Raw genomic sequence first — 62243 nt, 5'->3', positions numbered from 1 at the left:
GGTTTTATTGATTATTTTGAAGAAAAAATAAATCAAATCTGCTCCAGTTTTCGCAACATCGGCACAACAGAACGAAGGAATACATCAGCAACAGGTGTAAGTAAGCTAAGGGTATTCAAAGAGTTAAGTCAGAGTGATTATATGAGAATAATGAAGAAAGTAAAAAAAACCTACTGCGGAAATGACCCATATCCAATTGACGACGTAAAAGATGCAGAAAATTTCACCAGACTACAAGAGACCTACCGAAACATGGTAAATATGAGTCTCACAGGCAGTTTTCCCTGATTGTGAGAAAGTTGCATGTATCAAGCCTGTCTTTAAAGGAAAAGGTGATGCAGACAATTTAAGTTCATATAGGCCAATGTCTAATCTGTCATATTTTCGAAAATTATTGAAACTGCTGTACATGAACAAACCTGGAAACATCTAAAACAATCTGATGCCATACCCGATGATCAATCTGCATACAGAGAAAATTACTCCACAGAAACAACAGTGTTAGCGATTAAAAATGACATAACAGAAATTACAACAAATGACAAGTGCTGCATTCTTGTGATGTTTGATCTAAGTGCAGCATTTGATACTGTAGAACATACATATCTGATGGAAGACCTTAAAGCTGTGGGCATCGCAGAACGAGCATATGACTGGTTTGTGAGTTATCTTGAAAACCGCAAACTTAAAGTAGTAATTCAAATGTTGAATCTGAGACAAGAAAACTAACCAAAGGGGTGCCTCAAGGCAGTGTACTAGGTCCTCTTCTGTTTGAAATTTACACGATTGAACTGGCAAATATACTTGAAACTCACAGAGTTAAGTTTAAAATATACGCTGATGATACACAATTCTATTTCCCAATAGAATCAGTTGATGAAGCTAAAAGAAAGATACATGAAATAATGAATGACATTAAGGCTTGGATGTTAACAAAAAAAAGCTCAAGCTCAATGAAGATAAAAGTGAATGTATTATTTTCGGAAATGAAAAAGATATAAAAAGAATCGAATGCTTCCAAAGAATTGAAATAGGTCAATCGATCATTGACCTAAAGAAATCTGTCAGAAATCTTGGAGTAATCATGGATGATAGACTGACAATGAATGAACATATAAATAATATGGTAAGAAATTGTAACTATCATATTAGAAACATAGCATTTATTAGTAAATACTTAAATGAAAAATCTATGGCCATACTCATTAATCACCACATATTTTCAAGAATTGATTACTGCAACTCACTGTTCTATGGCTCACCAAATTATCAGCTGAAAAAAAATTCAGAGAGTATAAAATAGAGCCGCTAGATTAATAAAAGGACTACACAATAGGGATAGAATTACCCCTGCACTAATTAAATTACACTGGCTGCCGGTAAAGGCGAGAATCGAATACAAGCTACTCTGACTAACGTTTAAGATACTGAATCAAAATATCTAAAAGAATGCCTGAAAAAACTAGAACTAGAAACAAATGTTACCATAAGACATATGAGTGACAAACAGACTATCTGAACCAAGAACAAATAGTAAATTTGGTGAAAGGGCTTTCAGCTACTGTGCGCCTAGACATTATAATAAACTGCCAACTGAAACGAAGGACTTAAAGTGAGGAATTGAATTTAAGAAGAAACTAAAGACATTACTTTTCACAAGATCATATGATTTGGAAGATGCTACAATCAAAGAATTGTATAAGTTATAATGAAAATGTTTCGTTAGATGATTGATATGGACCCGCTCGAGAAGTAGTTCACTTGACTTCAGTGGAGGGTTGGATTTAAACCCAAAACAAGTAAACAAGTAAATTGGGCATGACGACTGACAACTGACAAGCTTTTGGCTTACCTGGCGTTTGGTGAGAAAGGCGAGAAAGTATCACGTTCCTAAGTTTATTTGTGATATGTCTATTTTGTTTTTACCGTTGCCTTTTTTCTTTATCATTTCTCTTCTATGGTATTATTTTACTTTTCAATATAGCCTACAGTTGATGTGTACTGAGCTGGTTTTCCCTTAGCCCCAGGAATCCTTGTGCACAACGTTCTGCTTGTGGAACTATGGTTGTAACCTAACATTTATTGATAAAATCTGATATAAAAATACCGTTAAAAACTTATGTACATAATATGTGTGTTTGTGTTGAAAGAGAGATACACACGAACGCCAATTTTAGAAACAATACTGTCATATGAATCTAACAACATATAAAGATACACTACTTATAACCCAAATAAGGAGCAGAATGGAAAACAAGTGACGTCTTGTAAGCCAAAATCCAAGATTTAAGTAAATCGCGCCGTGACTTGTAAACAAACTGTTGGGAAACTTTGAGGGATTTCGTCATTTGTGAACATTAAACTTTATTATCAGCTATAATGCCACCTTTAAAGTTCACTGAAGTGTTGTCTTTCTCAAGTGAAGATCCAGTGAGTATGACAGCTTTTTATTTTTATTTTTTATTCATGGTGAAATGTGGTTTTTCGTGTCCACATTCATATGTTACGTGATTGGAAATTGTTGAGTTTATGACATAAATAAAAATAACCTTACTTCAAAACCTATTAGTAACATTTGCAAATTAATATTAAAATGAATTAATTGGGTCTATTCGAAAATATCAGGACAGGTATAGTTCATCATGTTGGTTTGATCGGCACATGGGTAAATATACACCGCTTAGATATAGACTATTTAGAACTTTTTATTGATGCTAACATGGGAAAATGTTAATCCAGATCCTGTTTAGGCTATTGGGGGTGTATGTATGATAGTGGCTACCTGTATGTATGAGGACATCCACCTAAGAATACGGCAGTCTAAGGGGTGTCGTAGGATGGAGTTAGCAACCACCCTCCCCTCTTAGGTAAGTAGGTAAGGACACGGCTTGTAGGTTAGGTTAGGTGAGGAAGTTTAATTTAGGTGGTATTCTTTTGTAGATGTTTTTCAGAAAAACGTCTTACGAACGACTAGGAAATGTGAAGAAAATTCCCATTTTCTATGCACACCAGAGGAACTGGCTGCTGATATACAAAGGCTCCAGGCAGTTGTCACTATATTTGATCCTTAAATTTAATAGGACTACCGGTTATAGGTACAGTGTACCTAAACTAGGCCAATGTTATCTGTAGACTTACTGGTATATGTAAAATTATTCACCAAATACAGATTATTATATTTCTTAATTATTCATCTTATGTGTGATTATGACTGTTATTGTTGGTGTAAACCAATTACTTTTATATTTCCTAATTATTCATCTTTTGTGTGATTATGACTTATTTTGGTGTAAACCAAGTATTTTTATGCTTCCTTTAATCTCACAAGAGAAGTAGATAAATAGTTGGTAAAGTACAAGATATATATTTGCATAATCAGTAATAATAATAAAAAAAATTATAAAGCTAAAGACAGTGACAAGTACATTTCAGTATACAGCATTGTATTATAGATACTGTAAATCTTTACCTAACTTATCTTATTGTACCTAGTTTTACTTTTCTTGCTTGACACCTTAACTTCCTTTCCCCTGTTCCCCTTCAAACCCGATCAGCCGCTGTTGGAATTATAAATCAAAATGTAGTTTTGTGTCCTAAAAAACTTGACCAGGAAGCTCTTCAATTGTAATTTGATCTAGAGTGACATGATTTGCTGCTTAGAGTAATGTATGGGACTGCATTTTAACATAGCCTAGAATGCTAGCCATTACAAAGTAATAAGAATTTATATCAATCATATTTCTCACCACCTCACATGATCCAATATGAAACATTTCCGTAATACTGTCAAAAGCTTAACAACTGTAGAATCAAAAAATTTGTAAAAGTTAGTATTTTATTAACATCTAAACTGTAACATTGTAAAAGGTAGTACCCAAGCATCAGTGTTGTATGTAATGATGAAAAACAGGCTAAGAAAAGTATTTTCATTATATCTTTATCATTATTGGAGTGATACAAAGTAACAATGTATGCAATATTTCTTTATTTTTACATGGTCCAGGGAGCCATGTTAATATCTGGTGAGATAGAGGTTAGCGAGAAATATTTGCAATTGCAAATCTTTTTGTTGTTAAGTTTGAGCCTCAGCATATCCAAAGAAGAGAATAACATATCTAAGAACTAGAGGGGCACTCAGTAGAGTGCAGACCTCTGCCCCAGCAGTTTTTTGCTTGACCTTCACCTTTGAAAATTGAATCACTTCCACGTCAGAACATAACAATTATTCCCTGAAAGTTTCACTAGTCTATGAGTGAAATTGTAGCCAGGAAGTTGTTCACACACTAACAAACAGACAAACTGATCACACACAAACATACAAACAATGGCAAAAACATAACAATCTCCCAACTTCACTGGCAGAGGCAATTACTCTTTTTGTATATACTGTAGTTAGAAAGGAAAATGGTCTATCCTCTTTAATACAGATCTAGTCACTAGGTAATGGTTTTAGAAATCTAATTCCTTATCCTTGTAAAATACCTTTTTTTAATGAAATTTTATGTGATGTTCATTTTTATATATGCCCTGCCTTGCCTATTTATTTCTATTTCTCATAGATAATGCTTTTGAAATGCATTATTTTATGAAGTGTTTGAACAAAGAAACATTTTGTTATAAAAGTTTAAGTTGAATGATAATAATAATAATAATAATGAGTTTGGAGCCTTTGTACTAAGAATTACTGTCAGGCACATTTAATTTGTCATTAGAGTTATGACTACAACAATGCATTACAGTAGTTGAATTTGTTCCTACACGTGTACAAACGTTTCATCCTTTGAAACAGAGAATATCGTCAGTGGAGCTTGAGTGGCCATTGAAGTTGTTAATAAATTAGTTAATGACAGGTGGTGAGCACAGTTAAGTAGCCCCACCCACTCACATGTCAAAGACTTCACTTTTGTGTTTAGCCGCAACGAGTACGAATGTACTGTACTGTTTAGCCCTATCCAAGGCTGTTTAATCTTTGGGGTTGATATCGGCTCCATTTAAATTATGGATTGAAGCTGGAATATGGGTGTAGGTGGACATTGTGTCTATTTATGACTAATTTGGTAATAGATTCCTTTACTGCAATTAAGGGTGTAACTGTTCATAGTCATCCCCTTTTACTGACCTTAGATCATGGTCCCTCGTTAGGGAATCATATATTTTGAGGAGCGGGAAGGCCAAGTCTTCTCCGGTGTCATTCTGAGCAACTAGCGTACATGACCCGTCAAAAGTAACTGCTAAATGTTTAGATCGATATGCATGCACATGCATCCCCCCTCTCACCAGAGTATGACCACTCTCTCCCCCCTACCCAAGGGATGAGGAGAGCTAAGCGTGACCGGAAAGAAATCTATATAATATAGCCAGACATTTGCTTATTATTACAAAGGTGAGATGCCCTTAACATGCTGGAGAGATTGATTAGCCCTATGAGCTCTTCATTGAGCTTGCATTTCACAGAAGCCTATGTGTATATGCCCCATTCTTGCCCTGGTAGTATGTTTCAGGAGAATTGGGAACATTGATCTACATCGGAAAGTTGTTTTAGGGTTGATGGATAGCGAGGTGGTCGTCGCGCTCCACCAGGTACTTGAAGCTCATCCTTTTGTACCGTCACATGCTGTATCTTATATTAATGCTGGTAAGGTACATTTCTGAGGACAATTCTTATTCGACTGGACCTGTAAGAATGTTCTCTCCCATCTTATTTTTATAAGGGCAAGGGTGGCAGTATGAATACCTATCCTATGGCCATCATTCCAGACTGACTGGTGGGTGGCGCTACTCGCCCGCATTTGCCACCTGTTGTACGATTTCTACAGCCTTTCCAGCTCCACTGAAGACATTTACTTTATTAAAGGACTCAGATTTTTATAGCTATGAAAAGTACAAATAGCTTGGAAAATGTGACACAGTAGTTTCTTTGTAAGCACATTATTAAAAAGTCTCGGCAAGTTCTGTTCCTATCAACCAATCTGAAATTAAATAAATTCATAATTTCCGGACCATTTTTTGTTTAGTATTTATTGCTAGTCTAATTTTGCTATACAGTAGTACCTCAGTTTACTAGTAACATTATATACAGCATTTGATGATTGTAGATATTATGTGTACTGTATAGCGCATCAATGTTAAGATTTGTAATATGAGTTTTTCAATATTAAACTTAGCCGGTGATCATATAAGCTGTCAGCTCTGCTGCCCGACAGAAAAACCTAAGGACAAAATACGCCAGCGATCGCTATACAGGTGGGGGTGTACATCAACAGCGCCATCTGTCGAGCAGGTACTCAAGTACTCCATGTAAACACAGAACCAATTTTCTCTCTGTCGTGCCACTGGCAAGACCTACTAAATACGCTGTTACTAACTGGATTTGTTTTCACAACTATTTGGTGAAGTACACTATTCTAGTTTTGAGCTTTCGCTATGCAGGGGTTTTATCTTCATCTCAAAACTTGAACTCGTTTTGGATAGATTTAATTATGGTGACAAAGAGAGTATGGACTCTCTTTCACTTTTAAATGGCCGACCCTTCCCTTAGACGGAAGTGTGTTTAGGTTTTTAGTAATTTTGCTTAACACGTTATAGATCTATATATTTTATATCTCTCCGCCTTTATTAGGCCTCTTCGATTAACTTTCCATTTATTATAAACATATAAAAATAAATTTTTATGTTTTGTTTATATGCGACCTTTCCTGATAGTAGGCGGTCCTAACTTGGAACCGAAGTTAATCAACGTTGAGCCCGTTATATCGTATTTAGCCTTTAAAGAATTTAAAACTTTTTAAATTTAATGTTTTATGAAAGAATTTCTTTGATAGTCTTCGTACTGTTTTCAAAGATGAACTAACGTTTAGTTTTTTTTAGACTACGCAGTTGTTGACGTTCAGGACGTTCAACATGCGCTCTATCGTTACGATAGAGAGAGAGTGTATCACGGTTTCACTTTGCAGTAAGAGTAAATCAATTCTAACGTTTCGTTCATTCTTTCTTAACTTAAATGGTTTAAATTCTAAATTAAAGGAACTTTTTATTTGGAAAACCTTTCAGTTTTTTTCCTTTAGCCAAATAACATGTTTTTTTGACGATATATAATTGGGCTCTTCTCTCAGGTGTGAAATCAAGAGAGAAAGAGAGAGAGAGATAGAGACGGAGGGAGAGAGAGGAGAAAAAACGTTCCGTTCAAGCGGGTAACGTTGTTCTCGTGTTACTCTCCTCCCTAGTCGCTGTACGGGGAAGAAGGTAAAACGTTTCTAGGGTTTTATTCTTGTCCCCAGGCTATGTGCGGTGAGAGATTGTAAACGTAGTTTATTTGAACTAGTGTTTAGTCTCTTTCCCAGCCACTGAATTCTTTATCTTTATATATGTTTTCTGTTTTTGCTAGTATTAATGAGCTGCATTATACGACTGATTTCGCAATTACTACCTTTTAATGAAGGGTAGAATTGCGTGTTTCAGGTAGAAATCAGTAAAAGTTTCGATTTCAGTGAAATAAGTGCAAAACAGAAAATCGAAGTGATAAAGTGATATGCGCAAAGTGTTACAGTGTTGCGTCCGAGGGTTCGTCTGTTCGTGCCTGTCGTTCACCTAGTCCGGGACCTCTTGCAAGCTCCCAAGCCCAGGGGAGAAGTAATGTCGAACGACTTATGGGTTCGTCAGGCCTTGATCAACGAACAGACGTTTCCCTCCGTGGTTTCGGGCGTATCTACCCAAGATCGCCCCACCCACACAAAGACGAGAGAGCCCATTTACTTCTCGTCTGCGGAAGAGTTTTCTCGTAAGAAACCATGGACCAAGGTCTCGCAGCTTATTAAGCGCAAGTCGGTCCCTTCCGCGCAAGTCCAACGGCCCAGTTGTAGCCACTGGGTCAGTTCGGACTCGCTGCAGTCTTCCAACGACTGCTCACCTCCTAAGAGAGGCAAAGCGGTACCGCAACAGGCAGTAACACCGTCTGTTGCCGCACCTGCTACTGTAGACCCTAAGTGGTCTTTGCTGCAGACCATGCAGACACAGTTAACATCTTTAATGCAGGAGTATCGTGCGGAGAAGGTTGACGCTGCACCCGTTAGCCTACAACCAACCACGGTTGTGCGCTCAGTTGACGCTGAGGCTACCTTCTCCCGCACTCCGGCTGTGAGAGTTCCACCACCCATGCGCAGTGTACCCTGCCAGCCGCACGTTGACGTTCACAGACGCACGGAACCCTCCGTTGACGTTTGCGAGTTACCACAACAACAGGAGGGTGGAGTTAAGTTGCTTTGTTTTGACGCTGTGCGTCAACCTCCGCATTCTAGAGTTGTTTTGACTGCTCAGTATAGACAGTCAAAGCAGTCTCGAGTGAACACTGTATGTCCTCACGCACCTGTTGTGGTTGACAGTTCAGTTGTTGACAGTTCACAGACTGTCAAGCAGTTACATGACGTTGCCTTCTGGTCTGCTACTAATGCACCAGTGCTGTATGTCCACACGCACCTGTTGTGGTTGACAGTTCAGTTGTTGACAGTTCACAGACTGTCAAGCAGTTACATGACGTTGCCTTCTGGTCTGCTACTAATGCACCAGTGAGAGACTCACTGAGATAACCTAGCTTTTATCGGACAAGGTTCCTGTAGATGAGAAAGTGCTGTTCTCCCTCCTACTGATATTCCTTTGAGGACTCTGTCATTTGGAGAGGAGCCTTAAGCTGCTTAGCCTCCTATGGACTTTAATTAAATCATGATGATTTTTTAAGGATCTTCGTCCGGATCTTGTAACTGCTGCTCCTCGTTCGCCTAAACGTCAGAGCTTACACTAGGCCTAGCTACTTCGAAGCCGTTGTTGTTAAGCTAGTGCTCTCTCGCTCTCCTAGAGAGCGTTACGTTGGCTAGGCGGCTGGTTTTTGCACCAGGAGGAGTTTTAGGGATACAGCCTTTGATTTCCCTTCTTTTAAACTGGCTTATAGAGCGAGAGTCTGATAGGACACGAGAGAAGTTCTCGGCTTGGGAGTTCATGCCTCTGCCCAGATAGACTTCTCAATTTTGGTAGACTCGCCCTGGCGCCTAGCCAGGAGACGCTCCAAGTTGTTTACAGGTCAACTTCTCAACTTTTGTCGAGCCTTTGAAGTTTTGCTGTACTATTATGTCACACATAACAAGGCTTCCAGGGATGGTAAATGGTTCCGCCTCAGTCGCTAACCCCGTCTGTTGCCACACATGCTCCCGTAGACCCTAATGGGCTTTGCTGCAAGACATGCAGTCCAAGCTTGTGTCCTTGCTAGAGGACTTAAATGCGGAGAAGAACCTTCTGGCCAACAACCTTCCAACCGGTTGGTTGTGCGCCCTGTTGACGCTGAGGTATCCTACTCGCGTCTGCCAGTTGAGGTGGTTCCTCCACCGATGCGACCCAGTGTGGGTTGCCAGTCGCACGTTGACGTTAAGCGACGGTCGGAGGTGGTTGTTGACGTTCAGTGTGTCACTAGGAAGACGTTCAACAACCAGCAGAGGTGACTTGTTGTGACGCAGTGCGTCAACCTCAGCAACCCGGTAGGGTGTTGACTGCACAACCCAGACAGTCTAGACAGTTCGGGTTGACGCTGTACTTCCTCGCGCACCCATGGTTGTTGACAGTTCACAGACTGTGCAGCAGTGCCATGATATTGCGTCCGGCTCCGTCACGCATCCACCAGTGCGACCGGATTCAGCGAGTCAGACGTTGCCCACTCCGTTGCCGTTTCCTCATCAGTTTCGGATGAGGAACCCTCTGATGAGGACGTTGCTGAACAAGACGATCAACCCCCAGCCCTGCTATCCATCCAGAAGATGCTGAAGAAGGAACGCTGCCCAGTCAGGCTGTGGATGAGTCTGGTAGGGACACTGTCATCCGTGGATCAATTTGTGTCACTAGGAAGACTACACCTCCGTCCTCTTCTATACCATCTAGCTTTTCACTGGAAAAAGGACAAGACGCTAGAAGCGGTCTCGATCCCGGTTTCCGGAAAGATAAAGTCTTGTCTGACTTGGTGAAGGGACTATATCAACCTTAGAGAGGGTCTTCCCCTGACTGTTCAGACTCCCAACCACGTTCTCTTCTCGGACGCATCGGACGTAGGCTGGGGTGCGACATTAGACGGTAGGGAATGCTCGGGATTATGGAACTCGAATCAAAGGACAATGCATTTCAACTGCAAGGAGCTACTGGCAGTACGTCTGACCTGGAAAAGCTTCAGGTCTCTCCTTCAAGGCAAAGTGGTGGAGGTGAACTCGGACAACACCACGGCTTTGGCGTACATCTCCAAGCAAGGAGGGACCTACTCTCTGACATTGTACGAGATCGCAAGGGGCCTCCTCACCTGGTCAAAAGGTCTAGACATTTCACTAGTTACGAGGTTCATCCAAGGCAACTTGAATGTCATGGCAGATTGTCTCAGTCGGAAGGGACAAATAATTCCAACAGAATGGACCCTTCACAAGGATGTATGCAAGAGACTTTGGGCCACCTGGGGCCAGCCAACCATAGATCTCTTCGCAACCTCGATGACCAAGAGGCTCCCAATATTTTGCTCACCAATCCCGGACCCAGCAGCAGTTCATATAGATGCCTTTCTACTAGATTGGTCACATCTAGATCTATATGCATTCCCTCCGTTCAAGATTGTCAACAAGGTACTGCAGAAGTTCGCCTCTCACGAAGGGACAAGGTTGACGCTAGTTGCTTCCCTCTGGCCCGCGAGAGAATGGCTCACCGAGGTACTTCGATGGCTAGTAGACGTTCCCAGAACACTTCCCCTAAGGGTGGACCTTCTACGTCAGCCACGCGTAAAGAAGGTACACCTAGGCCTCCACGCTCTTCGTCTGACTGCCTTCAGACTATCGAAAGACTCTCGAGAGCTAGAGGCTTTTCGAAGGAGGCAGCCAGAGCGATTGCTAGAGCAAGGAGAACATCCACCCTTAGAGTCTACCAATCGAAGTGGGAAATCTTCCGAAACTGGTGCAAGTCAGTATCCGTATCCTCGACCAGTACCTCTGTAACTCGAATAGCTGACTTTCTCTATATCTGAGGAAAGAACGATCTCTTTCAGCTCCCACTATCAAGGGTTACAGAAGCATGTTGGCATCAGTCTTCCGTCACAGAGGCTTAGATCTTTCCAACAATAAAGATCTACAGGACCTCCTTAAGTCTTTTGAGACCACGAAGGAGCGTCGTTTGGTTACACCTGGTTGGAATTTAGACGTGGTACTAAGATTCCTTATGTCAGACAGGTTCGAACCGCTACAATCAGCCTCCCTGAAAGATCTCACCTTAAAGACTCTTTTCCTGATATGCTTAGCCACAGCTAAAAGAGTCAGTGAGATTCATGCCTTCAGCAAGAACATCGGATTCTCATCCGAAACGGCTATATGTTCTACAACTTGGTTTTCTAGCCAAACACGAGCTGCCTTCTCGGCCTTGACCAATATCGTTCGATATTCCAAACTTATCGTATGGTTGGAAATGAACTAGAAAGAGTCTTATGTCCTGTAAGAGCTCTTAAGTTCTATTTAAAACCTTTACGAGGCCCGTCTGAAGCTTTATGGTGTTCAGTTAAGAATCCATCTTTGCCTGTCAAAGAATGCTTTATCCTATTTTATCAGACTGTTAATACGAGAAGCTCATTCCCATCTGAATGAGGAAGACCAAGCTTTGCTGAAGGTAAGGACACACGAAGTTAGAGCTGTCGCAACTTCCGTGGCCTTTAAACAAAATAGATCTCTGCAAAGTATAATCGACGCAACCTATTGGAAAAGCAAATCAGTGTTCGCGTCTTTTTATCTTAAGAATGTCCAGTCTCTTTACGAGAACTGCTACACTCTGGGACCATTCGTAGCAACGAGTGCAGTAGTGGGTGAGGGCTCAACCACTACAATTCCCTAATTCCATAACCTTTTTAATCTTTCTCTTGAAATGTTTTATTATTTTTTTTTGGGTTGTCCGGAAGGCTAAGAAGCCTTTCGCATCCTACTTGATTTGGCGGGTGGTCAAAGTCATTTCTTGAGAAGCGCCTAGATTAGAGGTTTTGATGAGGTCCTGTTGTATGGGTTGCAACCCTTGATACTTCAGATCCTAGGGGTCGCTCAGCATCCTAAGAGGATCGCGAGGCTCCGTAAGGAAGACGTACTTAAAAAGGCAGAGTAATTGTTCAAGTCGACTTCCTTACCAGGTACTTATTTATTTTATGTTTGTTATTTTGAATAACTGCTAAAATGAAATACAAAATACTTAGCTCATAATAATGTAAACATGTAATGCTGGTCTCTACCCACCCCCCTGGGTGTGAATCAGCTTATATGATCACCGGCTAAGTTTAATATTGAAAAATGTTATTTTTATTAATAAAATAAATTTTTGAATATACTTACCCGGTGATCATATATTAAAGGACCCTCCCTTCCTCCCCAATAGAGACCCAGTGGACCGAGGAGAAAATTGGTTCTGTGTTTACATGGAGTACTTGAGTACCTGCTCGACAGATGGCGCTGTTGATGTACACCCCCACCTGTATAGCGATCGCTGGCGTATTTTGTCCTTAGGTTTTTCTGTCGGGCAGCAGAGCTGACAGCTTATATGATCACTGGGTAAGTATATTCAAAAATTTATTTTATTAATAAAAATAACATTTTAGCATTATGGCACATATGTTTATAAGCTCATTATAAGTATAAAGGGCATTTGAATTTAGGTTTTATAAACTAATGTAATTCATTCACATACAGAATAATCCCGTCGACAATCTATTAAGCGCCGAAACATTTCGGAAATGGAGATGCTCGCAAGAGTCATGTGGGAAACAGGCAACAGTTACTTTAAAACTGGAAAGGTTAACTTCCATACATTCCATTGATATTGGTAACAATGGAGCTGCATTTGTTGAGGTTCTGGTTGCACGTGAAGGTGTAGATTTTCAGGTAACTAACTCTTATTTCAATTTTATTAACCTTTATCCCTGCATGGTTTTGTAGGTTATACCAGAAAAAAATGATAACACTAAAGCAATATGTAGATTTTCAGATAACCATCTCTCATTTTGATTTGATTAGCCTTTCTCCCTGTATGACATTGTAGGTCATACTAGAATAAACTACTGTAATAACTTTACACCGAAGAAATAGAACTTTTAATATTCTTCCATCATTTACTATTTAGTTGATCCATTAGAATGTACGGAGACTCTATATAAAAGGGAAGCTTAAATAACACTTGAATAAAATAGCATCCGTGTATTTTGAGAACTCAAAAATATTAATTCTTTCTTTTAGATATTTTACTTTTATGATATATATCAGTTCTTTGGAGAATCTGTGCAGTGAAGTGATACTGTAGTTAAAAAGTTTAGCATTTTTGTTTATCACATTGTACAGTATACAGTATCTTTTTCAGTTCACATGATAATATACTGTATTTGAAAAAGCACTTGATTTTGAACCAAGCTTTTGATATTCAGTATCAAGACCCCTTGCAGTATTATTTTTTTCTTACCCTTCATAAAGGAAAATTAATTTCGCCTCCTAATTTATACAATAAATAACAATTTTTATATTTTTAGATTAAAGATATGGTATTGAAAATTGAGTTTTTTCAACATGAAATTTTCCATGACTGAAAATATTTGAATATCTTCATAGGTTTTACTTGTTGCATCATCATTCATGACACCCGGAGAATCCCGAAACAGCTCAGACATGAATCGAGTGCGTATGTTTGGCCCAGATAAACTGAATAAAAACGTAGCCGAGCAGAAATGGGATCGTGTTAAGATCATATGTACTCAACCTTTTAATAAGACACTGCAGTTCGGATTGTCTTTCATTACTGTGACAGCAACTTCAGAGGTGAGTGACTATTTCATGTTCGTTCTAATTTTTGGTCTTTATTTATTGTAATGTTTTGATGTACTGTAAATACTTAAGATGGAAAAGGGCATGCTAAGGTATAGAGATCACACTTTCATTTCTTATAGAAATGGAAGAATTCTAAAACAATGACTTAAGTTCGCCAATAAAGTACTGTACAGTAGATAATTAGGAAAGGGTTTTAAGTAAACCTAAAAGTTGGTGATTTAGCACCGAAGATACAAGCTTTGAAATCATTGACAAAACTGTCAACAGTCTTGCAGATTCGGGAAAAGCGAAGAAGCCGATTAATTGGTACCTCAGGATCCAGATGGTACGTGTATCATAAGACTACTTGACCTCTACCAGGTGGACAAAAGGCTGTTGTGTCATGGGATATTTTAAACTTCATATGTAGGGACATCCATTTCTTAGTGGGGATACCCTAACATGGTAAAAAAGTTTGTGTATTGCCATAATCAGCAAAGCTATACAAGCAAGGGCCACCCATACTAGGTTGATTTGCTGTGAGCAATCAGACTAAAGTCTCCTACCATCATCAATCCGCAATGGCCAGTGGGGGAAGAAATGACTAAACTCCAGACATGAATAAGGACGTGTCTGAGGCCTTGGTCCTCCAGTGGACTAGAAGTGGATACATTAGTTGTTGTACTGTCTATAGGCACATCTATGGTTGATGGGATTTTTAAATATTAAACTTAGCCGGTGAATATATATATAGCTTACGTCTCCGACGGTCGACAGATTCCAAAAACTCGCGAGCGATCGCCATGAAGGCTGCCGGGTGTGCCCACCAGCGCCGACTATCGGCCAGATACCGCATATACTTCTCAACCAATTCAGTTCTTCTCTGTCGGTGGTAGTGACAGCATTGGTTCTTCTCGCGCTTAACCTCAAGTTTCTACTGATTGGTGAAGTACTTGTTCATGGTTTTATGGCTTTCGCCGTGTTGGATTATTCTCTAACAATACGATCTTCAAAAGAAATTCTTTTGAAAGGAGAGAATTTTTTTTTTTACCCTTGCTTTTTTTTTTTAATCTCGCTCTGGATTTTCCATAGATAAAAGATGGCCGACCCTTCCCTCAGTGTACGGAAGTGTGTTAAAGGCTTTTAGTAATTATTTTATCACTTTATAAATTATTGTTGATATTTATAGATTTACCTCTATATATTTTATATCTCACCCGCCTTTATTAGGCCTCTTCGATTCGCTTTCCATTTATACTAAACACCGAGATAAATTTTATATTTTTGTTTATAAGCGTCCTATCCCTATTCCTTGTAGGGGGTACTGACTTGGAAAACGAAGTTAAACAACGTTGAGCCCATTCAACTTTTATATTTGTTTAGATTGATGAGATGAATATTTTTAGAAAATATTTTAAGAAATTTATTCTTTGAATAGTCTTCGTGCTGTTTTCAAAGATGAACTAACGTTTGGTTTATTTATGCTACGCAGTTTGCACTCTATTGTTACGATAGAGAAAGAGAGAATCACGGTTTCACTTTGCAGAAGGAGTAAATCGATTTTGACATTTTGTTCATTCTTCTTACAAACTGAAGTTTTTTAAATACTAATTTAAAGGAACATGTTAATTTTCATTTTCTTAGTCCTTTTAGTATTTTCCTTTAGTCAAATAACCTTTTATTGACGAAGAGTGAGTGAGCCATTCTCTTGTGAGTGGCAAGAGAGAGAGAGAACGTTTCAAATCTTTATTCTCGTCCCAAGTCTCTGTACAAGGAGTTTGGGAGTGAGTAACGTTCTTCTCGATTCAGATATTTACTCTCGTCCCAAGTCTCTGTACGGGGAGAGAGAGAGAGAGAGAGGGGATAAAACGTTCTAGTTTCTCCTCCCAAGTCACTGATCTTTTTAACTTTATATATTTCCGTTTTATTCTATATATATGTATATGTTTATTAATTTTTGCATGTATGTTTCATTTTGTACTAATGAGCTTACATTATATGACATATTTCGCAATTCTAACCTTTTGATTTAAGGGAGAATTGCGTGCTTCAGGTAGAAATCAGCTTTATTCATGTCTAATGTGAAATTATTAAAAAATGCAATATCAGTGAGGAAAGTGCGAAAAACATGTTCAGTGTTGCGGAGGGTTCGTTTGTTCGTGCTTGTCACTTGCCTAGTACGAGACCTCTTTCAGGCTCCCCTACCCCAGGGAGAAGGAATGTCGTAGGACCTAAGGAGTGAGAGGTGTAAACCAACGAACAGACGTTCCCTCAAAGGTATTAGACGTTGCTCTTCAAGCACGTTCTTACCATAAGCCAGGAGAGACGAAGTTCTCCTCGTCTTCCGATGATTCGTTTCTTTAAAAACCTTGGCGTAAGGTTTCGAGACGGTTGAAACGTTAATTAGTTCCTTCAGAACAAGTTCAACGTCCTAGCTGTAGTCATCATGAGAGTCCCCTTCATAGCGATGACGTTCATGTACAGACGTTTCCGACGTCACGATCTATTCCGAGTGCGGTTGATCCGAAGTTAAGTGTTTTGCAAGATATGCTGTTAAAGCTTTCTTCTTTAATGAAAGCTTACGATCCTGTTCCTGTGCGAAAGGATCCTTTGCTTGTGGTACGTCACGGTTCCGGGATACGTGATTCAGGTCTTCAACCTTCTAAACGAGATTTGTTACGTCACGCTGACGTTATCCCTAGTGTCAGCTTTGCTGTTAAACGAGATGCGGAGCATAAATCTCGATGTAACTTTGATCGACAGTCAGTTAAGTCGAGTCATTACTTTGATCAGCAGTCACTGCAGTACCGCCGAGACTTAGAACGTCAGCCACCGCAGTCACAACGTGACGTTGAGCTGCAGACACCGCAGACACGACGTGACGTTGAGCGGTAGACACCGTAGACACGACGTGACGTCGAGGGTCAGTCACCATAGTCACGATATAGCATCGAACAGCAGTCACCGCTGTTACTACGTGACATTTGAACGTCAGTCACTTCAGTCACGACGTGTAGTAGAATAACATTCTCTGCAGTCACAACGTGACATCGACCCTCCAACTTTAACTTCTGTACATATACAAGTTGATGTAGCCTGTCAGGCTTTTCCTTCACGTCATTCTGAATGTAAATCTCCTTCTCGCAAGACTTTAGATTTATCAGATGATGTGCCTTCTGAAGAAGAAGTTGATGACCCCCTTTCAACTAATGTACCTTTGGGGATTCATTCAGAAGAGGAGGAACCTAGGGTTGTCCAACAATCCCTTGTTTTAATTATGAATTTCTTTAGGGAAATTTTGTCCTACTCATTTTGTAACGGCTGCTCCACGTTCTCCGCCGTCTGAGTTTACTCTTGGCATGACTTTCTTTGACTCCTACATATACGAAGTCAGTTCTCTCTCGTTCTTCCAAGAGAGCCATGCGCTTACTGGGAGACTGGTTGGAATCCAGGAGAAGTTTAGGAAAGTCTGCTTTTGCTTTTCCTCCTTCTAAATTAGCTTCTCGCTCGAGCGTCTGGTGTGACACAGGAGAAGTTCTCGGCTTGGGAGTACCTGCCTCTGCCCAGGGAGACTTCTTAAGCCTAGTGGACTCTCCTCGTCGTCTAGCCATGTGACGCTCCAAGATTTTATGGTCTTCTTCAGAGTTAGAACATCTCCTGAAAGGAGTTTTTTGAGCGTTTGAAGTTTTTAATTTTTTGGATTGGTCCCTGGGAGCCTTAAGTAAGAAGGTCTCTCCAGCGGACAATGTATTGCTGTACAAATTATGTCATGCATGAACAAGGCCATAAGGGATGGCTCCAATGAACTGGCAGCCACGTTCACTGCAGGAGTACTTAAGATGTAAGTGCACTCAATGTGTTCATTGTCAAGACAAAGTTCACGATGAGGACTTCCAAATCTGTCTTGGCAGCAGTAAGGGAAGGCGACTGGATGGTCTCTCTCGACCTTCATGATGCATACTTCCACATCCCGATTCATCCAAACTTTCAACAATATCTGAGGTTTGTGGACGGGAAAGTAGTGTACCAATTTCGAGCACTGTGCTTCGGCATCAGTCCTGCTCCTCTTGTTTTTACAAGGCTCATGCAAAATGTAGCAAGCTTTCTACATTTTTCAGGGATCAGAGCCTCCCTTTATTTTGACGACTGGCTAATCCGGGCGTCGTCATTAAATCGCTGTCTGGAGAACCTTCAATGGACATAGACCTAACCAAGGAGCTAGGTCTCATAGTGAACGTAGAGAAGTCGTAACTTACTCCATCCCAGACTATTCTTTATTTGGGGATGGAGATACTGTACAGTGTCGAATTTTTCGGGCCTTTTTGTCTCCCACAAGAATGGAACAGGCTCTGTTAAAAGTCCGTCGCTTACAAGAGAAAAACAGTTGCTCTGTAAGAGTTTGAACGAGCCTCCTAGGAACTCTTTCTTCGCTGGAGCAGTTTATCTCTCTGGGGAGACTCAACCTTTGCCCTCTCCAATTTCACCTAAACCATTGGAACAAGGAGAAGGGCTTAAAGAGTATCTCTTTCCCAATCTCCAACTCAGTCAAGACATGTCTGACTTGGTGGGACAGCAACGTCAGACTTCGAGAAGGTCTTTCGCTTGCGATCAAGAACCCAAACCATGTGTTGTATTCAGATGCATCGGATTTGGGTTGGGGAGCGCCACTGGACAGTCTGGAATGCTCGGGTCTTTGGCCCACGGATCAGAAGAAACTCCATATAAGGCAAGAAACATCTCTTTTTTGACGAGATTCGTGCAAGGAGAAATGAATGTCTTAGCGGACTGCCTCAGCAGAAGAGGACAAGTCATCTCCATGGAGTGGATGTTGCACAAGACTGTGTGCGAGAAGCTATGGATGACATGGGGTCAACCCACCATAGATCTTTTTGCGACTTCACTTACAAAGAGGCTCTCGACTTACTGCTCTCCAGTTCCAGATCCAGAGGCAGCCCACATAGACGCTTTCCTGCTGGACTGGTCTCACCTAGACATCTATGCCTTCCCACCATTCAAGATCCTAGACAAGGTTCTTCAGAAGTTCGCCTCTCACGAAGGGACCAGGTTGACGTTGGTTGCTCCCCTCTGGCCGGCGAGAGAGTGGTTCACAGAGGTACTTCTATGGCTAGTAGACATTCCAAGAAGTCTACCGTTGCGGATTGATCTCCTGCGTCAGTCTCACGTAAAGAGATTTCATCAAGGCCTCCCCGCGCTTCGTCTAACTGCCTTCAGACTATCGAAAGACTCTCTAGGGCTCGAGGCTTTTCGAAGCAGGCAGCTAGAGCGATCGCAAGGACTAGAAGATCCTCTACCATCAGGATTTATCAATCTAAATGGGAGGTATTTAGAGACTGGTGCAAGTCCTCCTCTATTTCCTCTTCCAGTACCTCTGTAGCGCAGATTGCAGATTTTCTGCTTTATCTGAGAAACGGTCGCTCCCTTTTCTGCGTCTACCATTAAAGGCTACAGAAGCATGTTAGCTTCTGTTTTCAGGCATAGAAATTTGGATCTATCTAATAACAAAGATCTTCAAGACCTTCTTAAGTCTTTCGAGACTTCCAAGGAGCGTCATATTTCTACTCCTGCTTGGAACTTGGACGTGGTCCTGCAGTTCCTTATGTCAGACAGGTTTGAACCGTTAAATTCAGCCTCCCTGAAGGATCTTACCCTCAAGACACTTTTCTTGGTGAGCTTGGATTCTGCGAAAAAGGTTAGTGAGATACATGCTTTTAGCAAGAATATCGGCTTCTCCGCTAATAAAGCAGTATGTTCTCTTCAACTTGGTTTCTTGGCCAAAAATGAACTTCCGTCTCGTCCATGGCCTAAATCATTTGAACTTCCCAGTCTATCTGAGATTGTTGGGAATGAAGTTGAAAGAGTGCTGTGCCCCGTTAGAGCTCTTAGATTTTATTTATCTAGAACCAAACCGCTGCGAGGTTTTTTTCAGAGGCTTTATGGTGCTCCGTTAAAAAGCCCTCTTTGCCTATGTCGAAGAATGCGTTGTCTTATTTTATTAGACTATTGATTACAGAGGCACACTCTCATTTAAGTGAGAAGGATCGTAATTTGCTTAAAGTTAAGGCTCATGAAGTTAGAGTGGTAGCAACTTCAGTAGCATTTAAACAAAATAGATCCCTTAGAAGTATTATGGACGCGACCTTTTGGAGAAGCAAGTAGGTGTTCGCTTCATATTACTTGAAAGATGTCCAGACTCTTTATGAGGACTGCTACACGTTGGGACTATTCGTAGCAGCGAGTGCAGTAGTGGGTGAAGGTTCTACCACTACATTCCCTTAATCCCAATATCCTTTTAATCTTCTCTTGAAATTTTTAATCTTGTTTTGGGTTGTACGGGAGACTAAGAAGTCTTTCGCAAGCTTTTAATTTGGCGGGTGGTCAAAATATTGTTTCTTGAGAGCGCCCAGATTAAGGGTATTGATGAGGTCCTGTTGTAGGGGGGTTCACCCTGATTATAACAGCTCTTAGAAGTCTTTCAGCATCCTGAGAGGATCGCTGGGCTTCATAAGGATAGCGGACTAATGAGTCAGAGTATTCATCAGAGTCGGCTTCCTTATCAGGTACCTATACTTAAGTTTGTTTTTTGAATATTTGTCAAAAACTCTTGAGCATATACGCCTTTATTGTTTTAATACTGGTCTCTACCCACCACCATGGGTGTGAATCAGCTATATAAATTTATATATTCACCGGCTAAGTTTAATATTTAAAAATGATATTTTCAATTTAAAATAAATTTTTGAATATACTTACCCGGTGAATATATATAATTAAAGGCCCTCCCTTCCTCCCCGATAGAGACCCTACGGACTGAGAAGAACTGAATTGGTTGAGAAGTATATGCGGTATCTGGCCGATAGTCGGCGCTGGTGGGCACACCCGGCAGCCTTCATGGCGATCGCTCGCGAGTTTTTGGAATCTGTCGACCGTCGGAGACGTAAGCTATATATATATTCACCGGGTAAGTATATTCAAAAATTTATTTTAAATTGAAAATATCATTTTATTAATCAATTGTTTGACTGAATATCATACTTATATTTTCATTAATCATGATCTGGCTTTTAGGGTTCGGCCAGCTCTACCCCAAAAGTCACCAAGCTTGGCAGTTTTACACTGAAAGATGAGGAAGAGGAGGATTCAATATCCGTTGGATCTGTTTTTGCACGAAGGAAGGAAAAGGATATGGCTTCTCCGCTTACAGGTAGGTTTGCAAGTTCTTCATAGCCGATTAAATTAGGTATGCATTCAGTACTGTACAGTATATCTTTCCTTAGCGTATCCTTTTAATTTATTTAGTCAACTGTATGCATGCCTGTTTAGTCTTTAAAGCAACTATGAATAACATCAGTTCAGCGTATTTCACATTCTTGAAGGTATTGAATGTTGTAATATTATGATGTATTAATTGTTCTCCACATGGATGAACCACCTACTTTTCCAATCCGTAGGGGATTAATGCCATCAGTGCACCTCATATAGTAGATTGTAGGTATTTTTTAAGGGTCTTTGCAGCATCCCTTCAGCCTCAAGCTGCACTGTTTTTTGCTTTCTACTGTACCTATAATCCCACATTCTTTCTTCCTTTTTTTTTCTTCTTCTTTTTACATTGCCCTATTTGTCCCGCTGTATAGCAGGGTCAGCTGCTCGAATTAACTTTGTGTACTGTAATTCTGTTCCTTGCATCTTCATCTTCCCCTAGTCCCACCCTACCCATGTCCCTCCACACCCCATCCATCCATCTGATCTGCTGATGCTCCTCTAACCTCCTCTCCATCACTGGCATGCCTTAGCTCTCTTGATTGGTTCCATCTCCCCTTTATTACATGTCCTTATAATATCTCACTTGAGCTTCCATATTCTTATCTTTTACATTGCATACACCACACATTCTTCTGGTTTAGCTCTCCCTCCTTTCCAGTAGTGATATTCATTTCTCCCATTTTGCTGTCCAGCTTATTATACCTGGGTTTTTCTTCATTAGCACCTGGGTGCTGAATGGCCACCCATACCCCAGCATTGAGTCTGTGAACCAAAGTTTTAAGGTCTATTCCTAAATCCACATATTCTTTCTCATGCTTATCTCATTATTTGGGCTGATAAAGATTATTTTTCACCTTACGTGTAAAAGTTTATAATGTTTAGTGGGATTCTTCATTTCAGTTTGAGGTATTGCAGTGTCTTTTCGTCTTCTCAAGCCATGCTCTTGTAACCTGAAGAGATATTAATTATCTTACAAAACTCATTACTTTCAAGTTTTTAATACAGTAGTGCCGGTTTTTCTCCTATGTTTCTTTTATATCGTTCTATCTTATTTATGAAATAGGACCATGTCAAGTTATACTTTGACATGAAATGTAGTGATGAAGTCTTAAGTGTTAACAGATGATTTTTTTAAAAAATGGGACTAATTTTGTTTAATAAGTCTATAGATCATAACTGTAAGAAGAGAAATACTAACAGAACATTCCCTGTATAATACTCTAGTATTTGCCAATTAGTCTCAATAAGGTCTAACACCTATAGTAAGTTTATTCTTTATTTGATTAAGGACTTACATTTCAGTTCATCACAAGTGCACTATGGTTACAAATAAAATGCTTCATTTGTGAGTGTGAATACTATAGGTTGTTAAAAAGCTCAAAATATTTTAAGGTAATTTTTTACCTTAAGTTGATCTATGCTATTATACAATGTTATTGTTGAAACTGATTAAGTATTTAGTTTTCAAATGAATGGGTACTAGATGCAAATTCTTAGTTCCTGATAACTCTTTTTAAATATTAAACTTAGCCGGTGAATATATAATAGCTGACGTCTCTGACGGCTCGACAGATTCCAAAAACTCGCGAGCGATCGCCGTGAAGGTTGCGGGTGTGCCCACCAGCGCCGACTATCGGCCAGATACCGCATATACTTGTCAATCTCTCCAGTTCTTCTCTGTCGGTCTTGTCGACAAGTTGGTTCCGCTCGCTTTATGACCTCGAGTTTTCGACCGAATTGGTGAAGTACTTTACTTTGTTTGTTTATTGGCTTTCGCTGTGTTGGTGTGTTTCTTCAATTAAACTCTTGAAACCCTTTTTTTGGCTGGTGTTTATTGTTGATGAATTTGGTTTTGACTTGGATTTTCTCTGATTGTTCAAAATGGCTGACTCTTCTCCTGTATATCGCAAGTGTGCGAGGGATTGTAACAAACGTCTTCCCAAGGCCTCTATCGACCCTCATACTGTTTGTTCTAATTGCCGGGGTAAATCCTGCCAATTAGGAGATCGGTGTGAGGAGTGCGTGGTCTTGTCGGAATTCGAATGGCTTGAGTATGAAAAATATACTCGTAAGCTTGAGAGAGATAGGGTGAGGAGAAGCTCCTCTAGATCTTTGGAATTTTCCTCCTCCCATGCCCCTGAACCTAATCTTTCCCCTGTAGTAGTTGTTCCTGAACCCCCTACTAGCACTCATGAACCGTCCATGCGGGATATGTTTTTAGCGATTCAAGCTTTAGGCGAAAAAGTTGAGTCTTTAGCATCGGACAAAAACCAACTTATGTCAGATGTTAAGTTGTTGAAGTGTCAGAGTGGTAAAACAGAAAATCTAAGTGATAAAGTGATAAGTGCGCAAAATGTGTTTAGTGTTGCGACCGAGGGTTCGTCTGTTCGTGCTTGTCGCTCCCCTAGTCCGAGACCTCTTTCAGGCTCCCCTGCACCAGGGAGAAGTAATGTCGTAGGACTTAAGGGGGCGAGAGGCGTAAACCAACGTACAGACGTTCCCTCTTTGGTATCGGACGTTTCTCGTCAAGATCGTCCTTACCATAAGACGGGTGAGACTAAGTTCTCCTCGTCCTCCGAAGACGTATCGCACAAGAAACCTTGGCGCAAGGTATCTAGACCCTTAAAGCGAAAGTCAGTCCCTTCAGGACAGGTCCAGCGTCCTGGCTGTAGCCATTGGGGCTGCTCTGACCATTTGCAGTCGTCGGATGACTGTTCGCCTGTTAAGCGAAAGCGTAACACGGGGTCCAAGGGTCTCGGTAGAGGCAATGATTTGCCAAAGCAGACGTTACCGACGTCACGGCCCGTTCCGACTCCCGTTGATCCAAAGTGGGTTGTCCTGCGGGACATGCAGTCTAAGCTTGCCTCCCTTATGGAAGAGTATGACTTTGATCAGGTTCATGATGATCCTTTGCTTGCGGGTCGCCAGTGCGCTGAACGTGACTCTGGCCTTCAGCCGCCTAAACGAGTTTTTTCTCGTCCATTTGACGTTAGTGCTAGCGTTTCTAGTGATTTGAAACGCGATGCTAGTCGTGTGCCTAGTCATTCATGTCAGTCACGTGACATGGATCCCCCTTTGCTACAGGCTCAGACTGACGTTCAGCTGCTGCCGCCGCAGCCCCGCACTGACGTTCGCCGACCGGCTCCGTTGCCTCGACGTGACGTTGAGCGTCGGTCACCGCAGTCGGAAGTTGTTTTGCCTGCTCAGACTCTGCAGTCAATGCAGGTCCGACGTGATGTCGAGCGATAATCAACTTCAGCTGTTGTTGTTGGTCAGTCACAAGAGTTTCAGTCCTTTCAGCAGCGACGTGACGTCGTTTCCTCTTCTGCTGCTGCTGCTCCGTTGCTTGTTGACATTGCCTGTCAAGCGTTGCCTCCTCGGCATGTCTCTCCGTATCATGAGACTCGGCAGTTGTCGGACGAAGTTCCGTCGGATGAGGAAGTCGCTGATCCCCTTCCAACTGATATGCCTTTGGGGACTTTGTCAGATGGAGAGGAGCCTAGAGTTGCTCAGCCCTCTCTTGATTTTAAAAAGATCATGCTGATTTTTAAGGAACTGTTTCCTGACCATTTTGTGACTGCTGCTCCTCGTTCGCCTCCATCAGAGTTTACGCTAGGCCTAGCTACTTTGACGCCGTCGTTTACTAAGCTAGTGCTCTCTCGCTCTTCTAAGAGAGCTTTGCGTTTACTAGGCGACTGGTTGATCACCAGGAGGAGTTTGGGGAAGACAGCCTTTGCTTTCCCCCCTTTTAAACTGGCTTCTAGAGCGAGCGTCTGGTATGACACAGGAAAAGTTCTCGGCTTGGGAGTTCCTGCCTCTGCCCAGGGAGACTTCTCAAGCCTCGTAGACTCTCCCCGTCGCCTGGCCATGAGACGCTCAAAAGTTTGCTGGTCCTCTTCGGACCTTGATCATCTCCTCAAAGGGGTTTATAGGGCCTTCGAAGTTTTTAACTTCTTGGATTGGTCGCTGGGAGCCTTGAGCAGGAAGATCTCTTCGGCTGACCGTGATGTATCCGTGCTAATTATGTCCTGCATGGACAAAGCTATCCGTGATGGCTCTAATGAGCTCGCTGCTACCTTTACGGCAGGAGTCCTTAAGAAGAGGGAGACTCTTTGTTCGTTCCTTTCGGCAGGAGTAACTCCCTGTCAAAGGTCAGAGCTTCTCTTTGCTCCGTTGTCATCTGCCTTGTTCCCTCAGCAGTTGATTAAGGATATCGCAGCTTCTCTGGTGCAGAAGGATACCCACGACTTGATGGCTATGTCAGCGCGTAAGGCTGCGCCTTCATCATCTTATGTCGTTAGACCTAAGCTCGATACTCCAGAACGAGGTTTATCCCGCCCTTTCGTGGCAGAGCCCCCAGTAAGGGAGGCGCTCGTGCCGATAGTAAGAGAGGCAAGAGGAGAGGATCTAAGTCCTCCCGTGGCAGAGTCTGACTGCCCACGTCCTCAGACAGCGGTAGGGGCTAGACTGAACAACTTCTGGCAGGCCTGGGAGAAGAGGGGTGCAGACCGGGAGTCTGTTTTGTTGCTAAAGGAGGGGTACAAAATACCTTTTGTACGGAGACCTCCTCTGGTAAAAGTCCCTATAGACCTCTCTCCCAGGTATCGAGAGGAGTCAAGGAGACAGGCACTACAGCTGCAGGTGTCTCAGTTGCTAGAGAAGGGAGCGGTGGTGAAAGTCTCGGACCTTCAATCACCGGGATTTTACAACCGTCTCTTCCTAGTCCCAAAGCATACAGGAGGTTGGAGGCCGGTGCTGGATGTCAGTGCGCTCAACGTTTTTGTTGTCAAAACAAAATTTACGATGGAGACCACCAAATCCGTTCTAGCAGCGGTCAGAGAGGGAGACTGGATGGTCTCTCTCGATCTGCAGGATGCGTACTTCCACATTCCTATACACCCGGATTCTCAACCGTATCTGAGGTTTGTATACAGGAATGTGGTGTACCAATTCCGAGCACTGTGCTTCGGCCTCAGCCCTGCTCCTCTTGTTTTTACGAGGCTCATGAGAAATGTGGCAAAATTTCTACATTTATCGGGGATTCGAGCCTCCCTGTACCTGGACGACTGGCTGCTCAGAGCGTCGTCCCGTCATCGCTGTCTGCAGGACCTTCAATGGACGTTGGATCTTGCAAAGGAGTTGGGACTGTTGGTGAACATAGAGAAGTCTCAGCTGACTCCCTCCCAAACGATTCTCTATTTGGGGATGGAGATTCACAGTCTAGCTTTTCGGGCTTTTCCGTCTGCCACCAGGATAGAGCAAGCCTTGCTCAAAGTCCGCCTCATGCTGAGGAAAGACCATTGCTCTGTGAGAAGTTGGATGAGCCTCCTAGGGACGCTGTCATCCCTGGAACAATTTATCTCTCTAGGGAGGCTTCACCTTCGCCCTCTCCAGTTCCATCTAGACTCCCATTGGAACAAGAACAAGACTTTGGAGGCGGTCTCGATCCCGATCTCCGAACCAGTAAAGACGTGCCTGAACTGGTGGGACAGCAATATAGGTCTTCAAGAGGGTCTGTCCCTGGCAGTCAAGAACCCAAACCACGTGTTATTTTCAGACGCGTCGGATTTGGGTTGGGGAGCGACTCTGGACGGTCTGGAATGTTCGGGTCTTTGGACGACAGATCAGAGGAGCCTTCACATCAACTGCAAGGAGCTGTTGGCTGTTCACTTGGCCTTGACGAGTTTCGAGAGTCTTCTTCGAAACAAGGTGGTAGAAGTGAATGCGGACAACACCACAGCCTTGGCGTACATCTCCAAGCAAGGAGGCACTCACTCCCACACTCTGTTCGTCATCGCAAGGGACCTCCTCATCTGGTCAAGAGATCGAGGCATCTCACTGTTGACGAGGTTTGTCCAGGGGAAATTGAACGTCTTGGCGGACTGTCTCAGTCGGAGAGGTCAGGTGATCCCTGCAGAATGGGCCCTCCACAAGGACGTGTGCAAGAGTCTTTTGATGACTTGGGGTCAGCCCACCATAGACCTCTTTGCGACCTCACTGACCAAAAGGCTCCCGACCTATTGCTCTCCAGTCCCAGATCCAGAGGCGGCCCACATAGATGCCTTTCTGTTGGACTGGTCTCACATGGACGCTTACGCATTTCCGCCGTTCAAGATCATCAACAAGGTTTTGCAGAAGTTCGCCTCTCACGAAGGGACAAGGTTGACGTTGGTTGCTCCCCTCTGGCCCGCGAGAGAGTGGTTCACAGAGGTACTTCAATGGCTGGTAGACGTCCCAAGGAGTCTGCTTTACGGGTGGATCTCTTACGGCAGCCTCACGTAAGGAGTCTTCATCAAAGCCTCCCCGCGCTTCGTCTGACTGCCTTCAGACTATCGAAAGACTCTCAAGAGCTCGAGGATTTTCGAAGGAGGCAGCCAGAGCGATCGCGAGGGCTAGGAGATCATCTACTATCAAGGTCTACCAGTCGAAGTGGGAGGTCTTTAGAGAGTGGTGCAAGTCCTCCTCTATTTCCTCCTCCAGTACCTCTGTAGCCCAAATTGCGGACTTTCTCCTGCATCTGAGAAATGTTCGCTCCCTCTCTGCTCCCACTATTAAAGGCTACAGGAGCATGTTGGCTTCTGTTTTCAGACATAGAGGCTTGGATCTGTCAAATAACAAAGATCTCCAAGATCTCCTTAAGTCCTTCGAGACCTCTAAGGAGCGTCGTATGTCAACTCCCGCTTGAAACTTAGACGTGGTCCTAAGGTTCCTAATGTCAGACAGGTTTGAGCCATTGCATTCAGCCTCCCTGAAGGATCTCACCCTCAAGACGCTTTTTTTGGTGTGCTTGGCTTCGGCTAAAAGGGTCAGTGAGATCCATGCTTTTAGTAAGAACATCGGCTTCTCTACAAATAAAGCTACATGTTCGCTTCAACTTGGTTTTTTGGCCAAGAACGAACTGCCTTCTCGTCCTTGGCCTAAATCTTTTGACATACCTAGTCTGTCAGAAATCGTAGGTAACGAAGTTGAAAGAGTGCTGTGCCCCGTTAGAGCTCTTAAGTTTTACTTAGCTCGAACTAAACCATTACGAGGTGGTTCTGAGGCCTTATGGTGCTCCGTTAAGAAGCCCTCATTGCCCATGTCTAAAAATGCGTTATCGTACTTTATTAGACTTTTAATCCGGGAGGCACATTCTCATTTAAATGAGAAAGATCGTTGTTTGCTTAAGGTCAAGACGCACGAAGTGAGAGCGATAGCAACTTCGGTGGCTTTTAAGCAAAACAGGTCTCTTCGAAGTATTATGGACGCGACCTTTTGGAGGAGCAAGTCGGTGTTCGCTTCATTTTACTTAAAAGACGTCCAGACTCTTTATGAGGACTGCTACACCCTGGGTCCATTCGTTGCAGCGAGTGCAGTAGTGGGTGAGGGTTCTACCACTACATTCCCTTAATCCCAATATCCTTTTAATCTTCTCTTGAAATGTTTTTAATCTTGTCTTGGGTTGTACGGAAGACTAGGAAGTCTTTCGCATCCTTTTTGATTTGGCGGGTGGTCAAATGTTGTTTCTTGAGAGCGCCCAGATTAAGGGTATTGATGAGGTCCTGTTATAGGGGTGTTCGCCCTGGATATAACAGCTCCTGGGAGTCTTTCAGCATCCTGAGAGGATGGCTGGGCTTTGTGAGGAAAGCGGACTAATGAGGCAGAGTAATCGTCAAAGTCAGCTTCCTTGCCAGGTACCTATACTTAAGTTGGTTTTTTATGAAATAATTGTCAAAAAACTCTTGAGCATATACGCCTTTATTGTATTAATACTGGTCTCTACCCACCACCATGGGTGTGAATCAGCTATTATATATTCACCGGCTAAGTTTAATATTTAAAAATGATATTTTGATTATAAAATGAATTTTTTAATATACTTACCCGGTGAATATATAAATTAAAGGCCCTCCCTTCCTCCCCGATAGAGACCCAGCGGACTGAGAAGAACTGGAGAGATTGACAGGTATATGCGGTATCTGGCCGATAGTCGGCGCTGGTGGGCTCACCCGCAACCTTCACGGCGATCGCTCGCGAGTTTTTGGAATCTGTCGAGCCGTCGGAGACGTCAGCTATTATATATTCACCGGGTAAGTATATTCAAAAATTTATTTTATAATCAAAATATCATAAATATCATTCCATTTGACATGTTTAGGAGCAGCAGCTATTCGGGCAGCCTCTGCATCAGCAACCTCGGCAGCTTCAACTTCAACTCCAGATGCAAAAAAGCCTAAACCTGCTAATGCTCCAGAAATGGGATTCTATCAATTGAAGAAACCTGCTTCTCCAGGTTGGTAGACTTTAAACAAATAATAGAATTTTCATAATAAATCATCTTAATTCTATACTCATCTGATGTTTATATTGCCTCTTCTCCAAAAGCTCAGGTTAATGGACCTTTACCTGTAAAATTTAAAAGTATAAAGCAATTTTCCCATTTTCTTTCCCTTCAATGGACACGTGCACTTTTTCTTATTGATTTTCACTGAATACAAATTACCCACTATAATATTCATGTCTTCTTTATGGTCAGACTCATCAGGATAGTAAAAGCACTAGTCTTGGAATTTTCCCCAACTAAAGAAACCCCATGATGTACAAGGGGCCGAACATGCAAGCAAACTGAATCGCGCTGCCATTCACAACTTGACGTGATCTCCCAGCTTTAGATAATACATCACTACCAACAAAAATATTTATAAATATTTGATTAGATATAAATTTAAGAGCATTTACGGTCTGAAACACCATCTTCCAAAATGAAAACGATGTTCCTTAAGTGCACATACTTTAACAGGAGGAGGGATAGAAGTATCCAGATTACCAAGTTTGTCTTCTGCCTCACAATCTAGATGTTTGATAAAGCAATTAGGGATGCGGAACAGTAAGGGTTTAGATGCAGAAGGATTTAAAGTGATAAAAGAATTTGAGACTACGAGAGGAACTCGACTATAATGTGCAGTGAACATAAGGAATCTTTGCTGAAGGAATACTGTAATTATGATCACGAGAGCAGACTATGAAAGTCAGGCTAGCGTAAGTAACCAGGCAGGCAAGTCAGACTTACTGTCCACAATAGTATTTCTTGAAGTGAATGAAAATGGAAAATTTTCCAAATTCTACTGTTAGGTCTTGATTATTCCAGGCTTCTGGAGAAGAAACAATATGAGCATGAGGTGAGAATAGACATAAGGAGAAATTTTATTAAAATTGTTTTTCATGCATTTAATTATTACTGTACATCAATTTCCCATTGATAAGGTTAGACTTTAGAGGACATCCTTCCTGCTCCTCTGCCTTTGTATTTTCTATGTGAATTCCTACGGGGTCAAAATCTTCATATTTGTCCTTTCTCCTAGATTTTATGTTTCTTCTTACTTGACTATGTGTAGGTTGATATGGATTGAAACTTGTATTAAGATTTCCTAGCTTCAAGTTCAAGATGTAAGAAATTATGCTTTTCTTCCCATACAGCAACAGAACGGCCAAAAGCTCCCCGGCCTTCTACGCCGTCATCGTCTAATGGCCGTGACGAAAGAGATAAAGAGAGAAAAAGAGAGAAAGACAAAGATTCTGACAAACACAGAGATGCTGAGAAACATAAAGAACGTGATAAGCGAAATAAAGATCCAGAAAGCAGAAATGGAAAAGATAGAGAAAAAACAAAAAAAGATAAAAATGATCATAGAAATTCTACATCAGAAAGCAATAAGAAAAAAAAAGACTCTAAAGACTTACAGAGAACGTCGTCCTCATCATCATCACCTTCCTCCAGTTCATCATCCAAAAGAAAATCAGCTCCTTTTGCTTCCTTGTTAAAGGGTGTCACCTTTGTTCTAAGTGGGTATCAAAATCCTCTGCGATCCCAGATTAGAGATATGATGGTAGAAATGGGAGCTCGGTATAAACCTGACTGGGATCCATCATGTACTCATCTTATGTGAGTTATGGTCCTTTAGATTTTTGTGATAGGATTTAATGTAGATTATTTTCAGGATACTAAATTTTCAAAGGGTGCAACCAAATAAATAATTCTTGAATAGGATATAGAGAATGGGTCAGAGATTTTGAGAGGCTGGGCAGCTAAGTAGCCAAAAGCAAAAGGGAATTAAAGAAAGGAAAATATATCTCATGTCAGAACTTTAATACTACTATACTTTAAAATATGATAGATTATTCATTTGGCTTATCAGGCTTTTTGCTGTTTAATATATACAGTTTGTAGTTTTATCTAATCATTTGATTTCCTTTTTCTTGGCTTTTCACTCTTTGCATATGGTTGTTTTATTGTGGGGACGTTTGCCTTGTAAATTATTAGCTCATTCCTTGTGTTTGGACATTTATTGTTAATATAGATAACTACTGTATTACGGGACTAATAACTTTTACTCAGGAAATAATTTCAAGTGAAAATAATTTAAAAGTTATAAAGGGTTGTGGGATGGCATATGGAATCTTTTTAATGTATTTACATTGTTTTACAGATGTGCCTTTGCTAACACTCCCAAATATCAGCAAGTGAAGGGCAAAGGAAAAATAGTTACTGCAAAATGGATATCGGATTGCCACAAAAACAAAATTCGTTATCCTTGGAGAAGGTATTTATATTTTTCTTTTGTTTAAAAGTATTGAATTGATTCTCCCTCATTATACAAAATCTTTCATTTAAGAACTGTCAAGAGCATAGTTGTTTCTGTGAACCTTGTATAGGCTTGGTCATAATGTTTCCCCTTGAAAATGAAAAAAATTGCGCGTGTTCTTTCCTTCCAATATACTAAGGCCTCTAGTAAACAGTGAGAATAACAGTGGCTACCAACAATTTCATGCTGCATGGCTCATTTCGGTATCTACTTCGCGGTTTTTCATCTATTGTAGGATGGCCTAGATTAGAACACTTGCGATAGCCGAAGATTACTGTACTATGTAATGTTCATTTTTATTGGTGCAAGTCAAGGAATTTATCAGTTAACAGAACTAGTTATAAAAATATTTTTTAATTTTACATTTATTTTTATTAATATGAAACATTTCATTTCAGCCACTAAAGGGTATAAATCTATGCTGATATCTGTGCTTGAGGATTTAGTTTAAATTTGTCAGCATAATGCATTGTAGTGGGTGTTTTTAGATCTTAATATTGAAAAACACCCGGTAGTCAGTTTTTTTTTTTTTTTTTTTTATAGAATTTAGGCAGTTGTTTTAAACCTTTGATAAAGTTTACCCATAAGATCTCATAGAAATATATTTTTTTAAATATTTAACTTAGCCGGTGAATATATAATAGCTGAGCCTCCGGCGGCTCGGCAGAAAAACACACAAAAACTCGCGAGCGATCGCTATGAAGGTTGCGGGTGTGCCCACTAGCGCCAACTATCGGCCAGACCCCGCATATACATGTAAACAGACCCAATTTTTTCTCTGTCGGTCTGATCGACAAGACGTACCATTACTCGCTGTTAACCTGGAGTTTTTCAACAATCTTGGTGAAGTACTTCCTTTTGGTTTGAGCTTTCGCAGTGCAGGTGTTTTATCTTCAACTTAAATCTTGAACTCGTTTTTGGATAGATTTAATTGTTGATGACTTTGGATTGTTTTTTGGACTTTCTTTGACTTTTAAATGGCCGACCCTTCCCTTAGTACGGAAGTGTGTTTTAGGCTTTTAGCAATTATCTTATAACGTTATAAATTGTTGTTGTTGATTATAGATTTTCAATATTAAACTTAGCCGGTGATCATATAAGCTGTCAGCTCTGCTGCCCGACAGAAAAACCTAAGGACAAAATACGCCAGCGATCGCTATACAGGTGGGGGTGTACATCAACAGCGCCATCTGTCGAGCAGGTACTCAAGTACTCCATGTAAACACAGAACCAATTTTCTCTCTGTCGTGCCACCGGCAAGACCTACTAAATACGCTGTTGCTTACTGGATTGATTTTCACAGATTTTGGTGAAGTACTCATTTCTAGTTATTAGCTTTCGCTTTGCAGAGGTTATCTTCAATACTTCCTTGCATTCTTTGATTGAATTTTGGATTATTTGTTGACGACTTGGATAGATTTTGAATTCCCCTTTGACTAATTCAAGATGGCTGACCCTTCTCAAGTCCCTAAATACAGGAAGTGTAGTGCTAGGGACTGTTCAAGGCGTCTTCCGAAGGCCTCTATCGATCCGCACACCATTTGTTCCAATTGTCGGGGTAAAACCTGTCAATTGGAAGATCGATGTGAGGAATGCGTTGGGCTTTCGGAATTCGATTTTCTCGAATTCCTTAAATATTCACGTAGGCTAGAGAGAGATAGAGTCAGGAGGAGTTCATCTCGCTCAGTTGATTTTTCCTCTCCCCATGCCCCACAACCTATTCCTTCCCCTGTAGTGGTTGCTCCTGATCCCCCTTCTAGCACTCAACAACCTTCGATGGCAGATATGATGCGTGCCATCCAGGCTCTGGGTGAGAGAGTCGAGTCATTGGCGAGTGACCGTAACCAACTCATGGCAGACGTCAGGGAGTTGAAGGGTAAGAGTGCAGTGGGTAGTGACCTAGTGAGTGGAAGTGTTGTGAAAAGTGTTAGTGTTGCGCTTGAGGGTGCGTCTGTTCGTGCCTGTCGTCCTCCCAGTCCGGGACCTCTTGCAAGCTCCCAAGCCCAGGGGAGAAGCAATGTCGTACGACCAAAGGGTTCGACAGGCTTTAATCAGCGGACAGACGTTCCCTCCGTGGTTTCGGACGTATCTTGCCAAGATCGCCCCACCCACAAGAAGACGAGAGAGCCCATTTATTCCTCGTCTGCGGAAGATGTTTCTCGGAAGAAACAATGGACCAAGGTCTCACGACCTCTCAAACGCAAGGTCCCTTCCGCGCAAGTCCAACGGCCCAGTTGTAGCCACTGGGTCAGTTCGGACTCGCTGCAGTCTTCAGATGACTGCACACCTCCTAAGAGAGGCAAAGCGGTACCGCAACAGGCAGTAACACCGTCTGTTGCCGCACCTGCTACTGTAGACCCTAAGTGGGCTTTGCTGCAGACCATGCAGACACAGTTGTCATCTTTAATGCAGGACTTTCGTGCGGAGAAGGTTGACGCTGCACCCGTTAGCCTACAACCAACCACGGTTGTGCGTCCAGTTGACGCTGAGGCTACCTTCTCCCGCACTCCAGCTGTGAGAGTCCCGCCACCCATGCGCACTGTACCCTGCCAGCCGCATGTTGACGTTCGCCGACGCACGGAACCCTCCGTTGACGTTCGCGAGTTACAACAACAACAACCTAAGTTGTTTTGTTTTGACGCGGTGCGTCAACCTCCGCAACCCACTGTGGTTACCCCTACTCGCCCACAGCAGACTAGACAGTCGGGAGTAGACGCTTTGCGCCCCCGCGCAGCTATGGTTGTTGCCTGCTCACAGACTGACCAACAGTTCCATGACATTGCGTCCAGTGCAGTCACGCATGCACCCGTGCTGCCGGACTCAGCTGACCAGCCAATGCCTACTCCTTTGCCGCTTCCTCTTCAGCATTCAGACGATGGACTCTCTGATGATGACGACGCTGCACACCTTGACGACCCGCACACGGACATCGACGAACCCAAGACCACGCCTCCCTCCTTGGACTTTAGAAAAGTAATTGCACTGTTCAAGGATTTGTATCCCGATCAGTTTGTTTCTGCGGCCCCACGCTCACCTCCATCTGAGTTCGCTTTAGGCACGCAGTCATCCGCGCCTGCCTTTACGAAGCTCGTCCTCGCCCGCTCGTCCAAGAGAGCTTTAAGGGTGTTGGGAGATTGGATGCAGTCCAAAAAGCACCTGGGGAAGACAGCATTCTTGTTTCCCCCTGCGAAACTCGCTTCCAGATCGAGCGTCTGGTATGCCACGGGAGAAGTTCTCGGCTTGGGAGTTCCTGCCTCTGCCCAGGGCGACTTCTCAAGTCTAGTAGACTCTCCCCGCAGGCTGGCCATGAGACGCTCCAAGATTTGTTGGACTCCTTCAGATTTAGATCATCTGATGAAAGGAGTGTTCAGAGCGTTCGAAGTGTTTAACTTTTTGGATTGGTGTTTGGGAGCGTTGAGCAGGAAGACCTCCCCTTCTGACAAGGAAACTTCCATGCTCATTATATCCTGCATGGACAAGGCCATACGGGACGGTTCCAGTGAGCTTGCGGCTTCGTTCGTTTCCGGGGTCCTCAAGAAACGAGAAAACCTTTGCTCCTTCTTGTCAGCTGGAGTAACACAATGTCAGAGGTCGGAGCTTATGTTTGCTCCTCTCTCGAAGTGCCTTTTCCCAGAGGAGTTGATCAAGGAGATTGCTGCCTCCTTGATTCAAAAAGACACGCATGACCTAGTTGCGTCATCTGCACGCAAAGCCACCCCTTTGCCTTCCGTGTCTAGACCCAGGATGGATACTCCAGCGTCAAGATTTATTCCGCCCTTTCGTGGCAGAGCCTCCAGCAGAGGAAGTGCTCGTGCCGAAGGGAAACGTGGGAGCAAGAAGAAAGGTACCAAGTCCTTTAGAGGCAGAGTCTGACTGCCTCCTTCTTCAGACAGCAGTGGGAGCCAGACTCAAGAACTACTGGCAGTCCTGGGAGAACAGGGGCGCAGATGCACAATCTGTGAAGTTGCTCAGAGAGGGGTACAAGATCCCATTCTTGCGCAAGCCCCCTCTAGCAACGACTCCCATCGACCTCTCTCCCAGGTACAGAGAGGAGGACAAGCGACTAGCTTTGAAGCAAGAGGTGTCTCTCTTACTAGAAAAGGGAGCGGTAGTCAAAGTCCGGGACCATCAATCCCCGGGCTTCTACAACCGTCTCTTCTTAGTGGTAAAGAAGACAGGAGGGTGGAGACCGGTGCTAGACGTCAGTGCTCTGAATGTCTTTGTCACCAAGCAGACGTTCGCCATGGAGACGACAAAGTCTGTTCTAGCAGCGGTCAGGAAGGAAGACTGGATGGTCTCTTTAGACCTCAAGGACGCTTACTTTCACGTCCCCATCCACCCAGATTCCCAACCTTTTCTAAGGTTCGTTTACGGGAAGGTTGTCTACCAATTTCAAGCCCTGTGCTTTGGCCTAAGCACGGCGCCTCTTGTCTTTACGAAACTGATGAGGAATATTGCCAAATTCCTGCATTTAGCAGACATCAGAGCCTCCCTCTATTTGGACGACTGGCTTTTAAGAGCTTCCTCCAGTCGTCGCTGTCTGGAGAATCTAAAGTGGACTCTAGATCTGACCAAGGAATTGGGTCTCCTGGTCAATATGGAAAAGTCCCAACTGGTCCCATCCTAAACTATAGTGTACCTAGGGATGGAGATTCACAGTCAAGCTTTTCGGGCTTTTCCGTCGGCCCCCAGAATAAGTCAAGCCCAAGGATGCATCCAGAACATGCTAATGAAGGACCGATGTTCAGTCAGACAGTGGATGAGTCTGATAGGGACGCTTTCATCACTGGACCAGTTCATTGCGTTAGGGAGACTGCACCTCCGTCCCCTTCAATTTCACCTGGCTGTTCACTGGAGAAAGGACAAGACGCTAGAAGCGGTCTCGATCCCTATTTCCGAGAAGATGAAGTCATCACTGACCTGGTGGAAGGACAACATCAACCTCAGAGAGGGTCTGCCACTGACTGTTCAGACCCCCAACCACGTTCTCTTCTCGGACGCATCGGACACGGGCTGGGGTGCGACATTAGACGGTCGGGAATGCTCGGGCACCTGGAACTCGGAGCAAAGAGCGTTACATATCAACTGCAAGGAGCTACTGGCAGTTCATCTGGCCTTGAAAAGCTTCAAGTCCCTCCTTCTAGGCAAGGTGGTGGAGGTGAACTCCGACAACACCACGGCCTTGGCGTACATCTCCAAGCAAGGAGGGACCCATTCTCTGAAGTTGTACGAGATCGCAAGGGACCTCCTCACCTGGTCAAGAGATCTAAACCTATCTCTAGTAACGAGGTTCATTCAAGGCAACATGAATGTCATGGCGGACCGCCTCAGTCGGAAGGGTCAAATCATCCCAACAGAATGGACCCTTCACAAGAATGTATGCAAGAGACTTTGGGCCACATGGGGCCAACCTACCATAGATCTCTTTGCAACCTCAATGACCAAGAGACTCCCAAATTATTGCTCGCCAATCCCGGACCCAGCAGCAGTTCATATAGATGCCTTTCTACTGGATTGGTCCCATCTAGACCTTTATGCATTCCCCCCGTTCAAGATTGTCAACAAGGTACTGCAGAAGTTCGCCTCTCACGAAGGGACAAGGTTGACGTTGGTTGCTCCCCTCTGGCCCGCGAGAGAATGGTTCACCGAGGTACTGCAATGGCTAGTGGACGTTCCCAGAACTCTTCCGCTAAGAGTGGACCTTCTGCGTCAGCCACACGTAAAGAAGGTACACCCAAGCCTCCACGCTCTTCGTCTGACTGCCTTCAGACTATCGAAAGACTCTCGAGAGCTAGAGGCTTTTCGAAGGAGGCAGCCAGGGCGATTGCTAGAGCAAGGAGGACATCCACTCTTAGAGTCTACCAGTCGAAGTGGGAAGTCTTCCGAAGCTGGTGCAAGTCGGTATCAGTATCCTCAACCAGTACCTCTGTAACTCAAATAGCTGACTTCCTTTTATATCTGAGGAAGGAAAGATCTCTTTCAGCTCCCACGATCAAGGGTTACAGAAGCATGTTGGCAGCAGTCTTCCGTCACAGAGGCTTAGATCTTTCCAACAACAAAGATCTACAGGACCTCCTTAAGTCTTTTGAGACCTCGAAGGAGCGTCGTTTGGCCACACCAGGTTGGAATTTAGACGGGGTACTAAGATTCCTTATGTCAGAAAGGTTCGAGCCGCTACAATCAGCCTCCTTTAAAGATCTCACTTTAAAGACTCTTTTCCTCGTCTGCTTAGCTACAGCTAAAAGAGTCAGTGAGATACACGCCTTCAGCAGGAACATCGGATTTTCATCTGAGACGGCTACATGTTCTTTGCAGCTTGGTTTTCTAGCCAAAAACGAACTACCTTCTCGTCCTTGGCCGAAATCGTTCGATATTCCAAGCCTTTCTAATTTGGTTGGAAATGAACTAGAAAGAGCCTTGTGCCCTGTTAGAGCTCTTAAGTTCTATTTAAAACGAACTAAACCTTTACGAGGACAGTCAGAAGCTTTATGGTGTGCTATTAAGAAACCTTCTTTACCTATGTCGAAGAATGCAGTTTCCTATTATATTAGACTGTTGATATGAGAAGCTCATTCCCATCTGAATGAGGAAGACCATGCTTTGCTGAAGGTAAGGACACATGAAGTTAGAGCTGTCGCAACTTCAGTGGCCTTCAAACAAAACAGATCTCTGCAGAGTATAATGGACGCAACCTATTGGAGAAGCAAGTCAGTGTTCGCGTCTTTTTATCTTAAAGATGTCCAGTCTCTTTACGAGAACTGCTACACCCTGGGACCATTCATAGCAGCGAGTGCAGTAGTGGGTGAGGGCTCAACCACTACATTCCCCTAATTCCATAACCTTTTTAATCTTTCTCTTGAAATGTTTTTTATTGTTGTTTTTGGGTTGTCCGGAAGGCTAAGAAGCCTTTCGCATCCTGGTTGATTTGGCGGGTGGTCAAATTCTTTTCTTGAGAAGCGCCTAGATTAGAGGTTTTGATGAGGTCCTTTAGTATGGGTTGCAACCCTTGATACTTCAGCTCCTAGGAGTCGCACAGCATCCTATGAGGATCGCGAGGCTCCGTAAGGAAGACGTACTTAAAAAGGCAGAGTAATTGTTCAAGTCGACTTCCTTACCAGGTACTTATTTATTTTATGTTTGTTATTTTGAATAACTGCTAAAATGAAATACAAAATACTTAGCTCTTAATAATGTAAACATGTAATGCTGGTCTCTACCCACCCCCCTGGGTGTGAATCAGCTTATATGATCACCGGCTAAGTTTAATATTGAAAAATGTTATTTTTATTAATAAAATAAATTTTTGAATATACTTACCCGGTGATCATATATTAAAGGACCCTCCCTTCCTCCCCAATAGAGACCCAGTGGACCGAGGAGAAAATTGGTTCTGTGTTTACATGGAGTACTTGAGTACCTGCTCGACAGATGGCGCTGTTGATGTACACCCCTACCTGTATAGCGATCGCTGGCGTATTTTGTCCTTAGGTTTTTCTGTCGGGCAGCAGAGCTGACAGCTTATATGATCACCGGGTAAGTATATTCAAAAATTTATTTTATTAATAAAAATAACATTTTTATTCTCGTCCCAAGGCACTGTACGGTGAAAGATTGAAAACGTAGTTTTGAATGAACTAGTGTTTAGTCTCCTTCCCAGCCACTGATCTTTTTATCTTAATATGTTTACTGTTTTTTGCTTGTATTAATGTGCTTACATTATACGACTTATTTCGCAATTATAACCTTTTGATGAGGGTAGAATTGCGTGCTTCAGGTAGAAATCAGTTTTATTCATGCCTAATGTGAATTGTTGAAAAATTCAATTTCAGTGAAGTAAGTGCAAAACAGAAAATCGTAGTGATATAGTGATAATTGCGCAAAGTGTTATCAGTGTTGCGACCGAGGGTTCGTCTGTTCGTGCCTGTCGTTCGCCTAGTCCGAGACCTCTTGCAAGCTCCCAAGCCCAGGGGAGAAGTAATGTCGTACGACTTATGGGTTCGAGAGGCCTTGATCAACGAACAGACGTTCCCTCTATGGTTTCAGGCGTGTCTCACCAAGACCGCCCCTACCATAAGACGAGCGAGACGATTTTCTCCTCGTTATCCGAAGGCTTTTCGCGTAAGAAACCGTGGAGCAAGGTTTCGAGGCCCTTTAAGCGAAAGTCAGTCCTTTCAGGACAGGTCCAGCGTCCTGGTTGTAGCCATTGGGACAGCTCTGACCCTATGCAGTCATCGGAAGACTGCTCGCCGCCTAAACAAAAGCGTAACACAGGCTCCGAGAGTCTTATTGTAGGCAAGGTTTTGCAGTCACAGACGTTACCCTCGTCTCTTACCGCAACCATTCCCGTTGATCCTAAATGGGTTGTACGGCAAGACATGCAGAATAAGCTTGCCTCTCTTATGGAGGACTATTCTGTTGAGCAGGTTCACGATGATCCTCGCCGCTTAGCTGATCGAGATCCTGGCCGTCAGCCGCCCAAACGAGCCTTTGCTCGTCCTGTTGACATTGACGTTACAAAGTCACGTCAATCGTGTTTTGTAGAGCCTCACTCGATGCAGTCCCGTGTTGACTCTCAGCCGCTTGTGGACGTTCAGCCGCTGCCGCTTGCTCTTGTTGACGTTCAGGACGTTCACCAACCAGCATAGTTGACTTGTTTTGACGTTGAGCGTCAAGCACCGCAGTCAAGAGTTGTTTTGACTGCTCAGTCTAGGCAGTCAAGGCAGTCTCGAGTTGACGTCGAGCGTCCTCCCGCACCTGTTGTTGTTGCTGGTCAGTCCTTTAAGCAGTTACATGACATAGCGTCCTTGACTGCTACTGTTGCTCCTTTGCGTGTGGACTCTGCTTGTCAAGCATTGCCACCACGGCAGGTCTCTCCCTTGCTTGAGACTCGGCAATTGTCGGACAAGGTTCCTTCAGATGAGGAAGTTGCTGATCCCCCTCCTACTGATATTCCCTTGAGGACTCTGTCAGACGGAGAGGAGCCTAAAGCTGCTCAGCCCTCTATGGACTTTAAATAAATCATGCTGATTTTTAAGGATCTTTGTCCGGATCTTTTTGTAACTGCTGCTCCTCGTTCGCCTAAACGTCAGAGTTTACACTAGGCCTAGCTACTTCGAAGCCGTTGTTTTCTAAGCTAGTGCTCTCTCGCTCTTCTAAGAGAGCTTTACGTTTGCTAGGCGACTGGTTAATCACCAGGAGGAGTTTGGGGGAGACAGCCTTTGCTTTCCCTACTTTTAAGCTGGCTTATAGAGCGAGAGTCTGATATGACACGGGAGAAGTTCTCGGCTTGGGAGTTCCTGCCTCTGCCCAGATAGACTTCTCAAACCTCATAGACTCTCCCTGGCGCCTGGCCATGAGACGCTCCAAGATTTTATGGTCGACTTCAGAGCTAGACCATCTCCTGTTAGGAGTTTTTTTTTTTTTTTTTTTCGAGCGTTTGAAGTTTTGCTGTACAATTATGTCATGCATAAACAAGGCTATCAGGGATGGCTCCAATAATCTGACAGCCACGTTCTTTGCAGGAACAAGTCCCTCTGGGATGGCTCCAATGATCTGGCAGCCATGTTCACTGCAGGAGTACGTAAGAGGCAAGTGCGCTCAATGTGTTCATTGTCAAGACAAACTTCACGATGAAGTCTACCAGGCTGTCTTGACAGCATTAATGGAAGGCGACTGGATGGTCTCTCTCGACCTTCAGGAGGCATACTTCCACATTCCTGGATTCCCAACCGTTTCTGAGGTTTGTTTACAGGAATGTGGGGTACCAGTTTCGAGCCCTGTGCTTTGGCCTCAGTCCTGCTCCTCTCGTGTTTACGAGGCTCATGAGGAATGTGGCAAAATCCCTCCATCTATCGGGAATCCAAGCCTCCCTGTACTTGGACGACTGGCTTCTCAGAGCATCGTCCAGTCTTCGCTGTCTGCAGGATCTACATTGGACGTTGAGTCTGGCCAGGGAATTGGGACTTTTGGTCAACCTAAAAGTCCCAACTGATCCCATCCCAGATTATTCTTTATTTTGGGATGGAGATTCGCAGTCCAGTTTTTTTCGGGCTTTTCCGTTTGCCACCCGAATAGAACAAGCCCTGCTCGAAGTCCAACTAATGCTGAAAAGAGAACGTTTGTTCAGTCAGGAGTTGGAACAGTCTCGTAGGGACTCTCTCATCCCTGGAGCAGTTTGTCTCTCTAGGGAGACTACACCTTCTGCCTCTCCAGTTCCATCTAGCCTCTCACTGGAACTAGGACAAGACGTTAGAGACGGTATCATTCCCAGTCTCCGAACCAGTAAAGGCATGCCTGAAATGGTGGGACAGCAATATCAGTCTGAGAGAGGGACTACCCCTAGCAGTCAAGAACCCAAACCACGTGTTGTTCTCAGACGCGTCGGATTTGGGTTGGGGTGCGACCCTGTACGGTCGGGAATGCTCGGGTCTGTGGACCTCATGTCAGAGGAGCATGCACATCAACGGCAAGGAGCTATTAGCAGTCCACTTGGACTTGATGAAATTCGAAAGCTTTCTTCGAAACTAAGTGGTAGAGGTTAACTCAGACAACACCACAGCTTTGGCGTACATTTCCAAGCAAGGAGGCACACACTCCTTCACGCTGCTCGAGATCCAAGGGACCTTCTCTTATGGTCAAGAAATCGAGGCATCTCCCTGTTGACGAGATTCATCCAGGGGGACTTGAACGTCTTGGCAGACTGTCTCAGTCGGAGGGGTCAGGTGATACCCACGGAATGGACCCTCCACAAGGACGTGGGCAAGGGTCTTTGGGCTACTTGGGGTCAACCCACCATAGACCTCTTTGCCTCCTCGTTGACCAAAAGGTTACCAATCTATTGCTCTCCAGTCCTAGATACAGAAGCAATCCACATAGACGCGTTTCTACTGGATTGGTCTCTTCTGGACTTATATGCATTCCCACCATTCAAGATAGTCAACAAGGTACTGCAGAAGTTCGCCTCTCACGAAGGGACAGGGTTGACGTTGGTTGCTACCCTCTGGCCCGCGAGAGAGTGGTTCACCGAGGTACTTCAATGGCTGGTAGACATTCCAAGAAGTCTTCCTCTAAGGGTAGATCTCTTACGTCAGCCCCACGTAAAGAATGTTCATCAAAGCCTCCCCGCGCTTCGTCTGACTGCCTTCAGACTATCGAAAGACTCTCAAGAGCTCGAGGCTTTTCGAAGGAGGCAGCCAGTGCGATTGCGAGAGCTAGGAGAGCTTCTACCTTCAGAGTATACCAGTCGAAGTGGGAAGTCTTTCGAGATTGGTGCAAGCCAGCATCTATGTCCTCTTCCAGTACCTCTGTAGCCCAATCGGAGATTTTCTTTTACATCTGAGAAATGTTCGCTCCCTCTCAGCTCCCACGATTTAGGGCTACAGGAGCATGTTGGCTTCGGTCTTTCGTCATAGAGGCTTAGATCTTTCCAACAATTAAGATCTCCAAGATCTCCTTAAGTCTTTCGAGACCTCTAAGGAACGTCGTTTGGCAACTCCTGGATGGAACTTAGACGTGGTCCTAAGGTTCCTCATGTCAGACAGGTTTGAGCCATTACATTCAGCCTCCCTGAAGGATCTCACCCTCAAGACGCTTTTCCTAGTGTGCTTGGCTTCGGCTAAAAGGGTCAGTGAAATTCATGCCTTCAGTAAGAACATCGGCTTTTCTACAGAAAAAGCCACATGTTCACTTCAACTTGGTTTCCTGGCCAAAATTGAACTGCCTTCTCGTCCTTGGCCTAAGTCTTTTGATATACCTTGCCTGTCAGAGATCGTAAGCAACGAACTTGAAAGAGTGCTGTGTCCAGTTAGAACTTTTAAGTTCTACTTAGCTCGTACTAAGTCCTTACGAGGTGGATCTGAGGCATTATGGTGCTCAGTTAAGAAACCATCATTGCCTATGTCAAAGAATGCTTTGTCATATTTTATCAGACTTTTAATACGAGAGGCTCATTCTCACTTGAATGAAAAAGACCGATACTTGCTTAAGGTTAAGACGCACGAAATAAGAGCTATAGCAACTTCCGTGGCCTTTAAGCAAAATAAATCTCTGCAAAGTATTATGGACGCGACCGTTTGGAGAAGCAAGTCGGTATTCGCGTCATTTTACTTTAAAGATGTCCAGACTCTTTACGAGGACTGCTACACACTGGGTCCATTCGTTACAGCGAATGCAGTAGTGGGTAAGGGTTCTACCACTACATTCCCTTAATTCCAATATCCTTTTAATCTGCTCTTGAAATTTTTTTTTTTTAATTGGATTGTACGGAAGGCTAAGAAGCCTTTCGCAGCCTTTTTTGATTTGGCGGGTGGTCAAATGTCATTTCTTGAGAGCGCCCAGATTAGGGGTTTGATGAGGTCCTGTTGTATGGGTTGCAGCCCTTAATACTTCAGCTCCTGGGAGTCTTTCAGCATCCTAAGAGGATCGCTGGGCTTCGTGAGGAAGACAGACTAATAAGGCAGAGTAATCGTCTAAGTCAACTTCCTTACCAGGTACCTTTATATATTTGGGTTTTGTTATGATATAACTGTCAAAAACTCTAAGCATATACGCTGTAAACTTAATTAACTCTGGTCTCTACCCACCACCATGGGTGTGAATCAGCTATTATATATTCACCGGCTAAGTTAAATATTTAAAAATGATATTTTAATTATAAAATAAATTTTTGAATATACTTACCCGGTGAATATATAAATTAAAGGCCCCCCCTTCCTCCCCGATAGAGACCCAGCGGGATGAGAAAAATTGGGTCTGTTTACATGTATATGGGGTATCTGGCCGATAGTTGGCGCTAGTGGGCACACCCGCAACCTTCATAGCGATCGCTCGCGAGTTTTTGTGTGTTTTTCTGTCGAGCCGCCGGAGGCTCAGCTATTATATATTCACCGGGTAAGTATATTCAAAAATTTATTTTATAATTAAAATATCATATTTCTGTTGACTGGCATCAGGAAAAGACTTGGTAAACTACAAGCAGCATCTTTTACAGTAAAGTATCCTTTGGTAATCATAAGATGATTTTATCCTTTTTATCTTATTTCATAGCTAAAAATTAATTCAAGGCAATTTTTTCATATACCTTTTCTACAAACAAAATTCTGCATTTTAGTTCTAGGGATAATTTTCGTTGACTGGTAAGAGCCATTCTACATTTTTTGGCCGACTCTATGGCCATTAGAAGTAATGTGCCTAATTTATTTTGTGGTATTAGAATTACAATCCAACCTCTATCCAAGAATGCAATTTCATTCAGTATTAGTGTTTTGTCATAAAAGCTGAAAAGAATTAAATCCAAATATTCATGAAAGGATTAGATTTTAGGGTTCATCCCATATAAAGTACTGTACAACTACATCTCAAAATTTTTGTTAGAATTTTTCTTTTGAAAGGATTTTAGAAGCAGCTCCGTTGCATCCTAAATCTGTATTCGCTTAATACCTTAAAAAGAGTCCTGGTTTATGTGTCACAATATTTGGGCTTTGAGGCCTATAGTGGCTGCTGGGAAGGTGGTCTAATAACATTGTGTATTTAATTTGTTAGTTTTGTAGACATGCTTTTAGGGCTGTGGTCTAGTAACCAATCAAATTTAATTCATTGGTTTTGTAAGTTATGTAGTTCTATGGAATTAATTTTGTTGTTATATAAATGGGTAATTAGGTGATGAGGTAATACAGGTACTTAGAAAAGTCAATCTGGAGTTTAGGGTACCCGAATACCTAGACTACAGGTAAGTTTAGGACATTATTTGATTAATTTTGAGAAATGAAATGCCCATTCTCTTTCCTTCATTGGTTACCCACCACCAGTAGTGTGTGGGAGTCAGCAATTTAAACATCAGGGGAGGTTGATAAAAATAAGCCAAATTTCAATAATAAATTGTTCCGTAACTGAAATACAAACCACGCTATTTACATGGGGTAATTACTTCGGCCTAGCTGAATGACGAGCCATTAGAATTTTAACGAGGGTTTACTACCCCACTGCTAGTTGGTGGGGGGTAGGGAGGGGTAGCTTGCTACCCTCCCCCCTCACACACACTAGTGAATGCTCCACTTTGCTTTTGGCTCGGGTGGCGATCAGACCTGTCTGCGCTCACCCTCTCTTGACTGCCATTAATCTGTTTTGCTTTCTCTTTTCCTACAGAGTGTGTTTGAAGTTGGCCTCTATTATTGAATATGCGTACGTGTCCTGGATTACCTGTCCGCCCTTGTGGGACTTTTATGTCGGCGGTCGACACTGATCCCCACACCTTGTGTCCTCATTGTAAGGGCCAACGGTGTGATAGCGGTAATGTATGTATTGAATGTAGGGAGTGGTCTATCTCCCAGTGGGAGAGGTTTGCCCGGCGCCGGAAGAAAAAGTCTAAAAGGGATATTTCTCCTTCAGAGGCTTCTTTGAAAAGAGAAAATTCCAAGACTACTTCTTCCGTAGCCCTTTCCTCCTCCGAAGCTCCCACTCGAGCGGTTTCTTCCGAGAGGCCGGCGAGTGGTAGCGTAGACCGTACTGCTGTTGACCGATCCCGGGGTGCGGGAGAGGTAGTTGCCTCCCATAGCAAGGCAGCTGCCCCTCCTCCCCCGGAGGAGGATATAAATATTGATTTGTCTGTTAATAACAATGATTTATTACAGCTTTGGGCTTCCTTGGGGCTTCAGGGTTCGCCCTCCAGGGAAGCCCTGTTTGATATGATCAAACTAGGTGCAGCTGTTGAACAATTGCCGACCACAACAGGGATGGATCCTCTGTCTGTCGTGGACGTTGTTGTAACGGAGGCATCGGGTGTGTCTAGTCAAACTCCTCTGCCTGTTGTTGCTGAGGTAGCTGAAGGCTTAGGTTCCCCCTCCGACCATCCTTCGAGGGAGGAACTAAGTCCTACGGTCTCTCCTGCCGGTGATTCTCCCCCTCGGGGGAGTTCACTTACAGAGACTCCTCTGCGGAGGCCTTACGACGGTCAGCTTGCTGATCCCACGGCCCCTCGTGGGCGTATAAGGCGGAAGGCTCGTCCTCCCCTTCGCCGTAGAGGTCTTCCTTCTCCTCACAAGGGAGTTAGGAGGCGCCTCTTCGGATCTTCATCCCCGCAGTCCTCTGCGGATGAGACGACTTACCGTTCACCGTTCCTGCCAGCTACCACCTTAGACCTCTCCGGAGATCTTTCGCGATCCCCTTCGGAGGAAGGTTGTCCTTCGGGACCCTGTGACCAGTCTCCCTCCAGACCTACTGACCTGCCGTCACCCTTTAAAGATGCTGATGCGCAGTACGCGCCATCTAAACCTGTCATTGCGCAGGCATCGGTCCCTTCGGGGCATAAAGGACTTGAGCGCAAAACTGCGCCTCAAACCCTTATGCGCCAGGTTAAACCTGCGCGCCATCATGCTGCTGCTGCCATTCCAGACTTAGCGCTACAACGCTCACCTGCGCGCGTGCGCGAACCTGTTCCTGTTACGCGCCAGGGTTTCCCTGCGCGCCCACTACCTACTGCGCGCCAGCGCCCACCAGCAGTTCCTGATCTAGCGCGCACGCGTTCACCTGCGCTCCAGCACCTACCAGTTCCTGTCACGTCGCGCACAGTCCAAGAGGCTCCTAGGTTAGCGCATAGGCGCTCACAGGTGCCTCTAGTCTCTCAGCGCACTTCTGGAGTTAGGCACGAAGCACGCCCATCGCGCGCAGTTCCTGATACAGCGCACACGCGATCACCCTCGCGCCAGTGCGCTTCTACAATTCAGCGCGCAGTCCAGGAGGTTCCTAAGTTAGCGCACGGGCGCTCACAGGTACCCCTGGACTCTCCATCTAGACTGCGCAATCCTGTACGCGCACCTCCAGTGGCGCACCATGTTCCAGTTGCTCGCGAGGCGACCCCAACTCAACAGCGCACACCTGTGCACCCTAATCCGATTGCGCGCCCTGCACTCCCTAATCCAATTGCGCTCCCTGCACGCCCATCGCAGCAGCGCACACCTGCGCGCCCACGATCCCCTGCGCGCCCACGGTCGCCTCAGATTAACATACCTGCACAGACAGCGCAACGCTCACCTGCGTGCCGACGCTCAGACCCACCCTCACGCTATCACGAGGCTACGCAATCGCCCCTTCGCCCAGTATTTCCAGATACGCACCCAGGCGCTACTGCGCAATCGCGCCCGACAGTACCGCATCAGGTTACTGCGCGCCCTCGCATCCAGGCTTCAACCCCGCGTCACGATCTAGCTCCTGCGCGCCACACACCCTCGCTATCTCCTACACGCGCCTGCGCCATCTCCTGCGCGCCTACGCGCCCGCACGAAATTCCTACTGCGCACGATCCTTTCGCGCGCGACCCAGGACAGGGCTCATCGCGCGATCGTCGTCAGGCTGACAGGTCTTCGTCTCGTTCCCCTCCCCACAAGCACAGAACAGCACACTCGCCGGAGGAGGGGCGGTTTCCGGACAGGTCTAAGGACTCTTATTTCAGCTTCTCTTCAGGCGAACCCTCGTTTGTCGACTCCTTCAAGGGATGGAAATGATCCCCTTCTCTCCAGAGGGAATGTCTGACAGCACGACTGTCAGCCAGCAGCCCTGGTTCAGGACCATAGTCAGAGCTCTTATGTAGGCTATGAAGCCTGTGCTCTCTGACTTAGGTCACAAATCAGTGGCAGCTTCCTCCCCCCTGAAGAGGAAGAGAGGAGTCCCCTCCGTGGAGACTTCTCCGAGGGCTATCCTGTCTCCTCGCAAATCCTTGCGCAAGGCTCCTTCTCCCCCCCCAGACTTTCTCTCCCTCCCCTACGGATGAGGATTACCCACCCTCAGGAGAGTCGGACGACCCGGACCGTTCCCCCATCGCACCAATGGGGGAAACTCCGCCTCTTCCTGAGAAGTCTTCTCGAACAGGGGTGGAAAAGAGCCTGCATCCATCGTTACTAGAGTCCTGTATCCCTCCCAGGAGGGAACCGAAGGACTTCAAGACTATTCCTAAGTCTTCGGCAAGGATCAGACAGGAGCCAGCTAGACCTTCGGAGAATGTCCACGAGTCCCCCCAGGAAGAGCCACTGGGGTTAGGAGACTTTGCTGCCAGTCCTTCAGGAGTAGAGCACCAAGTGTCAAAACATGCATTTTGGAAAGTTCTGACCCTCATGAGGAACCTCACCGGGATTCCAGACCCAGAGATTCCTCCTCGTGAGGGTAAGGACATGGTCTTGGACCGAGTCTACGGCACCCAGAAACCCTCTAGGGCCAGTGCAGCTTTGCCCTTGTCACAAGGGATGAAGAGTGCCAGAGACAAGGTCGAGGGCCAGCTCTCTGAGCTTGCCTCCTCCAGTAGATCCAGCGCCGGTAACAAGCTCCTCCCTCCTCCTCGAGTCCATCAGAGGAGGTATTTTGAGATCCTAGAGGAGACTTGTTTGGGTCTTCCAGTTCACCACTCTGTGGAAGAACTCACTGGGGGAGTCCCTCTAGAGAGACTCTCCAACCGGCACGTGTCCTATTCGGCTACTGAGATCCTAAGCCAGAAGGTGGCGAAGTGTGCCATGCAGGCAACTTCGTGGCTTGACATCTGGCTGGGGTCTCTGGGCATCCTGTTGCGGTCTGAGGATCTGTCCAAAGAAAGCACCAGGAAGGTACTGGAGACATTCTTGCTCTCAGGCATGCGGACCATCGAGTTTCTGGCCCACCAAGTCTCGAGCTTGTGGGCCGACACGATTCTCAAACGACGGGACGCAGTGGCTGAGAGATTCCACCAGAAGGTTCCCAGTTCCGACGTTAGCAGGCTCAGACACTCTTCCGTGCTCGGTAAGAGCTTGTTTGAGCCTAAGGACGTGGAGCTAACTGCTGAGAGGTGGAGGAAGTCCAACCAGGACTCCCTCATCCATAGGGCCCTGACATCGAGACACTACAAACCTCCAGCAGCCCAACAGCCCCGTCCAGCTAAGGACACAAAGAAGACGACAGCAGCAAAGCCGAAGGTGTCTAAGCCCTTTCCTGCCAGGAGCAGAAGGAGCAAAAAGTCCTCCAGGGGAGGTAGAAATCCTAGAGGAAACGGCCGAGGCCATAAACGCTAGGATTGGCAGTCCCCCTGCATGTCCACCAGTGGGGGGATGCCTACAAAGTTGCACGACAAGGTGGCAGCAACTCGGGGCAGATACCTGGACGATTTCCGTGATCGGTCAGGGTTATCGCGTCCCATTCATAGCATCTCTACCTCCCCTGACAGCGAATCTAGTGTCATTGAGCTCCCTTACTATGGGATCAGTAAGGGGGTAGGCCCTCCGGGCAGAAGTCCAGACCATGTTGAAGAAGGACGCTCTCCAAGAGGTAGTGGACGGGTCCCCAAGCTTCTACAGTAGACTCTTTCTTGTAAAGAAGGCGTCTGAAGGCTGGAGACCAGTCAACCCTGAATGGGTTTGTCAAACAGACTCCGTTCAGCATGGAGACGGCCGTCATGGTCAGACTTGCAGTGAGACCACAAGACTTCATGTGCACACTAGACCTGAAGGACGCGTACTTCCAGATCCCAGTCCATCCGTCTTCAAGGAAGTACTTAAGATTTTGCCTAGACGACAAGATCTACCAGTTCAAGGTGCTGTGCTTTGGTCTCTCCACAGCCCCTCAGGTGTTCACCAGAGTGTTCACCCTGATATCATCGTGGGCTCGCAGGATCGGCATCCGTCTCCTTCGTTATCTGGACGACTGTCTGATCCTAGCGGACTCGGAGGCAACCCTTCTTCGCCACCGAGACAAGCTTCTCGAACTTTGTCAAGATCTAGGGATCATGGTAAATCTCGAGAAGTCCTCTCTGCAGCCCTCTCAGAAACTAGTATACCTAGGCATGGTCATAGACACCAATCTCCACAAAGCCTTCCCATCAGACGACAGGATAGCAAGGTTGAGGAAGGTCGCAAGGCCTTTCCTCAAACGAGAAGAACTTCCAGCCCAAGCGTGGTTACGTCTCCTCGGCCATCTCTCCTCCCTGGCCCGTCTGGTTCCCAACGGTCGCCTCAGAATGAGATTTCTCCAGTGGCGACTCAAGTCTCGGTGGAATCAAATACACGATTCCCCGGACACTTTGATCCCTCTGGGTCATGCGGAACAGACAGACCTCCAGTGGTGGGTGGCAGACGAGAACCTACGAAAGGGAGTGGATCTTCTCGTCCTTCCCCCGGATTTGATGTTGTTTTCGGACGCATCAAAGAAAGGGTGGGGGGCCCACGTTCTGAACCACAGGGCCTCAGGCCTGTGGTCAGAATCAGAAAAGTACCTTCACATAAACCTGCTAGAAATGAAGGCCGTGTTCCTGGCACTTCAGAAGTTCCACCAAGTCATGGCGGGTCACTCTGTGGTGGTGATGAGCGACAACACCACGGTGGTGGCTTATATCAACAAGCAGGGAGGTACCTTTTCAGAACAGCTATCCCATCTTGCAGTAGAGATACTGAGATGGTCCGAAGTCCACTCGATCACACTAGCGGCTCGCTTCATTCCAGGCAAAAGGAATGTGCTTGCCGACAGTCTGAGCAGAGCGACGCAAATAGTGAGTACCGAGTGGTCTCTGGATCCTCAAGTAGCCAACAAAGTCCTGACTTTGTGGGGTTCCCCGACTGTGGATCTGTTCGCTACAGCATTGAACTTCAAGCTCCCGCTGTACTGCTCCCCAGTCCCGGACCCCAAGGCTCTCTGGCAAGATGCCTTCCAACAACGGTGGGACAACATCGATGTGTACGCCTTTCCCCCGTTCTGTCTGATGAGGAGGATGCTCAACAAGACCAGAATATCGGTCAATCTATCAATGACCCTGATAGCTCCGCTATGGCATCATGCAGAATGGTTCCCGGACCTTCTGTAACTCCTTACGGAGATTCCGAAAGAACTTCCTCCACGTCACGAGCTACTCAAACAACCACACGCCAACATCTTCCACAAAGCCGTAGCTTCGCTTCGACTTCACGCCTGGAGACTATCCAGCAGCTCCTCACTGAGAGAGGATTTTTGCAACAAGTTGCGAACAGGATGTCTGGACACCTGCGCAAGTCATCCGCAGGGGTCTACCAGGCGAAGTGGCGAGTCTTCTGTGGTTGGTGTCGTGGAAGGGGTATCTCTCCACTCGATGCCACTATTCCAGCAATAGCGGAGTTCCTCGTGTATTTGCGGGAGGAAATGCGCCTTTCAGTCTCGGCAGTGAAAGGCTATCGCTCAGCCTTAAGTCTAGCCTTCAGGCTTAAAGGAGTGGACATTTCTTCCTCGCTGGAACTTTCTCTTCTCATACGAAGTTATGAACTTACCTGCCCTCAGTCGGAAGTGAGACCTCCATGGAACGTGGTTCGAGTTCTCAGGTCTCTGAAGAGACCTCCCTACGAACCATTATGCCAGGCTTCAGATCGCCACCTTACCTGGAAGACGGTGTTCCTGTTAGTGTTGGCTTCGGTCAAGCGAGTCAGCGAATTGCATGGTCTCTCGTACGACATCGCCCATTCAAGGGGATGGGGGGAGGTAACGTTCAGGTTCGTCCCTGAGTTTGTTGCCAAGACTCAGAACCCGGGAGTTCCGGATCCTCGGTTCGACTCTTTCCAGGTTTCGAGTCTTCGTTCTGTAACAGATGACCCAGACCATCTCCTACTGTGCCCAGTAAGGAGTCTGAGGTTGTATCTTAAAAGAACAGATGCAGTTCGTCCCCAGTTGCAAGCCTTGTTCGTGAGCACTGGGAAAACGAAGAGGAGGGTCACCAGGAATACCATCTCGGCCTGGATTCGCAAAGTAATACACCTGGCCTTGAATCCTGACCCTTCTCCGTCACGTTGCCCTAGAGCACATGATGTCAGGGGCATAGCTACGTCCCTGGCCTTCAAGAAAAATTATTCAGTGACGCAGGTCCTGCAAGCTGGGGTGTGGAAGCGTCAGACCACCTTCACAGCCCACTACCTGCAAGACGTGACACACAGGAGGCTCGATACGTTCTCTATCGGCCCTGTGGTGGCTGCACAACAGCTGGTCTAACCTCAGGCTCCTTAACGGACAAGTAGCAGAAGGTTGAGGGCATTGTTACCCGGTTTTAGTCTGCGTGAATGAAAAGATCTGTCTGGCCCTTATTCTTTTCTTCATCCTCTCCTCCCTTGGAGAAAGCAGCATCCTGGGTTCTCTGCACAGTTGACCTCAAACCTCTGCAGGTAAACCATGCTTCCTTGTGTTCCTAGTATTAAGTGTAATACAGTACTGTCATGTCCCCATACCCTGACGAGGTGGTATTAGGAGAGTCCTAGCCTAGAATTCCATTTGAAGAACTCCAGGTCAACTTCCTAGGATGAGTACTCCACTTCTTCACCTTCACACACATCTTATGTAGGCTGCAGCAGTTTCACAGCATGCAAGCGAGGCGCAGGGACTCCTTATTTCCCGAGTACTTACACACTCGAATATGGAGTCCCCGGGCAAAGCCAAAGCCAGTATGGCAGGGACTTACCGCCCTTCCTAAGGGTTGAGTCACTCCCTGTAGATAGCGTGGTTTGTATTTCAATTACGGAACAAATGACAAATTCGTAGATAATTTGTATTTTTCCTAACTATACAAACCTTAGCTATTTACACATATTTGCCCGCCCTGTCCCCCGGGATAAGTCCTACCTCTAAGCAAAGTGAAGCATTCACTAGTGTGTGTGTGGGGGGGTGGGGGGGGTTAGCAAGCTACCCCTCCCTACCCCCGCTAGCTAGCGGTGGGGTAGTACACCCTCGTTAAAATTCTAATGGCTCGTCATTCAGCTACGCCGTAGTAATTACCCCGTGTGAATAGCCAAGGTTTGCATAGTTAGGAAAAATACAAATTATCTACGAATTTGTCATATTTTTCATTTCCTTATTTGATGTTCATACTTACTTACTTTACTTTGATGGCTGCTTTTTTGGTCCCATACAGCAGGGGAACCCCACTCTCTACAGGACCTCCAGTGTCGTTTTACCCTGTTCATTCAGAGTATTTAACGTTTCATATCGCATATTGTTCATTTACTGTTAAATCGTCACTGTCAAGAGACTCATGAAATAAGAAAGTCATCAGTTTCCTCTTGAAAGCCTTATCGTCTTCAATCATTGGAATGATTCGTGGGAGCTTATTATATAATCTCGGGGCCGCATATTTAAAAGCTCTGGAGCCTACAGTAGACATATATCTAGGTGCCAATAGTTTGAAGCCATCTGTAACTATTCTTGTGTCGACACGATTTGTTGGCTGCGAAATGTGTAGCAATTCTCTTAAGTATTTTGGACGCCCGGTTTTGATAACATGGGGTATTATTGTACATATTTTAAATTCAATTTTCGCTTTAAACGGCAGCCAGTGTAAATCAATTAGTATAGGGATGATCTTTTCTCTAAGTGGGACACCTTTTATCAGTCTTGCTCCTCTGTTTATTATGTTTTGTAATTTCTTAAGTTGCATTTTTGGTAAATTGTAGTAGATAGTTACAGTTGTCAATCCTGGTAATAACACAGTTTATCACAAGTTTCTTTACAGAATTTTCGTCCAGGTACTTTTTTATAAACGCAATATTTCTTAGATGATAACCAGCAGTTTTTATTACATTATTTATTTGGGCATTTAGAGACAGGTTACAGTCAAGAAATACACCTAGATCTCAAACTTTACTAGAGTCATTATTTATGTTCATTTGAATATCACCCAAGTTTCTCACGCTGTTTCTCTTGTCCACCACCATGAATTCAGTTTTGTTCCTATTTAATTTTAGTTGTTTAAATGTCATCCATTCTCTAACACTATCAAGGATTCGGTTTAGTTTTAGTAGTGTCATGTATATCATTTATGGGGAAGTAAAATTGTGTGTCATCTGCAAATAGTTTAAACTTCACGCCATACCTTTGTAGCATTTTCGATAGACCAATAGTATTGATGCAGAATAAGATTGGGCCAAGTACACTCCCCTGGGGTACCCCTCTGTTTAAGGGTTCATATGAGGAATAAGAGTTTCCAATTTGTACACAGTAATATCTACCAACTAAGTAGTCTTTTAGGTATTCGAAGGCTTGATCTTCAACGCTGATGGACCGTAGATCATTTAGTAGCCCACCCTTCTCCCAATTGACTAGTGGCATCAAGAGGATAGGAAATTTTTACAACTTTGAGACCAAAGAAAACGATATAACAATTGTAGCAAATTATTGTTGGCAGATGACGTTAAGTCTCTTTGCTTACTAGACATATTAGGGTATATTGAAAGGAAAGAAAACAGCAGTCGAAAGCAATGTGGAATTTGGGTGATTATAGAAATGAAATTTATTATTCAGTAAATCAGTTTTTGTGTTTATCATCAAAAAAATGTTTATTACCTGGTTGAGTTTCATCCTTCACTATCCCTTAGGTATGCACTTCCCAAGCAGGACAATGCAAAAGAGAGTGAAGATGAAATTTGGGCCGAGGAATTGTTACCAAAGGAAGAGAAACAGAAGCCTGCGTCTGGTTCAGTAGATACTGATACTGAAGGTACTGTATGTGTGATGCTTTATTGTGTTTCTGTTTGAATAAATGTCATATTTTAAGAATTTTTCAAGTTAGAATATGATGTCATAATAAACAAACTTAAAAAATTATAAATTTATTTCTGTGCCTTTAGTTTTATATCAGAAATTAGCAGTATATGACAGGCATGTTGTTGCTGAAAATTGGAATCAGTTTTTAAATGTTATTTGTATCATCAAAGCCTCACTAGTCTTTTATATGCCTGTTTATTTCTATGAATCTGTCCTTATGTTCATATCGCTTTCATCTGTGGAAGCTTGGAATGTCAACGTTATCTCTTAAAATTAAGAAATCTCCCATTTTATTTCCATTCAATACACTAATGCCCCTAGTAAAGCAAGGGAACATACCACCACCTAACAACAATAACAGGGCTGGAATGGGAGCACATGAAGAAAATGGATCTATCTGAGGAACAAATTGAAATCTTGTATTTCGTGGGAGAGAAATCGTCTCGGTACTACAGTGACCCTATGGCACCCGACTCTGGACCCTCACTTGCCGAAGACGAAGAATCCCGAGACAAGAGTTGACATTTGTGAAGGTATTGACTCATCTAAGAGTTTAATGACCTTGGGTAGGTAACCTTGACCCCAACAAGGAGGTGATGACGTCCATTGGTCGGGGTTTCAGTGCCCCTCAAATATCAAAGTCCGCTTTAGAGCTGTCTTAGTTGGAGCTTCCATGTGTGGTTCTAGATGGCATAAATTCCCAGATCACTGGTCCAAGGAATTTGCAACTGTCAAACCAATCGAACAAGATCCTGTCTCCTGCACTCTCTCGACAGCAACGATTTTATGTCCCTGAGAATGTCGACTCCACTCTCTTTTGATTGACAGTTACGATGCTGACGCCAGGGACCCCTGTAAAGAGACTCAAGAGGGAGAGAACTACGTTGTGTGAGTCTGCTACCATAGAAGCTACTTCCATGAACTTTATGCATTGACTACTGGTTAGGAGTTGTAGTATACTTACCGACTTCTCAGGACATGTTAAACCTGGAGAGAAAGAAGTTTATGGGTTTGAGTCTTTGACCTACTTAGTGCATTAGTCTGCAACTAGTGAGCAAACTGGGTCCTCGAAGAGAAATACTGATACTTTCCGCTTTGTAACAGGAGACCCTTGCGTTGAAAAACTCTTCGATTTTGGAGAATGCAGCCCTTTTCCCAGGAGTCATCACTTAACCCTTTTACAGGTCCAAGTGTCCTAATACATCCCAGGATTGTAAACAGCCAATTTGGTTATAGGAACTTCCTCTCTCCTGAGGATAAGTCTCCACTTAGAGGACAAAGGGTTATACTGTATTTGTGTAAGAACAAATCACAAATTTTTAGAATAATTAAAGGAATCAGGTTTGTATAATTAAGAAAAATATAAATTACTTCAAAAACGTGATTTTTCAGAGTAATAGTGATTTTTTTTTTTTTTGGAATTTTTCTGCATACTAACTGCTAGCTCTACAATTTTGACTTTTGGGCTTTGCTTATGTTAGGCATTATTGCTTTATTTTGTATATTTTTTGTGCATTCATCTTATCTATTATCCCTTTGATTGAAGCTCAAATAGAATTAAGTTGCCAGTTCTGTGTATCAGGATTAGTGTTGTCCTTTTATGAATAATCATGCACTCTCTTTGAGTGATGCATCTCTGGCCATAACTTCTATATCTTCAAAGAGGAAGAAGAGGAAACCACTGTCATTTACAGAAATGATCTTTGATCCAATGAAACCGGTAAAAAACTACCTAATTTACAGCCCATCATCCTGAACACTCGTGTCAAGCTATCAAAGACTCCTTTCACGCCTAAGATGCTCTCGACATCTACTTTTGGAACACAATATAATTTGTCAAAAACCATGTTATATTCGTTCAGAATTCTGGCAAGGACTGTGATATGAACTTTGCCATGCAGAAGTAGGGTTCCCTCAGAAAAATTCTCAATTTGGTGTACAGTACCTTTTCATTTGGAGCAGCGTCCAAAATCTTAGGAGAAAGCTTTTCCTGCCAAGCACAAATGCATCTGTAGTAAGTACGACCACCATAAACTTTAACTTCCCCCATGGCCACTGCATCTGTATTAAGTATGACCCCTCATAAACTGTGTCTTTAACTTACCCATGGCCACTGCTATCAATGACTTCATCACTAATGTGGCCCTGTAGGGGACAGTAAGATATACCAGCAAGGAGTGTGACAAGGCCATGGCATCACCCCAATAAGTTACTCCAACAAATAAACAGCTTTACTGAACTAGATTCATTGTTTCTCTGGCTTATCATCCATTTTCCGCCTCGTTGGCTATTGCCAGGCATGTTACTACTACTTTTAATCAATGGTTCCTGCCGAATAGGATAGAAACAATGGAACGATTTCTCTACAAGTTCATATGATGTTTAATTCATATAATAAGTTAGTGCTCAATATAGTTTTAGAGGACTGTTATTATGTTTGACCAGGGATGCCTACTTCCTATCCCAGTGGTCATCTACCTTCTATCCAATGGGATAGGGCAACCACCGACTTATCATACCTCTTTTCCTTCTCCAGTCTTTAGGGTTTCAGGATGTAGTACCCATTGGACCCTTTCATGATCTCAGAGAACCTTTGTTAAGAAGATATCAGAGAAGTTAGTACATCCCTGGCAACCAGGAAGATAATTTTGAAAAGCTACAATACTGAAGGTTAATGCAAGCAGAAGATAGTAGTTATCATCAAAGTTCAATAACACAATTGTCTTACTTAGGTTGTGAAAGTGGAATAAATGTAAAGGCAAGGAATACCTTACAGTATCAATATTATCATATTTTCCTGCAGATTTTAGTCATAATCGAGGATTAATCTTAATTCTTGATTAAACTGAAATTATTATCCAGTTTTTTCTTTCAGTTCATTCTCATATTTAAATTTTTTTCAGAGTCTATATATGAAAAAGAAAGTAATGAGGTATACAGTGACGATGAAGACACAGATGATGAAATTGAAAGGTTAGTTTGTACGTAGGTTTTATATTGTTAAAGATTCTATATTTGTCAAAAAAAGTTTTCATTACATCTATTCTTAAGACCTATTAACAGTGTCCCATGTCAACGGATAATGAGACATCGGAACATGGGTTTTTTTAACTTTATTACAAAAAGGTTCGTGAATACACTGTACAGCCGATACTCTCAGATGAGTAGCTTATCTCAAGAGTGCTCAAATGGTACTGACTAACCCTTTGCAAGTAAGATGCAATGTTGTTGTAACAATATGCTGAAGTTTTAGGTTTGTGGATTTCTCCACTGTGATGGAAATATACTGTCAAACACATCACCTTATGATTCTAGGGACACGTCACTTATAACAGAGTTCAGTGATCACACCCTCCATTTTATGACACTCATAGTACTTTTAAAAGGATCATTAAACTCATTATATAAAACACATATTTTGCATACATGGATTAGGACAACAGTACCTACTTACAATCACCAACTTATTTTAGAATATACTGTACTAGAATTGATTGAACTTATTTCATTATGATGATATGTGATTTCTGTTTATATAATTTTATGTATATATTTTTAGCTAAAGTTCATCTCTTATAAACAAGGTTTGGTGAAAGGCTGTTAAATTTTTGCAGTAAACATTTGATATTTATTTCTGAAATAGTTTTATTTTTTCATGATTGCTGAGAACAGAACAGAAGAATGAAATGTCTAAGGAGTATGGCTGGTGTATCTCAAGTAGGTAGGGTTAGGAACGAAGTAGTGAGGGTGAGAACAGGTGTAAGAAATGAGTTAGCAGCTAGAGTGGATATGAATGTGTTGAGGTGGTTTGGCCATGTTGAGAGAATGGAAAATGGCTGTCTGCTAAAGAAGGTGATGAATGCAAGAGTTGATGGGAGAAGTACAAGAGGAAGGCCAAAGTTTGGGTGGATGGATGGAGTGAAGAAAGCTCTGGGTGATAGGAGGATAGATGTGAGAGAGGCAAGAGAGCATGCTAGAAATAGGAATGAATGGCAAGCGATTGTGACGCAGTTCCGGTAGGCCCTGCTGCTTCCTCCGTTGCCTCAGAGGTAGCAGCAGTTGGGAATTCAGCATTATGAAGCTTCATCTGTGGTGGATAACGGGGGAGGGTGGGCTGTGGCACCCTAGTAGTACCAGCCGAACTCGGCTGAGTCCCTCGTCAGGCTGGGAGGAACATAGAGAGGAAAGGTCCCCTTTTTTCGTTTCATTTATTTGATGTCGGCTACCCCCCAAAATTGGGGGAAGTGCCTTGGTGTTTGTATAATTGCTGAGCATAGACTTTTTTTTATTTAAGATTTGAAGAGTAATTATTTAAAATCGGAACTTGGCTCTGTCCAACTTCTGGTTTCTTATCTTGTTCCTCTCTCGTCTGGATGTTGTATTGTTCCTATCTCCCGTATGGGCGGAGCTAATCATCATTTGCACATAAGGATTTTTTTTTTTTATATATATATTTTGCATCCTGAATGATTTCCATAAATATTTCCACTTTAGTCACGACACAGAAGCTTCTATAAAGAAATTTTTTTACGATCTGCTCTTAATGTTGCGCCATATAACTTATGATTGGTCTGAGAAGCCCCATGAGGACATTTTCCATAAATCAATTTTCAATATTTAACTTAGCCGGTGATTATATAGCTGCAACTCTGTTGCCCGACAGACAACTCTACGGTAAAAACTCGCCAGCGATCGCTACACAGGTTGCGGGTGTGCCCAACAGCGCCATCTGTCGTCCAGATACCCAGTACTCAATGTAAACAAAGACTCAATTTTCTCTCTGTCGAGCTATCGACAAGACGTACTTACTCGCTGTTGCTAAACTGGAGTTTTTTCACAACTAATTGGTGAAGTACTTTATTCTAGTTTTGAGCTTTCGCTATGCAGGTGTTTTATCTTCATCTTAAATCTTGAACTCGTTTTGGATAGATTAAATTATGGTGACAAAGAGAGTATGGACTTTCTTTCACTTTTAAATGGCCGACCCTTCCCTTAGACGGAAGTGTGTTTAGGCTTTTAGTAATTATATCACGTTATAGATTTTCCTCTATATATTTTATATCTCTCCGCCTTTATTAGGCCTCTTCGATTAACTTTCCATTTATTATAAACATATAAAAATAATTTTAATGTTTTTGTTTATATAGACCTTTCCTGAGAGTAGGCGGTCCTAACTTGGAAACCGAAGTTAATCAACGTTGAGCCCTTTATATCGTAATTAGCTTTTAAAGAGCTAAGGATTTAAAACTTTTTAAATGTAATATTTTATGAAAGAATTTCTTTGATAGACTTCGTACTGTTTTCAAAGATGAACTAACGTTTAGTTTATTTATGCTACGCAGTTGTTGACGTTCAGGACGTTCAACATGCGCTCTATCGTTACGATAGAGAGAGAGTGTATCACGGTTTCACTTTGCAGTAAGAGTAAATCGATTCTGACGTTTTGTTCATTCTTTCTTAGCTTAAATGTTTTAAATTGTATTTTAAAGGAACTTTTTAATTGAAAAACCTTTCAGTTTTTTCCTTTAGTCAAATAACATGTTTTTTTGACGAAGTATAATTGGGCTCTTCTCTTAGGTGCGAAATCAAGAGAGAAAGAGAGAGAGAGAGATAGAGACGGAGGGAGAGAGAGGAGAGAAAACGTTCCGTTCAAACGGGTAACGTTGTTCTCGAGTTACTCTCGTCCCTAGTCTCTGTACGGGGAGGAAGGATAAAACGTTTTAGTTTTTTATTCTCGTCCCCAGGCTATGTGCGGTGAGAGATTGAAAACGTAGTTATATGAACTAGTGTTTAGTCTTTCCCAGCCACTGATTTTTTTATCTTAAAATATGTTTTCTGTTTTTTGCTGGTATTAATGAGCTTGCATTATACGACTGATTTCGCAATTACTACCTTTTAATGAAGGGTAGAATTGCGTGTTTCAGGTAGAAATCAGTAAAAGTTTCGATTTCAGTGAAATAAGTGCAAAACAGAAAATCGAAGTGATAAAGTGATATGCGCAAAGTGTTACAGTGTTGCGTCCGAGGGTTCGTCTGTTCGTGCCTGTCGTTCACCTAGTCCGGGACCTCTTACATGCTCCCAAGCCAAGGGGAGAAGTAATGTCAAACGACTTATGGGTTCGAGAGGCCTTGACCAACGAACAGACGTTTTCCCTCTATGGTATCGGGTGTATCTTACCAAGATCTCCCCTACCATAAGACGAGAGAGACGTTGTTTCTCCTCGTCATCCGAAGGCTTTTCGCATAAGAAACCTGTCACAAGGTTTCGAAGCCCTTAAGCGAAAGTCAGTCCTTTCAGGACAGGTCCAGCGTCCTGGTTACAACCATTAGGACAGCTCTGACCCTATGCAGTCATCGGATAACTGCTCGCCGCCTAACAAAAGCGTAACACAGACTCCGAGAGTCTTTTTTTGTAGGCAAAGTGTTGCGGTCACAGACGTTACCCTCGTCTCTTACCACAACCATTTCCGTTGATCCTTAATGGGTTGTATGGCAAGACATGCAGTATATGCTAGCCTCCCTTATGGAAGACTATTCTGCCGATTAGTCCGTTGAGTCTAGCCGTTTATCTCATCGATATCCTGGCTTTCAGCCAACCTAACGTTCCTTTGTGCTTACTGTTGACGTTGGCGTAGCTTAGTCACGTCAGTCAGGTTGTTTAGAACCACACTCGATGCGGTCTCGTGTGGTTTTTCAGCCGCATTTGGACGTTAGGCCACTTGCTGATGCTCCTGTTGACGTTCAAGACGTTCACTAACAATCGGAGTTGACTTGTTTTGACGCTGTGCGTCAACCTCCGCATTCTAGAGTTGTTTTGACTGCTCAGTCTAGGCAGTCAAAGCAGTCTCGAGTGGACGCTGTGCGTCCTCACGCACCTGTTGTGGTTGACAGTTCAGTTGTTGACAGTTCACAGACTGTCAAGCAGTTACATGACGTTGCGTTCTGGTCCGCTACTAATGCACCAGTGAGTGTGGACTCTGCTTGTAAAGCATTGCCACCACAGTAGGTCTCTC

General features: G+C 43.8%; 1 protein-coding gene across 1 annotated transcript; it reads left to right on the top strand.

Annotated features, from left to right (window-relative positions):
* Window positions 1-1998: 1998 nt before the first annotated feature.
* XRCC1 (DNA repair protein XRCC1) lies at window positions 1999-58277 on the top strand. The gene is made up of 9 exons (XM_068385488.1): window positions 1999-2430; window positions 12729-12920; window positions 13638-13844; window positions 20919-21054; window positions 29251-29385; window positions 30570-31035; window positions 31580-31693; window positions 55063-55184; window positions 58135-58277. The coding sequence occupies exons 1-9, from the start codon at window positions 2380-2382 to the stop codon at window positions 58218-58220; spliced, it is 1509 nt and encodes a 502-aa protein (XP_068241589.1). The 5' UTR covers window positions 1999-2379; the 3' UTR covers window positions 58221-58277.
* Window positions 58278-62243: the final 3966 nt, after the last annotated feature.

Source organism: Palaemon carinicauda, chromosome 13 (genome assembly GCF_036898095.1).
Source record: "Palaemon carinicauda isolate YSFRI2023 chromosome 13, ASM3689809v2, whole genome shotgun sequence".
Lineage (NCBI taxonomy): Eukaryota > Metazoa > Arthropoda > Malacostraca > Decapoda > Palaemonidae > Palaemon > Palaemon carinicauda.
The sequence above is the reverse complement of the archived record's forward strand: the minus strand, read 5'-3'. Positions and strand labels throughout refer to the sequence as shown.

What these genes read in the sequence shown, in the direction of transcription:
- XRCC1 (XM_068385488.1), top strand. Translation starts at nt 2,380, where the DNA reads ATGCCACCTTTAAAGTTCACTGAAGTGTTGTCTTTCTCAAGTGAAGAT. An exon ending in CCATCATGTACTCATCTTAT is followed by an intron (nt 31,036 to 31,579) that starts GTGAGTTATGGT and finishes ATTGTTTTACAG; the next exon opens with ATGTGCCTTTGCTAACACTC. An exon ending in ATTCGTTATCCTTGGAGAAG is followed by an intron (nt 31,694 to 55,062) that starts GTATTTATATTT and finishes ACTATCCCTTAG; the next exon opens with GTATGCACTTCCCAAGCAGG.